The following is a 72,089-nucleotide window of genomic DNA, read 5'->3' on the forward strand; positions in this document are numbered from 1 at the left end:
TCTCCAGCTGGTTGAAGAAGAAGAAGTGCGAGAGAAATGCAAGCTCCAGCTGACCTGGAAGAAAGTGACATCTACACTGTGAATTGCCTGTGGCGGCCGCATGGTGAGGGATGGAGGGTGGGTCTAGGAGCTGAGAGAGGCTCTTAGCCTAAGACCAGAAAGAAGACAGGACCTCAGTCCTACCACCAGAAGGAAATGGATTCTGCCAACAATCAGTGAGCTTGGGAGAGGACCTGAGGACCCAGATGAGAACCACAGCCTGAGCTGACACCTTGATTTACCCTCGTGAGACCCTGCCAGGGATCCAATTATGCCATGCCAAGACTCTGACCAGCAGAAACCGTGAGATAATAAATTTGTGGTATTTCTTAGCTACTAATCTTGTGGTAATTTGTAAGAGAGCAACAGAGGACTAATACAGGCCATATTGTAACTGTGCTTTGTCTTTGGGAAATTAGTTAACTCAAACACGTCCTTTTTTCAGAAACACAAAATGTACTCCTTTAAAGGCAAACACTTGGTGGATATATGCTATCTATTTATATGCCTTATTAAATAGTACTTTGATATTTAAAGATTCTAATACATAGTTGTTGAATGATGTACATAGGAATCATTTAACTTTTTTTCATTATTCAGATAACTTAATTCTAAAGCGTTAGTTACTTACAGGCCTCTGTGACAGACTGTGTTACTAGTTACTAGTATATGCTGTCCTTCCCTGGGAGAGGGTTAGATTAAATCCTTAGCTGCTCCTTTGAAGTGAGGCTTGGCATTGATTTACGATGACCAATAATCAGCAGAGGCAGTGTGCATATTTCCATGCAGAAGCCTGAAGAGTCATTTTGTGTTTTGCTTCTCCTTTTTCTTTTCTGCTCTAGTCACTGGCATGTCTCCAGGTAGGGAATGCTCCACCTGAGCTACGGGCCCCAACAGTGCCCATCAGAGGCCGCAGCCAACCCACAACTGACACACACTATGACCAAGACATTGATCTTTGCTATTCCAAGGCACTGAGACGCTAGGGTACTTTGGTCCTGTGGCATAAGCGAGCCCGTGCTAACTGATATAGCTCCAATGATACTGATGCCTTAGAGAGTTGTTAAGAAGTGCATGATCTCACTTGCATGCAGAATCTACATATAAGTATAGATATAAGTGCGATACATGGAAGCAGAGAGGAAATCAGTGGTTACCAGGGGCAGGGATGTGGGGGAAATGGAGAAAGTCTGGTCCAAGGGTACAAAGTTATTGTTACGTAGGATGAATAAGTCTATAGATCTAACGTACAGCCTGAGGACTATAGTTAATACTGTATCGTGTACTGAGTATACTGCACTGTATACTGAACATGTGCTAAGAGAGTAGACTTCAGGTGTTCTTACCACACATACACATACACACACACACTGTGCAGAGATGGATATGTTAATTTGCTTGTCTATAGCAATTATTTCACTATGGACATGTATATCAAAATATTATGTTGTCCATCTTAAATATATGCAATTTTTATGGAAAAACAATAAAACTGGATGTCCATTTTTCCTTAGTATAATACTAACTACCTCTAGGACTGGTATAATTTCTGATTCCTTCCTGTGCTATCATCTCTAAGTGTATCCTTTTAAAATACAGGCTTCTTTTAACTGCTATCATTTCATATACAGTACTAGGCTTAGGATACTGAATAAACCTCTTAACAAAACAAAAACATGCCTAGGTTTTGAGACAATTTTTTTCCCACTTACAGATTACTTTCAGAACCATGTTCATATTTCAGGGTTTAAATCAAAGGGTGCCTTCCACATGAGTGAGTCATTAATTATAACAACACATGAACTTGTACATATTTTTTAAAAAGCCCTATGTGCAAAATGTTCAAAAAAAAATTTGGTTCTATAATGGTTTAATCTCAGGAAGTTGTCAAAAAGTAACTTTCCTCCTCAAGAAGCCCTGAAGGCATGTGAGTACCACAATCAGTATGATTTCAGGCACTTAGACTCTCACCTTCACGCCGTACCCTCACTGTTGCCTCACTGAACTGCTGATGTCGGCTGGCTACTGAGGGCCCACAGTGCTTTCCTTGCTCTGTTGATGGGATGTCCTCTCATACTTAATTAACCGTTCTTACAGTAGATGCTGTTGGAATTCAAAGAAAATGTAGTCTTTGCCCGTCATAAACTTGTAAAGTTTTATAAGCTTTAATTTTCCAGCTTGAAAACTTGTAGAGTTTGAGGAAAGGCAGAAAAAAAACTTAGCTTAATGAGATAAACAGCCATTAAAATTCATTTTTCATCACTGCTCTCTGTTTCTGTATGTACCGTCTAAAATAGTCCACAATGTTGAGAGAGTCAGAAGAGATAGCAGGCACTCTGCATAGTTTTGAAACATCGTCTTACATTCCTCAAGACCTATTTCCCCTGGGAGTCCTGCCTTTCTTTTCTCCTCCTCGATGATGAGAAAATATCCCTACAACATTTTACTCAACCACCTTACCATAATTCTTTTCTTCTCGGAACCCCCTAAGGACTTCCAGTGTCCTTTCAAGTCAGGTAAAACTTGGCCAGCAGCTGATAAAAAGTTCTTTGTCAAATGACCACAGTGCCCTCCTGTTCAAGCAGAAGAAGTTTCTGGTCCAATTCATGATCCCTGAAGGACCCCTCAGCCTCCATGTGGCACCAAGAGTATGGTCCTTGCCCTGTGGCACCAGGTTAGGAGCCTGCACTTATTTTATGAAATGCGGACCAAGTGACATCTCCCCAGCTCAACATTAAAGACTTCATAATCTTGAATTTCTCATCCAGTGTTCCTCTCATATGGTGTAATCCAGACAGCCAAGTCTCTTTGCTTTCCCCTCAAAATTTCCATTTGTTTCTCAGACCTGAAATACTCTTTCTCTTTCATTTTTTCAAGACTTCTATCCCATCCTCAAGCCCTAGTTCAAATCTCATAAAGCCTTCCAGGCCCACAATGCAACTCCCCGTGACCTCCCCTGCCCTGAATGCTCTGTGCTTGGATTGACAACTTCAGTCATGAAACAGTACTTGTGTTTACAATGGGCCAAGTGCTGGGGCTTTAGTGAGTTGCAAGACAGTCCTTGCAAGGCTTTCCATGCTATTGGAGAAAATGAGAGTGAGATGGAAGGTAAATATCAATACAGTCCACAAGCATGTGCCACAAGCATTGTGATATGGCAGAGTGGTCTGTGTCATTCATTTGGCATTTAGTATTTAAAACTATATACACATAATGGCTTCTGATAAACATGGAGTTATTAGTGAAGATATGGTAATATTAAAAAGCTTTTCTTCAATAATCTAAAAGTTTTGTGAGGTCAGGAACCCTGTTACGCTGCATCGTGGCCCTACTAGTTCCAGGGTTGATACAATGCACATGACACCACATGATAATGAAAAGTGTAGACTCTGGACTTTTCATAACATTGGTGATTAGGTTTCAACCTATGAATTTTGGTGGGAAACACGAACATTTAGACCATAGCAGTAAACTTCACTCATTGGTAAAATAGGATAATGATACCTAAGTACCTACCTACCTCATGTGGCTGTTATGACAACTACATGAAAGCACAGGACCTGGCACATAATAGCTGTCCAAAGATGTGACTTCCCTTTCCCTTCCTTTCTACCCTACATGTAGAACAAAACAATCACCAGTGCCCTTTTTCTGAGGTTAGACTTCAAGCACAGGGCACCAGCACAAGGCCCTCGCTCTGCCTGCAGGTTTCCCCAGGCAATGGGGAGGGAAAAGGCCCTCCTGGGGCTGTCCCAGAGCACTCAGGGGAAGGAGAGAGACCCTATGGCTCCTGATTACAGTTCTTAGCTGTAATCATTCAATTACACCCTTTTATGTTCTATTTTACTGCATCTGAAAGGGGCAGGGATATCTGGATATCTAATAGCTGCATTTACTGGGAGGTGAGCTACTAAAAATAGTCCCACAATCTGTGGGCGGGTTTCCAGGAAATGCTTGACTTGTTAGAGCAGAACTGCAAAGAGTCTGTTAATCAAGCCCTTGATCTGAATCACTTGTCCATGCTGCTTTCAGAGGGCTGAGGGTTTAGGGCTTGTTTTTACCAAGTGGAACAGAATAGAGTAGTAGACTCTTAAAGGAATATAGGCAACTCTAAGACAGTTGAAGATTAATACTGAGACATTTGTGAGGGTTGCACAAGAGTGACTTGACGCTAATTTTAAATATCACACCGCTACCAGCACCATGACCAAATATAATTTATTATGCACTTCCCTCTGAATGAGATTGTCTCTAGAATTCAAGCCCTTAGTGATGATACATGTTTTTCATCTGTGGAGCCTCTCACACCTCAAGCTAGAGAGGCAGAGGACCCATACCTTTTTTTTAAATAAAAAGCAGATATGGTGAAAAGTCTTTTAACTTCACAGATGGGAGCTATGGGCTATATTTCAGAATATTTAACATAGAAGATATCCCAGTTTTCTTGCAATTCTTACAAAGGGCAGAAACAAAGGTGATTAGGATGAATTTTCATTGTCAGAATTTTTGAGTCTGGCATTTTGCTTGAGTTTAAGTGGCATATTAAAAAGGGTGACTATAGTTTAATGCCACTATTTTTTTCTAATTTGGATTGAAGTCACTTATTAAAAGGTCAAACATTATGAATGCTTCTTAGGGAAGATTACTATGGAAATGAAATCCAATGCACACGTAGTAAACAATTTTTTAAAACTATTAGTACTTTGGTAAGAAAGAATAAATGATAAATATTTAAAGTTGAATTACTAAGTTTTTGAACTTTAATATAATAAATGAAAATACAACACTGCCTGAAATTAATATAGGGTATAATTATTCATGTGCTAGCAACACAAAGTTAAGGGTTTTTTTTTTTTTTTTTTTTAACTAATTGGACTATAACTTCAGCATGCACTAAAAACATTTTGTAAGGAATTTTTCCTGCTTCACTTTTGACAAAACAAATGGTGGATTTAATTAAGGGCATACTTATGGAAGTAAATCCATAACAAATGTTTTGTCGTGAGGAAATAAACACCTTTACATGTGGTGGACAGCACTATTTTGAAGTGGGAATTCATTCCACCTTATACTTCAGTTTTGCTTCAAATTGTTTATTTCTATAAAGGGGAAAGGGGGAGTTCCTGACAAAAATCTTTCAGTCAGCTGTTAGTGAGTCACTTGTGGTCAGGTTCACAGACAAAAGCCTTTTTACTGATGGAGTTGGGTCGGGTTTCCACATTTCCCTACCCTTTCTCCTTCTGTGAAGATGAAACAAGGCCGAGGGGCGTGTTGTGAGGCCGCACATCATTGCAAGTTTTGGAAACAGGGAGAGCAATCAAGAAAGGTGCTTCAAGGATGGGCTCTGTTTCCAGATTTGCCATGAACACTGTGACATTCTAGTTCAATTTTTGTACGTTGGAGGCACAACATTTTCTTTCCAACAGTGATGTCACATCTGGGGGCATAGTTGCAAGTGGATAGTGCTGGTCTGCAGAACTGTTCTGCTCTTGCTCTAGTCCACCCTCAGTAGCTGTGTGACATTAGCCATGTCCTCCAACCTTCATTTCTGTCAAGTGATTGGTGAACAGTTCTCTTTTGAAGTCTTTTCTTATTAATTACTGATTCTATCTATACTTCCTGCCATATAATTATATATATAATATATAGACACACATGTATATATGTGTGTGTACATATTTATGTTTAGGTTAGATAAGATAATTATTTATATATCGGTAAAAATTCAGAGCTGTATTATATGTGATAATGAAGTTTCAAAATTCAAAACAAACTTCTTAGCTCATTTTTGGTCTCGTGAGAGTCTAATAAATCACCTCTTGGCACCTTTTCTTGAGGCTCCAATCTTAACTTTAATCACAGTGGAAATGATAATTTGTAGGGTCAAACATCAGAAAATAAAAATGTTTAAAAAAAAAGAGGTGAGGAGAAACAAAAGGCAAACCAGGGTCAAGTAAGTAAGCGATTTCTTTTTTTAAGCAACATCATGATGTTTGGTAAATTAGGAAGTGGGTTGATACACATCGTGTGTGTGTGTGTGTGTGTGTGTGTGTATGTGTAAGAGGAGGTGTATGTTACTAAAGGAGAGTCCAAGAGATGATTAAAGGTCAGATGTCAACCATTTGGCTGTGGCTTTTATGTGCTTTTTACATTCATTGCTCCCCCATAAAACTCAAAATGTAACTAGTTAAATAAGCGTTGCTAAAACAGGATATTGAGGTCGTAATAACAGGAAAGCATGGCAAAGAACCCTTAGAGAAATTCAAAAGTTATTTCACATGTTCATTTCTTAAGATTGAGTTTTTTTCTTTTACCTTTTTCAAAAAGAATTCACTTAGAAATAGTTAGGACTTTTTAATATAAAGCTATTTATCACTTATCACTAAGCTAAGTTTTCATGAAATTGCTAAAAAAGGAGTTTGAAATAGAAAACTGTCCTGAAATCCTTTTGGTATGCAAAAGCATTGCATTGGAAGGGAAATATGCAGCTGTGCATGCTGTGATTTTAATTTCATGTTTTAAGTTATCGTAATAAAATACCAGACACTGATATTCACACATTTTAAAAAGCAACCTAAGACCTTTGCTCACATATGTAATAACTCCTCTGCTGGGGAAAGGCAACATGGCAGGGTCTTGCTTCAGGAGCCCAGAGAACTGTCTTCCTTTTCCGGGTCTACCACTTATATCACTTATTGTGTTGCTGCAAATGAGATTTCATCTCAGTCTTCCTGGTTTCTAATTACCATGTCTATAAAACAGGGATAAACAAACTTCACAAAAAACAGAGAACCTGATCCAAAGTCACTTGATCTTACTTCTAGCACTAAGATCCAGTGAATGTGCTAATTCTAAAATGTACTGAAATTTTAATTCCTAAGGCACTGAAAGGCAATTTAAAAAAAAAAAGGCAAATCAGCTCATGGCACTCTCTGAGTCATCAGATCATCAGAGATTCCTCTCTCCAGCTTTCAACACATTCTGCTCTCTGTTTCTCCCGGTTCTCTCCCGCTATCACTACCTAGCTCACCGTCCTGGAGCTTATCAGCTAGCACCAGTCATCTGTCCACTGTACCCCCTGCCTTCCTCTCCCATACAGCACTCGCTCTTCCTATAAACAGCTGAGATCATCATATCCCTGTGCTCTCAAATCTTATGTTAGAAAGTTCACATTTGGTCTGGCACTCAAAGCCCTCCATAATCCAGCCTCATTTTTCCTTTTCAGCTCTATAGCTCTGCATTTCTTGACCCACAGAAATTCTTGGCTCCAAACAAACTGTATTATTCATTAGTCCCTGAATTAGAGCGATCGTGTCCTTTTGCTGAAATCTTTTACATACCATTCTCTCCTTCTTGTGCAACAAGTTGGAGAAGTCCTCTCCAACTAATGCAGTCTCACCCATGCTTCCATGTCAGGTTCAGATCCTGCCACTGCTATGAAGTCTTCTCTCTCTCTCTCTGATCTGAACTTTGTTAATGAATTATGTCTTTATTATTCATCCAGCTTTTTACATGTATTCTTTTTGTTAATAATTTTACTGCCCATGGACTCACATTTCTTTCCCCGTCTGTGCCATAAGGGCCTTGAAGGATGGCCCCTTAGACTGTCTTTCTCTGTCTCCTGCACACTTACTCAAGCCTGGTTCAGGACTTCTTGAGTAATATAAAAACAATTCAAAAATGTGTCATGCTCTTGATGTTATGCATACCTTTAAAATCAAATTGCCCATGAATTTGAATATTCCTTATTCCTTGACTAAAACTGTCATCACATGAAGTATACTCACTGGGTAAAGTGTGAAATGTGTAGAAATCCAAACATATTTGTATTACTTATGCTTAGGTGTCAATAGCCTTTCAAGTTCTTGCACTTAGAAAGATCAATGAAAAATGATAAGCAAATCATTAAGATATTATCTTAATTTCCTTTAAAGATAGTAAACAGAATTCTAATCTTTAATTATAACATTTATTACAATTATTTTCAGTACCAAAAACTTGAACATGTGATGCTTGCAATCACTTATAGTACTAACCTCTGGAGAAACATAAAATCAAGCTTCGGTGGTTTTAAGAATGACATTATTCAGATACGAGTATTGGTAATGGTTACAACTTTAGCTAATTAAAAACTATTTGTAAAGCCTAGTTTTTATATGATCTTAATGTTTCACATAATAAAGTGAAAGATAGATTTCAAGGAAATCTAAAGTTCTTAAATTATAGGAATTAGTTACATACCTGGATCATGCTTTTCTACAATCCATCTTGTTTTTACATTATGTTTTATGATCTGTGAGGGAAAAAAATAGAAAACTATAATGAGAAACTAGAGAGGTTGAAGATGTAGGCAATTTTCCTGGCTTTTCCTCCAGTAAATTTCTGGTTATGTACCCAGAGCCTTTAAAATTGTCTGATGGGGAACATTGTCTTTTTCTGAGGCTTCCTGCTGCAGGGCCCAGAGAGAGCGCTCCCCAGCCTCTATGGGTACCCCTAACTTGAATTATCACACTCTCTCCAAACCCAACAGTATTTATGCCTCTCAAGTCCCATCTTTAGAGATGGGGGAAGAAGATGCCTATGGAATTCTCCCTCCTGTATTGTTTTAAAGAGCACATTTGCCTGACTTTCTGAATGCTTCTTAATTATCGTTGCTTTTGCCTTAAAATTTCTTAAATAAAGGACTTTTAAAATAAACTTCCACTTCATTTGTCTTTTGATACCATTGAGTTCTGCTTCTTTGGAGCCTAAAGCCATGCTTGGAACTTTCCCAGCAGGTGACCCTTGAGTCCAGGCTGGAGACAGCACCTATGGGAAAGTCTTTCTAACCAGGTATCAAAGGGAATTTGGAAATCGCACATCTCGAATGGGTGCAGTGGCTCATGCCTGTAATCTCAGCGCTTTCAGAAGCCAAGGTGGGAGGATCTCTTCAGGCCAGGAGTTCAAGATAAGCCTGGGCAACATAGTGAGACCCCCATGTTTAAAAAAAAAAACTTTTTAAAATTAACCAGGCACGGTGGTTCATGCCTGTAGCCTGAGCTACTGAGGAGGCTGAAGCAGAAGGGTCACTAGAGCCCATGAGTTTGAGGTTACAGTGAGCTATGGTCAGTGAGCTGAACACCAGCTTGGGCAACAGAGTGAGACCTTGTCTCAAAATAAATAAATAAATAAAATAATAAGAAGAAAATAAAAAATCCCACATCTCAGCCGAGAATGTATATGCACCAGCACAGAGCCCTGGAAATGTTAGGGGCTTTCAAGCAGAGGGACTGACTTCTGTGTCAAGAGATCTTTCCTAAGTCCTGTTGCCTTACATCAAGCTAATTCTTCTCTTCTGATATCACCATCTGGAAAGATCCTCCATCATCCTCTATGTTACCTAAATCTCCCAAGGAGGAGACAGTTACGTTCTTCAGGCCAATTGTGTACATTTTAGTTTAAAAGCTTGATTTTCTAAGAAGTTGTTATGAACACAAAACCAGTTTCTCATATCTAAGAGGCATTTGTTCTAATGCTGAGACTCCAGGCATGCAAGTTTCTGGAACCCATTTAATTTAGACCTAAATCACTTCTAGACTTAGCTGTGAAGAGTCCTGCTGCTGTCTATTTAGCCGGCGATTTCAGTGGGAAAATGTGGCTCTCCTGTTAGCTGTCTTGATCCTGTAATCTGCCCGGGTGAGTCACTCTTAATAAGTGGCTCTCCAATGAGCTAGCCCACATTTTTCAAAGTGTTTTTTCTGGCCCTAAAAATGACCCTATAGAAAAAGGAGAGTGTGTGTGAGTTATCTTTCCCCACTGGGGAATTCACAGAACCTATTAAATATTAGCTTATCAGAGTCTGGAAAATTCCAGCAGTGCAGAAATGTGATTGGCTTTGTGTAACAGTGCTTCCCAAACTCATCTGGACACGAAATGCTGAAAAGCTGGATTCTGGAAGAATTGATATTTCTCAGAATACAGTCTCATAGTAAATGTTGAGTTGAGCATCCTGTGTTAGAAAAAAAGGGAGACTTGAATTTTCTTTTGACATGAAGTATAACTGAAATAAACAGGCATTGCATTTTTATCCTACAATCCTCTGCCATTGTCTAACTACAGGTTTCTCTCCCATATATCTGAAGGCGTGGTCTCAGGTATCCTAAGTACACATTATTCCTTTTAGTCCAGTTTTGAGGAATGTGTGTTAAAAACTGGAGACTCAGAAGGGAGAAGCATGGGAGGGAGGTGAGGGATGAAAAATTACTTATTGAGTACAATGTACACTGTTCGGGTGATGGGTACGCTAAAAGCCCTGACTTCACCACTATACAATTCATCCATGCAACAAAAAACTACTTGTACCCCCTAAATCTATTGAAATACAAAAATGATGTAACTTTAAAAATGTGTCTGGGATTTCACATGCTCTCTGGAACAAAGAAGATAGACATACAACTTCGGTTTCCACCCACATGTATACTCTGTCTCATTCCAGCATTTTTGGTAGATTGATAGTGGGTCAACAGGACGTAGGCGAGATAAGCATCTCAAACATCAATGGAATTTCTAATGAGATGATTGAAGCTACACTCAATTAGATATTTAAGGCCCGAAACAAATGATTAGAAAATAAGCTCTTGTAACATAAAACTGTAAAAGTGAAATTTGAGGGATTTTTTGTGGGGTTTTTTTGTTTATTTTTTTATTGATATATAATAGTTGTACATATTTTGGGAGTACATGTGACATTTTGATACCTATATATTATATGTAGTGATCAAATCAGGGTAAGTGGAATATCTATAACTTCCAAACATTTATCTTTTCTTTGTGTTGGGAACATTACAAATTTTCTCTTCTAGCTATTCTGAAATATGCAATAAATTACTATTGACTATAATTTCCCTACTGTACTATTGAATACCAAAACTTATTCCTTCTATCTAACTATATTTTTGTACCTCTTAACCAAAAGGTAGAATTTTGAATTTAAAAAAAAGTCAATCAAAAGCAAGAACTGCAGATGTAGTGGTATTTTCTTTGTTAATGTATTCTGACATACTCCTAGTAACTTCTAGTTACTTGAGGCATAGGACAGAAGGCAGACAAGATTAATGGCCTGAGTGTCTTAAAAACACCAAATAAGAGGTGGAAACTCTCCTCTGCAGGGAGAGCAGAAGACATAGGAGAAGCAGGAGCTGAGTAATACTGCAGAGCACGTACTAGTAGTCCCAGCACCTGTGATCACCAATGTCAAGCTGTGGCCAGAAAACAGCAATGTAGGTCTGTCTTCTGCAATGTAGAAATGATCCTAGAATCCTCTGGTTTATTTGAGTTCCTAATAAACTTCCCAACTCTCTGGCCAGCAATTTTTTCAACGCTAAGGTTTTGGTTTCCAAGGGTTAACTGTGGGGGAGCCAGAGGAGGACCACCAGTAAATATTTTTTGGCCATAGTTTACAGGTTATTTTAGCCCAAACTTGCATTATCCCTTGAGCTGTTTACTAGCCCACTAGGGACCTGGACAGAAGCCTGGGTTCCCAGAATCAGGCCCTATTTCTTTGCTTTGGAAGGAGAAATAATGGTGGAGATTGGCCTGAGAGCTTCAGTTCTTTCTTTCCTCCTTTACTTGATATTTTGATTCCAGATGAACATGCCGGACACCTGCCCAGCTTCCTCAGGCTATCACTACCCCACCATGTCAAGACAGTGTTAATATCTCTACACTCCACAGGATGCAGCAGCAGGAAGACGTGCAGGGCAAGAAGGATCCAAACACAGAGAAAGGGCGTGTGATGGAGTCTTGGGCAAGAAGGCCTAGAAACTGCTGGGATTTGGGGAGGGTCAAGCCCATGGTAGGTGAAAATGGGGAAATATATTTTAAATAATATAAACATGTTTCATAATGTAAGCAAATAGAAAGGTCATGAATGAGACAGAATTTTCTTTGGGCCATATTTCATATGAATTCAAGAACTGGAAAGCAGGGAGCCTCATGGCAAGGGGCACCCCCACAGAAGCACGTGGAGTATCGCACCCTTCAGCGCTGATCACCAGGGCCTGGGGAAGCAGGGAAATGGTTTGCTCAGAAGCTGCAGAAAGTCAGATTCTTCCACAAACCTGCAAGTGTCAAGTTTGCCAGGTAGCAATGTGGGTTAAAATACAAAGTAAATGTCTAGATTTATACAGAGAAGTAAAATATAATATAATAATGAGAATGGCCAATATTTATTTCATGCTTTACATTTTAAAAAGATCCTCCTTATTCATTGTCTTATTTGATCCTCACCACCCTACCAGTAGGAAGGTTCTATACTTAAGTCATTCAAAATTGTCAGGAGGAATCTTTGCTTTAAATATCTGAAGCCATTCTATCATATTCAGTCGATTCCCACACCCCCAAACAAATCAAGCATTATAGGGTCCAATCTCTATGAGCTAGTTTGTTTTTCATGCCTGGAAATACCACAGGAATCCCTGGATAGACTTTATGTCCCAATTTTGCATTCATAAAATATTATCCTCATTTCACAGTTGAGAGCACTGGAGCCCAGAGACATTAGATTTTTTGCCAAAAATAACACATGCTGAAATACAAACAGAGGTCTTTTTGGTTTTAGAACTATGTTGTGCCCCTTGCACCATGCTTTTCTTATAGAACTCCTGCACATCCAGTTGGATTACAGTGGAAGTCCCTGGCATAAGCCCTTACCCTCAGAAAGCAACCACAAAATACACACTGAATTAGTTAAAATGAAGTAAAGCTTCTAGCAATTTCTCAGGCCCCAACTCAAGTCACCTGTAAGAAGTAGGACACGAGACAACCCTTCATAGCCTGAGTCTATGGGCCTGAAATTGGGTTGAAAAGGCACTTAGAATACAGCCTTCTGAGTAGAGGAACCACCTCCGTTAATGATGAGGCCAATGTTCCCCGGCCTTACTGCATCATGGATACAGATGTGGTCAGGCTAAATTGAAATAGTAACCCAAATATGACCTCCCCCACACATCAATGACGCCCCTGCAAAGACTCCTCTGGACATTTCTGCAAGTATGAGGAGCTGTCTTAGGTGTGCCCAACTGATGGCTACGGGCTCTTGGGCATTTTTCTTCATGCTCTTGTGTCCCTCACCAATGTGCCACTGTGCCACCATTCCTGATGAAACAGGCCCTGACACTCCCAACACTGCCAGTGGCAGCATACAGAGCACGCTGTCCTCCCCACAGAGGTGAGGAGATTATTCTGCCACACCCCACAATGAGTCCCTGCATATCCCTTTAGCCCTCCCTCTTGTGATCTCGCAGAGACCTTCCAGCTTCTTCAGCCTCATCTCTCCCACCCCCACCTCAGTCCAGCAACAGAGAGGTTAGGAGAACATGTTGCTACATAAAGGTTCTAATGCTAATATCTCCACCCTCCCCTTAAGCAAAATAAATCCAAGTGGAAATCACATGGTGGCCCACCAACTCCTCAAGCTTATTAAACAAACCCAAAGAAGTCTCAGTTTCCTGGAGGCCAGCCTGGACCCTCCTGGATCCACATTGCAGACGCCATGGCCAAGGCTGACGTTCCCACACTCCTTGGGTCATAGATTGCTGATTGGGGTATCCATTCTCTTGATGCTCCACTTGATGTTCTTCTGAACCGCATCTCACTGAAAATGTCTGGAGCACGGTGTCATCCATTGTGCTCTGCCCCAGGTAGGCAATGTCCTCCAGAGATGACAGTGGCCTTTCTCAGAGGGCTCCGAGAAGATCCAGACTCCACTCTCACACAGGACTTAGAAAATACTGGAGTGCAGTCAGACAGATGTTGAAGGATGATTAAATATTTAAAGCACTGAAAATACTTGGAGGAAAGCAAAAGGCTCTGGGGTCACTGGCAGCATCCCATAAGAGAAAGGGCATGAGTTTTATAATCAGAGAGACCTACACTTAAACCTCAGCTTTGTGTTAACACTCTGTGACCAGGAAGATTTACTTTGAATTTCTGAGTCCCAGTTTCTCTACATCTGAGATAGATTGTCCATATTGCCTAATATCTAATAAGGGATATTAGAAAAGACAGGAATGAAAAAAATGTGTATAACAGAAGTCCATTTATATCAGTCACAATTAAAGGAATGTTTACCTTAGAAGTTTGGAAAATTGGAGGACTAAAATTCTTGCATTACAGAAATAATAGAAACAATGCCCTGCCCCCCACCCAAACATAAGCCTGTCACTGTGTAGGAACCCCTGAACTGAGAGATCTCACAAAGTCTGGAAATATAGAAATGTTAAGATTGTTCACATCAACTGTTCTACAACATATAGTTCCTTCTCTCTATCATCTAGCAGCTTCATAATGTGAATTCATGTAGGAACATATAATGATACTGCAATTTAAGCTAATGTATGATGATTTAAGATTAGCATGCAAAGTTTTAAATTAACAAACATTCATTTCTTTATTCTGAGTTGAAGTCTACCTTATTTTCATCCCTATAAAACAGAAGAAGAAAGAAAGACTATACATATGTGTGTATTTGTGTGAGGGAAAATACATATTTGTATATGTATATACATGTGTGTTAATATATATATATAAATGCATGTATGTGTGTATGTGTGTCTTGGTAGTTACAGTTGATATTAAAACAGGAAGAAAATCCCATTATAGTTGATCAATATTTTCCTTGAACATTTCCTTAAAATAAATGGCTCTGTTGTCTTATTTTTGATTTTCAAGGTCCACTTTGTATATAAAGGATCATGCAAAAGAAAAGAAACTTCGTTAAAAATGAAACGGTGTTGCTACATGAATAAAATTTTGCTTTAATTATTTCCAGGAAGTGGTAATAAACAGAAACATCATTATATTATATGTAAATAAATAAAATTGATTATCGTGTATGGAAAGAATAATATTGGAAACTAGCAAATTGTCTCAGGTTGTGGTAAGATAGTAAGATGCATTTTAGTGGTCACCTTAAGATGTTGCCTGCTGTCAACGTGAATAGCTCACACATCCAGCACGGGCCTCCGGTACTTCTCCCCCTACCCATGGGGACTGGGCCACAGCAGCCTGCCAGGAGAAACACATACCCTGGCTGCGCTCTGCTCCCTCCCTGCTCTTACCACTTTACAATTTGAGGATCGTAAAAGAGATGTTTAAGTCAGGATGAATGTGCCAGCTATAAGTAAATATGATTTAAGATATAAATGATCTTGATTCAACTGTAAACCCCTAGATTTTATACTTTTTTTCCTCTTCATAAAGGGGAGTTTCATGAGGATAACCAGTTTCAGATGTAAGTTTTGAGGAAGAAGGGAGGTGTTTTTATTCTCTAAAGGTCTTCAAAACTTTTATGGCTATGATATAAATTTTAAATTGAAAATTGAAAGAGTTCACAATCCATAAAATGCCCATGGCATTTCCAGAAAGACTTTTTAAATTGCTACAGTATAGTCGAATATGTATTTATGCATTTCTCAGTGGACTATTCTCCCTTGTTAACTAGACTGAAAAAAAGGCAATAAAATATTCAGCTGCCTAGTGAAGCCTTTCTGATAAAGAATTCAGCTGTAACAGCCACTCAACCCGCAAATGTCTTATTCAGGGACAACCCTAGAAACTCTAATCCCACTAATCATCGAGAAAAATTTCTGTACTGAAGAACTGCAAATGAATAGACACTGAAACATCTCAGATTTGTCTAAATAATCAAAGAACAGGTTTTCACTGTCTTTTTTTAGTGGAGAGCTTATATTAACCAACTCACTTTATTCTGCATTTTCTTAAATCACAAGATTTCTCTTTTGAAAATTTTATTTAGTTGAGCAATATACTCCTGAGAATGTCGTATGAAGATGCCATGCAAAGCAGTATTCCCTAACGATATGAAAGAGCCCGTGCAGTTCTGAAAGGGAGCTCTTAGAAAAGGCCCAGAGATCTTACTGAAGAGCTGTGGAGAAAGGCTCACAGTACATTCCCAAAACTTGCCAGATAAACTATGGTCAATCAGGACCAATTCTCAATTATGGGTGATCTCAAATGACACCAAGGGCATAGACAATGAAAATCACCAAATAACCTCAAAATCTTGCTTAAACAATTGGTTTTGAATTTCTGTGTTTCCAAGATTTTTGTTAGAGCTGCTAAACACTAGAAAAATAAAATAAAATAAAAAGTAAAATAAAATAAAATAATGAAATCAAACAAAATGACTAGGTTGAGTTTCTCTTCATCGCTGGATTACGGAAATAAAAAAGGAGAGCAATGTATGTGGGAAGGGAAATAGAGGAACTAAATAATCTATATCTGAGAAATCAAGCTCTGAATAATTTTAAAAAATGAGAGCAAACCTGCACATAGGACTGAAAGCTATTTTTTTCTTATAAAAATCTTAATATTCAATCTTATAAGAACATTATATCCTTTAGTCCATTATTTTAAAATTTACAGGATATGTTAGTTATATTAACTGTTACAAATTAAATGTGACTCAACTTTGGAGCTCACAGTACTTTGCAAAAAAAAAAAAAAAAAAAAAAACTTGAATATTTAGTTCCAATTTATTGAAAAAGCTATTTTGTCCCAGCATTGCCATCACCCCTGTGGTTTGGCATCTCTTGGTAAATATGGGTGAAGACTTCCCTGATCAGTTACTCACAGTCATCTCTCTTGGTTTCTGAAGTCATCAGTGTCTTTATCCCTTACTTGACACTTTTGCACACATTGTAACTTTGTAAGATTTCTTAAGTCATTCCCTTAAAAAATTATTTCATTTTTCTTGTGTACATGTCATGCCTTCCAAAATGTATTTCGAGCTCTTCAAGATCAGAGACAGAATCTTGGTGTTCCCTAAAGCACATAGATCTGAGTGTCCTCTGAAGTCCGGGGCTCTGTGTGCACGAAGAGCAGAGCAACTCGTCTAAATACACCCAGGCCATTCCCCAAGGGGTCCCAGTGACACTGTAACAGCCCACCAAGGCACTCTCAGTGTGGGCTGGATCAATGTAAAACAAAGCACAGCAAGAGAATTCATTAGGTTCTAGACGTGGGCCTTGAATGCGCTGTTTTGTTTTCTCCTTCTGATGGGTTACTTCTGATATCATTTACCACGAATGATACCTAGGAAAGTCAAATGAGAAGTGGGGCACAGACCTCCCTGCATCAGCACGCGGGCCACTTCCACATGCCCTGCTGTCTGGTGGCGGGTGGGCTGGACAGGTAAGGGGACTGAGGGCATTTTTTTATGCCTTTCTTGTCTTCTCTCACCACACAAATTAATTTCCATACCAACGGGGCCATTGCATGCTTCTCACTAAGGGCAGAGTTCAGGAATAGAACTGGAAATGCGCAAGGGGACTCATTTAATCAGTCCTCAATTAGGTGTGGAGAGCCACCACGTGCTAGGAACTGTTCTAAGCATTAGGACTGCAATGAGGAACATGATGTGACAGGTTCTGCTCACATGGATCTTCCACTCTAGCAGGAAGCAGGTGATGTGGCAGAAAACAAACAATAAACAAGCATGGGGAAAAAAATGAACAAATGATAATGTTTAACAGTGATAAATGTTACAGATAAAATAAAACAGAATGATGTACTAGTGATAAGGGGTGTTGGAGTGGGTACTGATTTAGGCAGGGGGCCTGGTAAGACTTGCTGAGAAATGGACATTTTGATTGACACCAGGCTGATGTGAAGGAGCCAGGCCCTGAGGTTCACGGGGCAGAGAACTCACTGCTGAAGAAAGAGCAACGGCCTGACTGAGCCTTGTGCACTAAAGAGAGAGAGAGAGAGGGAGAGAGAGAGAGAAGGCCCATGTGGCTGCAGCATGGTGAGCAATGGGCAGAGTGGTACCAGGTGAGGGCAAAGAAGTAAGACAAGCCAGGGCACGTGGGGCCTCGTAACCTCAGGAATAACTTGGGATTTTATTGGAAGTGCAGTAGAAATCCAGTGGAGGGTGTAGCACAGATGAGACAAATTCAGATTTAACTTTTCAAAAGCTCACTCTGGCTGCTAGGTGGGAACGGTTTGGGTTGAAACCAGGACAGGCATGGAAGCTGGGATATGCCACCACAGTCGTCAAGCTGGCTTGAACTAAACCAAACACTGAGATACAGAAGAGCCGGTGATTTCAGGGTAAGTTTTGCAAACAGTGATGAAGAACTAGAAGACAGAGTAAATGGCAAAAAGAATCAAGGACAGGTTTTGGAGTTTGCACTGAGAAACTGGTAGACAGCTATGCCAGCTATTGAAATGGGGAAGAAACAGATTTAGGATAGGTAGAGGGAGAAAGCAACAGTTCTGTTGTGCTATGCCAACTTTGAGATGATCGTTACACTTCAGAGTGAAAATTTCAAGTCAAGATAGTTCAGAGACTAGAGGATTAAGTAATGTCAGTGATCAGCAATTTAATCTTTGGAACAACAGTTATGGAGGGGACAGAAATAAACAATGATGTTCTCTTCCTTGAGGAACCAAAAGAGCATTGGCATGTCCATAGTTAAAGGTATTATAGGTGAGGTTTTGGGCAATTGCTCTAGTAGTCCCCAAGAAAAGGATTTTAGGAACATTAAGAGGAAGTGACTAAGTCTAACACATGTCATCTTTGATGTACCATTGCTACTTTATCCTGCTTTTCTGTAAAACACCTCTACCTTCCCATTTGGTTCCTTTGCGTCAGAGTCTGTAACTCTTGCAGGCCCATCATTCTTTAAAGACTACTAGGGGTAAATTACAATTATTTGTCCATGGCTAATTCCTTAAGGTTATCAACATTTGATGGAGTCAAAGATTGTCTGTAACAGGGTTGTTGGGTTGAGCTTCTTCCATGGACTTCCAGGTTTCATATTTGAGGGGCTTTCAAGTGCTCCTAGAGGTCACAAACTAAAGCACAGCCTTAAGTAAATTGTAGCAGCTTTTAACACATTAGTACTATTCCGTTTGAACTGTGTCAAAGACCATTTGATCTTTGGTGTTTAAATTCTCAAAGCACCCTAGTTTCTGATGTAACATTTTTGTACATAATTTCTTTAGTAAATGGATGGTTTACAAGTATTAAGAAAAATGAGGTTGGTGAAACCAATTACAAAAAAAATTTTCTCTTAATACAAAACAATTTCCAATTCCTCATGCTTTTCTTAACATAAAGTTTTAAGGCTGTGCCTTAACGTATGTAATGATAGCCATGACAGACTATGAAGTCAAAGTCTGTGAACTAACTAGTAAAAAGTTACACCACGAGTGGGGCAGACTTTAGAAGAGTCACAACAGGATAATGAGCAAACACACACATACACACAATTGAAACATGTGCCAAATTGCGGGTAGTATTTACTTATAAATAATACGTCCAAAACAACATGTCCGATAGATAAATAAGTACAGATTCAAATCAAAAATAAAGCAGTTAGGGAAACCTGGTCTTTATCAATAGAAAACCAAGTCTTGGAAAGGCTCAGTGCCACTTCCAAGACCCCTGCCAGCCCCAGGATCTTGTGTTATGCCTCCTCGACGGGGTCACTCCTCATGGATTGTCAGGCCTAGAAAGAACCTTAGAGATCATCCGAGTGGTCCACCCATTCGCATGCACTTAATCCACTCACACTCCTCCTTTATTCTCTTGGGAAGGGTGTTGCTGCAGCTCACTGGGTGAGCTTGGCTGTAGGGCTGTGTGGCCTCAGGGCACTGCCCCAAGTGAGTCCGAGAGAATCCAATCCAGAGGGAGCCGTCCTCTGCCCTGGCCCCATCCTGTGGAAGAACGTGGGAGCTGGGGGATAGCAGGAGATTCTGAAAGGCAAATACGGCTGTTTTCTTAGCCTCCACCAAAACAGGCCTCCACTCTTCATTTATTTCTCAGAATCTGGACGTCAGCTCATGGAACAGAGGCATCTGCTCCCATTTAAAAACAAGTTAGAGAGTATTAGATTCAGCTTTAAAAAAAAAAAAAAAACTTTAAATTTGGAGAAATGCCTTTGTTTAATCACATCAAGTCTATGTCACCAGCTGAAAAATGCCAGGAAATTCCAAGCTAAAGGCAGATACTCCATATATAACTCATGCCACAGGGCTTATTTTTATTCTCTCGTATGCCTGCAAACAGAAGATGAAGCATCAGAAAAACTCTGAGTTTTTTTTGTTTTGATCTTGTCAGCTCATGTCATAACCTTTGCATTTCTCTCTCTCTTTTTTAATTTCATAAGAACATGAGATTATACTGATCCTGTTCTCCTATTTCTTGTTAGTGCTGAACAAGCACTTCTGGCACTCACAATTCAAATTCCTGCCATGTTGCTCTGTGCCTTAGTATGTTTGGCTATGAAGTAAAGTGTCTTGACCTATCATCTATCTTTAAGGCCTGAGAAAGAAATTATTCTAGCATTCCTGCTCTTAGCTCATATACATAAATCTATGATCAATGACACGTCTGCAGCTCTGAAGTTAGCACACAAGTATGAAGAACAAAAAGAGCAGAGGGGTGGGGTGGGATGGAGTGGGGGTGGGTGCCGGGGGTTGGGGGGAGAGAAAAACAACAAAGACCCAAGAGCAGAAGAGTATTAAATCTGCTCTGTGCCCAACCATGGGTTCTGGATTTTATAAATGGGATGAAGAATGTCTGTAACTCCAAAAATATGTAACTCTTTCCCTTTTAAATGTGGAAAGTGTTCATTTTTCAATCTGAGTGTCCTGAATTTCTGTATTGTTTTTAGAGATGTGTGGTACATAATCAAAATACAGAGCCTGCCCCAGACATAGCGCAGTTCACCTTTTCAAGGATTTGAAAGCTTGATCACTCCAACTATCTGGAAATAAAAGAAAAAATGAAGCATTTACATCAGGCATAGCCTTTCCTGATTATGATTGTCAGTCATTACGGCAGAAGAACAAAGCATGCTAGAGAACAGTGGCAGGAATATGGCTTTGGTGAAATAGAAAATGCTCCGAAATAGATTAAATGTTAAGATCAGTTCCCTGTCAACCAGTGAGTATTTATTGAGGACCAATCAGCTACATGTTTCACTTACTATAAATGTAAACTGTAAGACCTACTTTTGATGAGCTTCCAATCTAGTTTCAATACGCCATACAGGAAACAGAATATAGGATATAGGATAGTGTATACGGAGCCCCCAGGACTTGGAAATCCATGAGTAGTAACTGGCGATAGGACACCCCCTCACAACCACACCTGCAGTGGATAAATCTGTGACTTCTGTTGTGCATACTTGGTTTTAAATCTCACGTTAATTCATTCTTCCAACAGTATGTCCTGAGCGCCCACTCTGCGTCAGTTTTTGTGATGCTCGTGGGTGATGCAGCAGTGGGAGTGAAAGAGACGCAACCCGCCCCCATGGAGCCTAAGGATAGCGCGTGACATGTATACTCAGTAATCACACGCATGTACAACCCCAAATTGTTGTAAACGATGAAGTGAAGAAGAGAGTTCTAACAAAGACCCAGTGTAGACAGGGGAGTCAGGCAAGACGTCTCTAAGGCAGAAGCGAGGTAGAATGTCCTCAGGCTTGCTGGACAGTCACAAGGCACGGGAGTGATCAGAGGCAAAGAACATGGCTTACAGGCCAAAAAGAAAAGAAAAATAAGAAAGCAGCACATGGGATTGAAATGATCTTGACCATGTATCAATCTTCCTGAGGCTCAATCTTCTCATTAATAGAACTGAATCTATTAATATGTACCATGGATTTATATTAGAAAATAAGTAACAACTAACGCCTTTACAGAGACAGCCGAATATTCTGGGGAAAATTACTGAGGCTCTAACAAAGGTCAGCCAAATGCCTGCTGAGGAGTACCACAGTCATAATAGGAAAAAAATAGATAAATATTTACAGTGCCGTAGCAAGAAACAAATTCTAAAGAATAAAGGAAAGATGTGATGCTGCAGTGGGAGTAATTAATGGAGGGGCCTCAGGGGTCAATACTTTCTTTAGGTTCAACCAAGTATTAGATTTATGAGGCACTACGTTCAAAAGTTCATATAACTAAATACACAAACTGGCTTGTTTGTTTTGGATCATTCAGTGTCTGGGAGTGAATTATTTATTCAAGGATTAATAAATTAGAATTTTTCTGTTTGGCAGTTGAGAAATCTTACTTAAGGAAATAAAAGAGATATTCACCAAGTTTGGACTGGCTTATGCATTTTTTAAAAGCTGGTTTACATCTCAAATCTCCAAGAGTAAAAGAAAGTTCAAGTTATTTATTAATGTGTGTCTTTTACTCTGCTGATTTATAGTGCATGTAAAAACAAATTCCGAGGTAAAGTATGAAAACAGAAAGAATTTACCTGCTTATTATCTAACCCAATTATAACACTGACTGTGGCAGGAGAGAGAATCTGCTATAAGAATCAAAACCAGTGGAATTTTCCTCTATCATGGAATAACTTTTAACGACACCCCATTCCCTTTCAAAATGCCACTTCTGTATCTTTTTTTCCCCTGGTTTAAACATACTTTTTCTTTCACGTTTTCTACTAAAATATGTTTTTGGTGACTTCAAACTTCTGAAAACAATTACAGTTTTGGCCTATTTTTATCTAGAGAGAGCAGAAAAATGTCATCCTATCAATCACTGCACACATACAAAAAAAAACCAAAAAAAACAAAAGGTGGTATGTAGTAGAAGATCCATTAGAATTCAGTTTGCATAGAAAAAAAAAAAAAAGACTACTAATTTGATCCCCCCTTACCAAAAAAAATCATGGCTCTTAAGTTCATTTTCATTCTATTTTCTCTCTGGATTATTGAAACACCTCTTTTGGAAATATGTATGCCTTATAAATTTATTTTGTTCTACTTTCTGTGATGAGCTTTATAGAAAGTAAAAGAACCTGGCATGATTTTTCTGTTTACTTATATATTTCAATGTGTGCACATGCCTACAATTTTTAAAACTATATCCTAGAAAATTTCCTGGAATCTGTCACTAACTATTCTTTTCAGCACTCTCGGGCTTTCTTTTAATGAACATCAACAAATATGTTTGTCCTCCATTGTAACGCCTAATATTGAGGAAGGGAAAAAAAACCCACAGAACTTAAATCCTAAAATTGCCCCATCATTTTTTAATCTGAGTATCATCATTAGACTTGTTTTCACCCTTGCATTATCTATAGCTTCGCAGAAAACCACATCCTTTCTCTTAAATTGGAGAGTTTATATAAAGCATTTTTCCAGACCCTGGTACATAACGGGCATGTGAAATAAGTTTCCTTCCCCTCATCCTTTTCACAGATCTTGCTGCATCTTTAACTCATTATTGCTAGGCAACTGATTTAAATTGTAGTTTAATAAAATCATACATTATTTACTGATTAAAAATTTATTAAATATATTTTTCTGAATTTAACCAGTGGATTTGAACTAGTCCTCCATTTTAGTTCTCTCTCATTAAAAGTGTGTAAGTCTAGTTATCTCAATTTGCCGTTTGCTCATCTCTTATCTTTTTAATTGCCCCAACATCCCCTTGCTTCTCTAGCTGCTACCAATGTTGGGTAAGGTTTCAAAGCCTGTAACATATTCTCATCAATCCATAATTGCCTGCTCACCAGTATAGACTGCCTACTTTGTGCCAATCTCTGCTAGATTCTGTTAGGTGTAAAAGCATACATCATATAAGGACTTGACTTTCAAAATCTAAAGTCATCTTGGACACAAAGTAAGAATAAACAATGTAGTCCCCAAGCTGCATTAATAATGTCAATTATTTAGAGGCATTCAGAGAAAAAAATGAGATAATTGCACTGCAAAGTAGACAGGGACCATTTACTTCATTTTAGAAATAAGAACATTGAGTCTTAGTGTAAGAAACTTGCCTGGTGCCTTCTGGAATTAGATGTAGGACAACAATGAAAACACAGGCTTTGTGATCCTGAGTTCAGAGTACCTCCCACTACAGCAAATGCAATAAAAACTTTCCCAGCTCTTGGAATTACACACTAATGATTTTCCATGGACATGTTCCATAGAACTAAAGCTTATGGAAAATAAATAAGTGTATTTATATCTGCCTGTAAAATTTTCTAATTATTGGTTGCAGGGGAAAAAAACCCAAACAGCTAAAAGTAAATCTTATATAATTTTTTTGGCTTGCATAATAATTATTTTACCTATTTATATAGTTAAAAATAGTTTTTAAAGGAAAAAGTGATGTTAATTTTAAATGTCTAACTTATGGTCATTTATACATTACAAATCCTGAAGATAAACAGAAATTGTCTTCATTGCCTACCAAAAGCAGAGTTCAAGTTCAGATTTCTTTTTGACCAGTGAGTTTTAAGATGCAATTTCACCTTAAATGCTGTTTGGATTCTTTATCTAACCTTCAACTTCCCCAGTATGGGTATTAATTAGATAGCATTTTTTCAAAATACACAAATGACTTCATTTAATTCACTTGAAAACCTGTAAGGGGAATATCATTACCCACTTTTTACACACTAAGAATTGATTCTTTGGTAGTAATCAAGGATAGAGAGATCATTTACTCTGTCGTTCCATCATGGGGATACTTTTACAGAGAGGAAAATGTAAACGTAACTGCTCTTATTGCTCCTCTCAGTTACTCTTAAAATCATACTAAGTTAGCTCTTTTCTCCCTGCTAACAGGGATGTGGTTCTATAAATGAATCACAGCAGGACATATTCAAATGGATCAGTATTGTGTTTATTGATACCCAGCCACCCTATTACTACACTTACCCGAGATTCCTACTAGGTGTGGCAGCACCATGAAAGTGTCTGCTCTATGGGTGACATTTGGCTAGGCATAACGTACATAAGGTGAGCCCAAATTGGCTTCATTCATTTATCTATATCCTTAACTGGATGAATGGTATGAATTCTTTACTGGCAGAGGAAGTGACGTGAACCCTTCCTCTATGTCACATGCCACACCACTGAACCCTTCATATACTCCTCATCCTGAGACCTCCACTCCCTTAGGTTACAGCATGGAACCCAAGGAATTCACCCAGGTCAGCTCAATAGATTTAATCATTAGCCCTCTAGGCCGGGCGCGGTGGCTCACGCCTGTAATCCTAGCACTCTGGGAGGCCGAGGCGGGTGGATTGCTCAAGGTCAGGAGTTCGAGACCAGCCTGAGCGAGACCCCGTCTCTACTAAAAAAAAAAATGGAAAGACATTATATGGACAACTAAAAATCTATATAGAAAAAAATTAGCCGGGCATAGTGGCGCATGCCTGTAGTCCCAGCTACTCGGGAGGCTGAGGCAGTAGGATCGCTTAAGCCGAGGAGTCTGAGGTTGCTGTGAGCTAAGCTGACGCCACGGCACTCACTCTAGCCTGGGCAACAAAGTGAGACTCTGTCTCAACAAAAAAAAAAAAAAAAAAAAAAAAAAAAAAATAAATCATTAGCCCTCTATAAATTGAATAAGTTCAATTGCCCTCAGCAAACATTTGTTTGTTCATTCATTCATTTGGCTAGCATATGTTTATTGACTGACTAACATAGCTTAACAAACAGGTATCTTGTTATTACTGGTGATACATATAAGGACTTAATATGTTCTCTTTCCCAATACTATCTGGATTTTAACAAGGGAACTGCCTTAATTCAAAGTAATGAACGTCAACAAATGTGCTACAGGGCATGCATTTGGTCAGATGCCCTCACTAGTTGCCATCAAGTCCCACCCGGATGGAAGCATTTGCTCCATCTACAAGTAATTTCAGCCCTGATCATCTAGGTCAGTACCCACTGTTGTCTTTTCAAGCATGAATCCCTGTATTTTGAACCATCTTCTTAGACCATCATCAGAATGTGGGTGGTATTTAGATCTGCTGAATTTCAGAGTATAAGGTGTCTGATACTTGATTATGTTAAGATCTTTTGATAACAAGACATTCTCAGAGTATGCTTTCTCTCTAATACTTTATTTATGCAGTACTTTATGTCAACAGTTCTAAGAGTGAAGGAAGAGAGATGGACAGCAGGTAAAAAAACTAAGACAGTTCCTTCCTTCAAAGGAGTCTATGGTGCTGAGAGAGAGACAGATATTGACAGACATACACAGGCACTCAAAGTGGTAAATAAAGGAGAAAATGGGAATGACACTGGGTGCAAATCGAAAGTAGAAGGGCCGACCTCAATGGTCCAAATGGAAACACTGGTGTCATATTTGGAGTCACTTATTTTCAATCTTGTTTCCCTGGATCATGGCAGTTGAAAAACCTTAATATGCTTATTTTCTTGCATTTCTATCATTTCACTAGTCAGCCATCAGCCTTCCAGCCTCCACAGCCTTCAGTGCTGTCTTCCACTCAGGGGAGTTATGTGGGGTCCTGCAGGGTTTCTGAAAGCCAGGTTGATGGACCACAGGCCTGAGAATCACCTTGGTCATCTGTTGAAAATACGGCTTTCTGCTACTATACTTGAAATTACTTGAATTGCTGGGCCCTAAGCCAGGATTTTAGCATGCTGTCTAGATGTTTCCAACAAACATCAAAGTTTACAAACTGCATAAGAAGAGCATTAGACTTTAAATCACAAAACCCTCATTTACCTGTTATCTAAAATTGAGTTAAATTAGATATTCACACATATCCCATGATTCTAGGTTAAACATTTCTGTTGCCCTGTGTAGTTCTTTTGGATAATTTGTACTATTTTTTCTTGATTGTTTTTTCTCCAATGCCTAATTCTATAAAGTTTTTATTATCCTTGATTTAAGATTTCTCTTAACTTATGAATATTAAAAAACAGAAAGTTTTGCTTTGTGCACCAGAGTAACCATATATGAAACTGATTTAAGGAATGACGGGAACACTGGACACTGACGGAAACATTACTCTTGAGACATTAATTTGGTTTAAGGTCCAAAATCACAAATTTTCAAATATGGGACAGAGGAAAAGTTTATTTTTATGCTCTATTTATTATTAACTCAACTCTCTAGGACTTGTACTTTGTTTTCCCTTTATCTAAAATGTGGATGCTAAGCACATAATTAATAAGCAAGAGATGTTCTTAAAACAGGTATTTTAAAATATCTAATCAGAAGTAGCTCTAATCATGTTAATCTACAAACCTGCACATTCCACCAGACAGGATGCTCAATTTAAACAATTAAAGGTTTTCTGAATGAGTGTTTATTAATTGAGTCATAGCATTAAAGTGGAATCCCTTCTCACTTCCTCTTGTCAAACCTATTGAGGATGCAATGCAGAGCTATTTGGCAGGCGGCCATGCTGTAAGGCAGCAGGATGTATTTGGCAGATTTATATTATGAGTTGCCAGACTTTTGCCATTTGGCTTGCTAGCATGTTTCTCTCCTTTTTCTTTCTTTCTTTTTTTTTTTTTGCCCTTTATATAAAAATAACTTTTTCTCTGCATAATTATGATCCATAGCTATAATTAGCACCATGTTAATTATCAGTAAATTGCAACATGACTTTACAAAATATTTTGCAAAACACATGGAATTCTCTCAGGAGGTTTTTCTCAAGATCCCATAGCATCATTTCTAATGGGAAGGTGATTGGTTGGTATTGGTCTACAAATATTAATTGGTAATGTCTCTGTTCTGTGCATAAAACCATCTACCTCCAAAGACTGTAAATTATACTTTACATCTGTGGTCCCCAATCTCCAGGCCACAGACAGGTACCCGTCTGTGATCTGTTAGTAACCAGGCTGCACATCAAGAGGTGAGCGGCGGGTGAGTGAGCAAAGCTTCATCTGTATTTACAGCCACTCCCCATTACTCACGTCCCTGCATAAGCTCCACCCCTGTCAGATCAATGGTGGCATTAGACTCTCATAGGAGCATAAACCCTACTGTAAACTGCACATGCGAGAGATCTAGGTTGCTTGCAGCACAAATAAAGTTTATTTATACCACAGGCTGGATAACTTATGAGGAACAGAAATGTATTTTCTTACAGTTCTAGAGGCTGGAAGTCCAAGATCAAGGCACCAGAATTTGGCGTCTTGTGAGGGCCTTCTTGCTGCAACCTCTGGAGGGAAGGAAAACTGTGTCCTCACATGATGGAAGGCAGAAAGCTGGAGGAAATGCCATGTGAACCTCTGTTATAAGGGCTTTAATCCCATTCACAAGGGAGGAGCACTCAAGATCTAATCACCTGTTAAAGGCCCTATGTCTTAATGCCATATTGGCCATTAAATTTTAACACCTGAATTCTGTAGAGGACACATTCAAACCACAGCACCAGCATTGGAGATGTTCATACACTGCTTCAAAGTGCCAGCAAAATTTGGGAAGCAGATGCATTAAAAGATATGGTAAATGAATTAATCTTCCCTCTCAACAGATTTTTCCTTAAAGAAGCATTATTTCCCAGTAGTGTTGACAGTATCCATTTATATGCTTCTCTTTGTGTCTCAATTTGTGGTTCTAAAGGTGCTCCAACATTGGCATGGTATACACAAAAGTTATGTGCAGCAAAAAATGAACATTTCACAATATTAAACAATTCCTATACTCTTAAATTTGTATTAATATATATGTTGGTCAAGTAATATGCCAAAGGTATGATAGCAATTCTTTACAACATCAACTAGATGAGTACTGAATGCTAGAATAATTTTTTAACAAAAAATATTTGTTTGAATTAATTTTTTAAAATAAATTTTAAAAGTATTTAAATAGTTTTATTAAAATTTTTGGTATACATAAATTAAAATTTGCATTTTCTCTATAATTTTTAATAGATAAATTTAATATGTTAGAAGAAAAATGCATTTTCTTGAAAACATATAAGAATTAATTTTAATATCTTACATTTACTTTACATTTTGATGATAATGTATTCAAATGTATATACTTTGTTTTTAATCCTTTAGCTCACTACTATCAATGCACAAAAATAATGTAAAAATTTTGATGATAACAAAATCATTAGAGCTGAAATGATCTGAAATAATTTATGTATTTATATTATTACTCATTGGATATACCCAGCTCAGCAATATTGAACATCTGTGCAATAATGATTAAACTCAATCATCTTTGCTAACTTCTCAACTTTTAATATATAAAACTCATAGCTTTGCACAAATTTTTTTTGGTATGAAAGTATAATTGACAAAATAGGAGGGTTGGACAATTTTAATTAGGTTTGTTAATTCAGTTTACACCTTGTTAATAGTTAGATATATGGCATATGTCTAATACAAAATTTTATTCTTGTCTTCTCTCAAATGTTAGAGTATGTTCAAAAATGTCAGTGTTTACCACAGATAGATACTGAGCCAAATTAAAGCAGCCCTTTGTAAGTCGAATGCTGATTTATACCATTATAGCACATACCATAGTAGCTAAAAAATATTAAATTATGGAGAAAAATTATAATGCATAGTAATGTTTAGTACAATTTACTCAGTATCTATTTTATGGGAAAGATTTATAAATAATAGTCTAGAATTTATCCCAAATTGGCACAAATATTATTGAAGATCATGAAATCAGCAGAATTGAGGCTTAAGAACTATTTTCACAGAATTAGTATCTAAAAGCCTATTCTTAATTAACCTCAGCTTGACTTCTAGAAATCTGCATACACCAAGTGTCAGTTCACTGGGAAATAAGACATCTGTTAGTGTTTTTGAACTCGGTAGGAGACACTTATTCCTCCATACTATTATCCATCTTAAATATGCACAGCGGTCTTTTCTTCAAAGGTCTTCTTCATGGCAGTTATAACACTCGAGGTACTAAGTTAATAAGAATGAAGATTTTAAGGACAGATTGGAAAGAGTAAAAAAAGAAAATATCATCAAGCTTTAAGTTTATGACCACAGAATGACATTCCTATGAAGATATCCCATCATTTCCTAAAAAAAAAAAAAAAGATTGGATGTGCAATGACTTAACAATCCAATAGTGGATATGAATTGATACAGACACAACAATCTGAATTTGATCACTGTAAATGAAAATAATTTTTTCAGAAATCAAGGATAAATTCTGATAAAACTGGAGCTTTTTAAAAATTCTGTTTTAATATTAAATAGTGAAAATACGTATAGGCTACCTAAGAACAAGGGGTGTGGTTATTGAACACAAGAAAGAATAAACACACACACATGCACACACACACATACACACACACGAAGGAGATGTACAGTGGCTATATAAAAATAATCTATTATGATTATTACTGAGTCCAATAAATTAATGTTTTCCCCAGATATTTTAAAATCCTAGATCAAAGTAAATTGCAATATTTCTCCAATTTCTTCTGGTCTTTTCTGTTCAAAACATCCTATGAAAATATCTGACACAGGTAAGAAGTTGATTGTTTTCTTTTCTTTATTTGCTAACTCTGTGTGTTCCCTAATTCCCAGGGTGAGTCTGTGACAGCTGGTTGCCAGAAAGCACACTATCACTTTTGCTAATAATCAGATTTTACTGATTTACTGTTGGAAAGAATAGGCAATGATGTGGTGTCAAAGAGATTTCACTTTAAACACTTCAGAAAAAAAATATAACTTCAAATGACGTTTTGGGAGAGCTAGAAAAATAATGCCATGTGTCCTTCTTGGAAATTTTAACGTATTACATCACCAAATGAGGATTCTTGTACTTTTTAGTTACCAGATAAATAAAAGTACTAGAAGCTCTTTATCATTATTACTATTTTGTCATTATTATTTTAGAAGTACTCTTCGAATAACAGCATTCAATTTCTATAAGCTAAGTGTTTCCAATACTTACACATACTTCAATAAATTTTTTTGTGCCATTATTTATTATTAAATTTACTTTGAGATTGGAATTACTATACTGTACCACAATTCATTAACACGACTATTTAACTTTAGCTTCATGACATATGCAAATGTAAAGAAAGCTCTTTGGAAAAGATAAGTAAAAAGAAAAGCCTCTTTACTTCACAGTATCAACATTTTTTTCTTCAAATACTCTAAATGATATTCAAAATAAAACTGAGAGTTTTTTCCTTGCATATTTAATATTTGTTTGGGTTTTGCCATCTCAGTTTTCATTCTGTAATAAACACTATCACAAATCAGTATGAAGGTGGAATGACAACGGTATATTTTATAGAACAAGATGACATACAGAAATTCATATGATAATCCCGAGAAAACATGCTTCTCTGGAAGAATCAGAATGATGCTATGCTAGGATAATTTGTATATTTGCATTCATATTCAAAACCATGCTCTAGCCACATTCTGCTTATGATGCATTGTATACCATGTCTGCAATCAGTAAACACTATTCTTTAAACTTTCACTTTGCAGACTTCATATACTTCTGCTTTCATTTCTTTTCATTTCAGACTCTCCTGCTTGTCTTTTTTTCTTTAACTGAACCTACTTAATGTGGACACTGCATGGCCTGCAAACCACCTAGACAGGGATGGGGAACCTGTGGCCTTGGGGCCACATGTGGAAGGGACATAATTATATTAGTTCAACATCATAGTCTTACCCATACTCATTAAGTGATATACTTTCCATGAAGAAATCATTGTTATTGGCTTTTATCATATGTTAGCCTCAAATAGTGAGCAATACATCAGAATACAGGGCCTTAGATTTTCCCATTTTGCACTGATACTTAAATTTTTTTTTCCAATAATTCTACAGAAGAAACCTGGCCCAGTTTACCTTCAGTGGAAATGTGAGGCGGAAGGACTTCTCCCATTGACTCCAGCAGCATCCAAAAATCAGAGAAAATGTTCATGGTTTAAGTCCACAGGGAATTATCATTGACAAATTGCAAAGTTCTTCTGGCCTCCTTTTCTTTTTGAACAATCCTTGAGATCACTTGCCACGCAGACCAGGGTCCACTCCCACCAGCTCAGAATTCCCCGGAAAACACTGCTACACGTGGTTGGAGCAACCCTTGCCCCTGAGACTCAGTGGTCCCTTCAGGGATATTGCCTTGCCCCTGGGAAGTACCTGTTCCTTTCTATGTACTCTTTAAATCCTTTATCTAAAAGACTATTTTCCTATGAAACAAGAGTGTGTAGTGACTTTAATAACTAAAAATGTTATCTAAAGAACAACAGGAGTCATTTGTTGCCTTGCTATTCAAAGTGCAGTCCTCAGACCAGCAACACCATCACCACCCAGCAGCTGTTAGCAATGCAGAATCTCTGATCCCACCCTAGATCTGATGAATCAAAATCTGCATTTTAACATGATTCTGAGATGATTTATGTGCATGTTAAAATTTGAAAATCACAGATCTAGAGGAGTTCTTCTCAAACTATCTGTGGTTATAAATGATGTATTTACAACCTATACTTTCATCAAATACAATAGAAATAAATTATCAGAATAATTTACTGAAAGAAATGAAAGAAACAAAAGCATACATACAAACTACAATGCCTGTTTTTCTATTATTAGAATCAGAGACAAAATAACTTACTATCAAATTTAGAAGGTGTTTTTACTTTTCACAGATGTGCAATATCAAGATTGTCACCTATTTCATTGATAATTATTTCATTATGAAATATAACAATCTAGAAGCTTTATTATTTCAAACTTATTTTTGCTCTTCAATTTTGTCTGTCACTAAGAAAAAAGCTGCATCCTTTCCTTGCATGCATATAAAAATTAAGGTCATTAAATATATATATGTGTGTGTGTGTGTATATATATATATATATATATATGAAAGAGACAAGAAAGTACAGTTGATCAATTCCTGTCTTTAAACACTTGGAAAAAAATTATCTTGCAAATGCCCAAAAATATATTTCATAATTTAAACATTCTTGGCAGACATTTTCCTCCGTCTCATCTTCTCACCTCAACATGCAATAGCAGTAGTTTACCATCAGCTTTCATATTATATCATAATAAAGAGAATAATCTCTAATTTAATGAATTAGTCTTTACGTAATTCAAAGTTTTTACTACATTGCTAGGGGCACTGCTTAGTTCAACTGTGTTCAAGACTTCCTTGATGAAGGAAACAGTGCACTATTTGCATTCTAGTCCCGCTCTGGAGTCTGGACAATTCCTCCAGAACATTTTCCTGTCACTCCATCAGAACGTGCTCCTGTGAAAAATTTAAAGCCCAAGCCAGATTTGTTGATCATGTAACCCTTGCTGGTTTTCTTAGTTTTATACATTTCAGGGCTAGCATTCATTTTCATCAATAAAGGTCAAAAAATAATCATTTCTTCACAGCACCATCATGTTCACATTGCACATATACGAAAAGAATTACTATGTTGATATTATAAAAATATGTACACACTGTCAAATGCAATAAAAATACTCTACTAGTTTTAATTATTTTATGCATAGATCTTCCATAGAATTAACAATTCCTGCAAACATCAAACTATGGTATCATTGGAAATTGATGCTTAATCTTACTTCTTTGCCTCAGATTTTACCAGTATTTCTAAGAAAGCATCACTGACTCAGCTTTCACTAGTGCTTCAGCAACTGTACATGATTTCTTATTCTTAGCAACCTGAAGTGCTACTTTACCAAAAGACTGAAAATCACTAATGTTTACATATGAAATCTTAAACATCTGCTTCTGTCAGCTTTTGAATTTAATAGTTTTCTTTTAGAATTTTTTTGGTTTTGAACTTATAGTTTATGATTTTTATGTAAATGATCCTTAATGTTTAATGATTTCTTTACTTTGTTAGCCAGTACATCGTAGGTAATCACACCTGTGATTTTAACATTCCATATCAATTTTGGCTACACAGTTGAACTCAGTGCAGGAAAGATCATAATCTAAGTAAAAGTAGTACAACCTCTTTTAGTCTTTATCACTACCATCATCATCATCATCATCATTTCATTTACTTGTACATTCATATTTAGAAAGATGTTTCTTTTTTTGACCAAAAATAACCCAATGAAGATTGTTCTACCACATATTAATGAGAACTGAAAATCTTATAATTCACATTCATTACTTAACTAATAACATTACATTTATAAACTTAATTTGATTAAAAACTGTGATTGAAAAATGGCAAGTTACAGGAATAAAAAAATGCTTGTTTTCTCATATTTCTGTACATGTGAGGGTTATAGCTGTCTAACCTGAAGCTATCGCATGTTGTAATGTGTTCTTTCGGCATGTGATTATTATGTAGTTCATGCCACATCTGACTCACCATTCAAGTTCAACAGTAGTCTAACTGGTGTATACCCTGTTCAGTGAGATGAGTCATGAGCTTGAGTATCCTGACAATGTTAAATTGCCATAGAAATTTCTAAATGCCTACTCTCAGTTATCTCATTGCAGAACATCACACACTGCAACCAGCACTGCTGCAGCCTGGCTTTCTGTTTTGTTTGGTGTGTTTCATCAGGTATTTACTGAGCACCATGTCACGCTAGGAGATGGAGGTGATAAAGCTCATACCTGTCCTGGAGATGCTAAAAGGTCTACTTAAGGAGACAGATAAGGAAATGGATGGTATTTTTGTGTTGTAATTGCACAGGATTCTAGTGAGAGTACTCAGAGGTGCCACCAACTCCAAATAGAAGATCAGGGAAACTTTCCCAGAAAAGACGATACTTGAACTGCATGTATTAAAAAGATAAGTGGCAATGTCATAGGGGAAATTTTTCCACGGAGAGTGAGTTTCTTGAGAAACATGGTGTAGATGTCTGTTGGAGGAAGGATGGGGACGTAAGGGAACCACAAACACTTTGGTGCTTCTGAGGGTCCAAGGCAAGACATAACAGAGGATGAGACTAGAGTGGAAGAAAGTCCACCTTAAGGAGGCCAAGAATGGACCCAGAATATCCCCTAACAGGGAAAGCAAATTGCTTCCTTTTGTGTGCTTCATTTAGGAGCATATAGGAGTCAGGCACAAAACCACCCGTTTTGCTGATACCCAGTCTACTGTGAAATACTCAGCTGTTGTGCATCCCCTTCTTCTCATGATCCTTACAATTCTCTGTTCTTCCTATCACTTCAAATTCTCTTTTGTAGTTATGTACCATTATCCCTAGATTCTTCAAGGACTGATCATTTAACTAGGTGCTATTCCAGAATGTTGCTTCACTCTCACAAACTAGATCCTTGTCTCTGACATATTGCCAGACTCTCAGAATAAGAAGATGAAAAGAACACATTACACTTACTTTAGACAATTTTATTATGTGTAAGCAAATAGGATTTTAAAAAAATATGGTGGGAAGATATAAGGTAAATGTTACTAGAAAAAGAAATGTTGGCTCTTTTTATATTAACCATTTATATTAATAGATGCTTTTCTTCATTTTATCCTTCATTGTCATAAATAATCAAAATCACTGTGCCATTGTGTCGAATTCCAATTCTAACTTCCTTTCTTGAGCCTACTAACATTGCAGATGTGCCTGCTTTCCTGTGTTCTGCTCTCTTTTTAAAATTCACTTTGTCCACGAATCCATCCACTCACTGTGAAAATAATTTGATCACTCTGAAGTGCTATTGATTTGTTTTTACTTTACGTCCTTTTTCATTTCATCAAGGTAGGAAGCTGGATGTTACCCTTTCTAATTAAGAAATGCATTTATCTGTGAAGTTATACTACTTAAAGGCGCACGTATACCTTTTACCACAATATGTTCCTGGAAGCTGTGTCACAAAACAGATCATTTTTAAATGGAATCTGCTTTTTCAGAGAAATAAAGTAAGTTCAGGAAATACTGGGTTTGGGTTCTTTATATTTGTTTCAATATGTTTTCACTAACCCCAGCTACACAAAATAAGAGAAATCAAAAATAAATTTATATTCCATTTTGTGGCTTAACTTTGGGCAAATAAAATTTTAGGAACAACTTTTAGAATCACTTAACCACATAAGACAATGCTCTTCATTGAATAAAATTGGTGTGAATGCCCATCAGAGAAAAGAAATTCAGTGCATTAAAACACTGATATCTGCCTAATGATCATCAGAAAATAATAAGTGCTATTATTCTCTTCATTATTCATTGAGACTTAGTTGACAGTTGTCACTGGCCTTAACACTTCATTAGAAAAATAAAAGCTATGTAAGCACATAACCAAAAACCACACTATCTTTTCAAATAGAAACCTCCAAATTGCACCCCAAAGAATTGTGAAGCTTGGACTAAGTAGTACTAATTTGTGAGTATTTACTTGGGGTTGGGAATGCCAACTAGCAAATAAAAGGCATTGTGACTTGTGGTGTGAATGTTAATTGGTAAGGAGTGAGAGCAGTGGTCACCTTTAAAGTTGTAGGACGTCACTGTAAGCAGCAATCCAGCAAAGGGCTGAAAATCACAGGCTCCAAATTCTGTCTGTGGCCTTCACTGCTTCTTCTATGGAACGGCTTCAGACTTTGCAGTGCAAGGGTAGAGCAAATCATATAAGCCAACAGTTAGCTGTGTTGTTTCCAAATTTCAACAGCTAACCTTTGCTCAGATTATTACTGAATTATGAAAACAATTTAAATTTCTTGAAAAGGATATCAGTGGTTTGTATCAACATATATGATGAACAATTTGATTTTGTAGCCTATGAATTTTTGCATTTCTCTTTTATTCCAGTTATTTAGTAATTTGGATTTCTTCTTTGAACTTCTTAAGGTAGAGATCACGGCATGTTGTGCTGCCTGTGCCCTCAGCATCCCCACCAGTGCCTACACAAATAAGGTGTTCAAAACGGGTGTGGAATTGCTTTCTCTAAGTCTCATTCCATTCCACAGATACAACTCTTTCTATTCCATAATTTCCTACTCCCTCCTTTATTTTATTTTTCAATGTTATTTCCTCCTCCACCCAGAAGGCTGCATTGATGGAAGTTAGAAATAACAAAAACCTGCATGCTATGTGTTTGCAAATATCCTCATGGATGGAGTTCACATCTTTGATCTATTTCTTTTCTTTGTTCACATCTGTTGTCCATTTTTAAAAGAAAGTCTCTTTCAGGGCTTGAACTGCAAGTTTGATTCACCACCATGCTTTTGTCTAAAGGTCCCCAGCATGAGGCCTTGGGTGCCAGAGGTTTTAGTGGAAGGAGAAGGTAAAGGGAGAATAAACTTCAGGTGACCTTGTAAAGAATGGATTTAATATTTTGACCATATTTTCATTTGGTGTAGGAGGATATTTCTGGGATAGAAATATCATAGACATTTAGAATTGTGTTTGGAAGGAGTACATTGGGGTTCATTCCTACTCAAGAATAGGTCATGGTTAAACTAGAGAGTAATGCTTGTGTAAAAAAAAAAAAAAAAAAAGAACTCCAGGTTGAGATATCACTCATAATCAGATTATAAAATGATTGCTAAAATTAGTCACACTGAAGTGTGACATCAATGTCATACCTAAGTGTGGGTGTGGCATGTATTTGTGTTTGTATCTACGTAAAACGTGAGTTATGAAAGAAGAAGAATTAGTCAGTTAGACACTCCAGTAAATAATCTATCAGTGGTTTTGTGGTTTTATAATGAAAATAGCCACCTAACCAGCTAAAACTTTTACTCCCCAAATAATTGTTAAAACACTGTGTAAACATATCTTTAAAAGAGAGTCTGATTATGTGGTTTCAAAAGCTTGGACTTGTTCCTTCCAATCCCAAGGTTGCTGGTCACTCAGAAGATTTTTTTGTTGGTTGGACATCTACCAGGTTCCTGGTGTTTTAATAGAATATATACTCATATACTTCTCCCTTATAACATATCCTTATTAATTTATTTACAAAATAAGAGGAAATGGCCCCAGCAGCCTTCATCAATCTCTGAGTTTTTCTTTCTCATTCATCAAGGAACATTAACTCATTTGAATAATATATCAGTCTCTTCCTGCAGTAACAAGAGGTTTTCTAGCACTTTTGGTGTTTGTGAGAAATGGGATAGGGGAGGGAAGAAGAAGAGATTTGTAAGTAAATTGAAGGGGCAATTTCACAAAAGATTGCTTCTCTCTGGAAGTTTCTTGTTTAGGGTTTACAGCTAAAGAAATCAAGAGGGAGAAGGGCCATTGGTTGCTGTGGTCTCCCTTTCTGCCTATCGTCTCTGAAAGCTACCCGAGTGAGACAGACAACATTGTATGTCTCTCACACAAAGTGAGATGGGAAGAGACCAAGTTGTAGCTCAGCATAAAGGGATAGAGAAATAAGGGCTTCTTAATTTCTTCACCACTACTTCCTCTGACTCTTTGTCTTCTTCGACAAGAGCAAATTGTCATCTACCTATAGCCCTCCTTTTTGGCTCTCATAGTTACTATTTCAAAGGAGAAAATTCTTTGTGAAGGGGTAGATTTTTATGTATTTTCATTTCAAAAGAGGATTGTGAAAAATTTAGGTAAACATAAATATTTCAGATTCAGATTTATGCATATGTTTGAGTAAAACACAGTGCTAGTGTGTACTTACAGGTTAATTGTGATATGAATATGTTGCCTTTGCATAAATAAAAATTCCTCTTACCTTGGCCAGCCATCTAACAAATGTGTTCTCTTGTTCAAGGAACCTTTAGGCACATGTATTGAGGAAAACTCATCTCCACCATCAGAAAGTCAACTCAAAACACACATCCTATTTTTAAAATATACATAATAAGTCATATTCTCTTGGGAAATCAATAACAAAAAATTAAATCATCAGTCTAGACATCACTTCCCTTTTTTAACTAGTTTTCTATCACCCTAATAATTGCATAAAACCATGTAGTTGCATTCATGAAGTTGTGAACCATAATATACCCATTTTAGTGGAATATCATGCAGGACAAGTGTTTAGGCTTAAGTGTAGCATAGTATGTTTCTTCCAGCTGGTACGTATGAATACTTCAAAGTACTTGGGTCTTGACTGATGAAAATTCCATGTCTTTTTGGTTCGATTCCTACAAAACGAGAGGATTTGCTAGTGGCATTTAAGAAACACATGTGTAAGAGACTTGAAGAATTTATATATGCATGCACATGAGGGCAATTTTATTGACCTCATGTGAAGTGGGATCTCTAGTTTAGTTTTTTTCTGTGGAATAAGCCATATTATGAATCTTTCATTTGCTGCTTATAACATGGTAGAAAACTGAAATCTGCTATGTTTGCTTTTAAAACCAGATGGAAAATTCTTCAGGCTAGATAATATAATGTCTTCTAGGGACACAAAAAAGTACTGCAAGATCTTTCCTTCCATTAATATTTTTTTGAACTCTTTTTAGAAAAGAAATTATTTTTGAGGGATTAGGATTTTGTATATTATTTTCCTTTCATCTTTTTTGCAAAGAAAAAAAAAAACTGGCCTATGACTGGAAACAGGACTGTGTGGTGCTATATGCTGGCTGCTGAAGGCCCACAGTGAGGTCCAAGCAGAGTTCAAGACTGAAAAAAAGGTCTAAACACAAGGCAAACATAGTTTCTTTCACTGCTGCAGTGCTCCACATATTAATCTGAGTGCTGGAGTTCTTTTCTGCATTTTTAGTTTCTGTTTTTATAAAAAATACAAACCCTCAATTTAATCATAGAAATAATTTCTGAAGCCACTAATGTGTTTTTCTGAGTCAGCACAAATTAGTCTTATCGCATTGTTTCCTTCATTGTGTGTGTTTCCACACTCACTGCCTTAAATCTTCACACTTTTAATTTTTTCATATCATTTGATATACAAAGTAGAAGTTTTATAACCAAAAAAAATACTACTTGTTTCTAGAAGGTGAGATTTTTAAATAGATTCTCAACTATCCAAGATGATAAGGGTTGCCCTTAGAGTCAGGCTGTTGGAGTCAACAATGTCCTTTGGAATTTTTAACTTTGTAAGTTGATTTTATGATTTGCAGTAGTTTGGTAGACATACTTGTTCATGTTTTCACAGGAAAAATGATTAGTATCCATTGGATCTTTTATTGCAAAATCATTTGGGTGCTTGTAACAGTGATGGCAATAAAAGCCAACATTCACTGAGAGCTTATTACATTCCAGATGCTCTTCTGTGCTTTTACATAAATTTGTCTACACTTTCAGTTAACTACTCTGATCATATCCTTGGTATGGATGAGGAAACTAAGGCACAAATGACTTAGTTTAGTAACTTTCTTAATGTCACTGAACTGGTAAATGGTAGAGCCATAATTCTAACCCAGAAACTCTGGCTCTAGAGCCATAGCACTCAACTAAGACTATGAACGTGGAAAAAATCCACTGATCTTGTTGTGACTTCATCACTCAGGTGTTTTTGGCCTCAGCAAATGAGGGAGGGGCCTACCCAAGCCATTCTGGTTCAGTGGTTGGTGGGTAATGCTTTTTGGAAAGATGCTATACATACTGAACCAATGACCTGGGTGTTGTTTCTCCCATAGGCCAAATGTAGGGACCTAAGAGCCAAGAAATAGAAGTATAGGTAGCACTTTTCACACCTGAAAAAGTGGATCGTGGAAAATTTTGGACTGACAATCCCAAAACAATAGGGTCTGATAGATTAGAACTGTGTTGTCCAATATAATAACTAATAGTCACATGAGGCTATTTAAATTCATTTTAATTAATATTAAGTAAAATTTAAAAATCAGTTATTCAAATATACCAGCCACTTTTCAATTGCTCAATAGCCATGTGTCTAGTAGCTACTGTATAAGATAGCAAAGATATACTTTTATCACTGTGCAAACTTCTACTGGACAGCACTAGCTCAGGATCTGAAGGTGAAGGGAACATAGAGTCTGGCAGTGATGGCGACACAATCGTCCAGAGGTGACTGTGCCAGGGGCAGCTTCCAAACCAGACCACTGCTGCAGCTAGGCCTGATGCTCCCTACAGCATGACCTCGACAGGTCACTGCTTATTTTCTGAGTCTGATTCTGGGAGTGACCCAATTTCCTTCTAAACAAATTTCTTTCCTGTTTAAGTTAGCCACAGTTGTTTTCTTTTAGTTTCAATAAGAACGTTTCCTAATAGAATGATCTTTACTTAACATTATATAAAACTGAGCAACCTATACTTTAGGAAATTACTGATGTTGGACTATTACATAGTAACATAATTGTCCTTGCATCTCACAGGATAATTATCTAGAAAAAAGTAGGTTTGGGGATAAAGCTACACAGGCCTGAGATCGGTGTGAAGGGTAAATATTTTTTCTCCCTTGGCATAGCAATTTGGGGGCCCAAGGGCACTGTGGCTGGTGGAGGTGAGCTGACCCTGCTGCAAGGAAAAAAGCCAGGGGTTACAGAGGGGTGCTATGTGAGGGCCCCATGGCCTGCAGGCCCCAAGGAAAACCTATCTACCATGTCTAATAGCAAACGTTCCCAAGCCTTTGATAAATCTTGATGAAAATTACAGCTTCTGCTATAGAGGATTTTGTGAAGATTTTGTTCTATGCTTAAACAGTGGATGGCAACAAGAAGAATGGTAGCTCCAAAGTATGGCCATGAGTAACAGCCAGCTGTGCCTGGCAGAGCAGCCATCCTACAAGGACCACCAGAGTTTGAGTCAGTAACACGGCAGACTGGCAGGAGGGCCAGGGTGAAGAACTGGTTTGGATCTACAGGAGAGCACATGCAAAACAGCACTCTGGGTGGGATGGAAACTACCTACCTGAGAAGTGTTCTGAAAAGAGACACTTTCTCACCAGGGCCCCTGGAGACTCAAAGTCAGCATAATCTGGGTTTTAATAGAAACACAATCTCACAAATATTCACAGGCTGAAAAGGCAAATGGCATTTGAATTATATAAGGAAGAACTTTTTTTGCCATCTGATGTATTCAGCAATGAAATGAAATGACATGAGATGCCTGTCACTGGAAGGGCCTGGCTGGAGAGGGGATGAGCAACTGCCAGACAGACCGTGGAAGATTCCTGTGTGGGTGACATTTCAAAAGCCTCCCCTCACCTAAAGGCTTTGTCAACCTCTGATTCTAAATATAATAGACTTTACAAACTACTGTGATTTCAAATTGCAAAGGTAGCAAATTTTTCTTTAAAACACAGGGAAAACCAAGAATATCCATTAAAATACTTGAAATTTTGTGGCTGCGCTCTCCGGTTTAACTCTCTTCATGCCTGGCTCTTTCCATTTTCTTTCTGTTTCCTTTGCATATAAAATAAACTGTGGTTGTGAGTAAGGTGGAAGCTATTAAAATGCTTTGGAGGGAAGGTAAAAATGATTCTTAATACTATTAGAACTTTATTCAGAATATAGTGAACAATTCTTGGGGAACACTAATCTGATATGCCACAAAAGTTAAAACATTTCTCTCTAGAAAAACAATCATGTGAATTGCTCTGATTTCTACGGTATCCTGCAGATTTATGTTTCCAAGAACATTTCAGTGCGAGGCTGAGCCACTTGGGGAAATAGAATTATGGCTGGATTTTCCAGGACATTCACATGTGCAACCAACTCTGTGGCTATGCTTGGAATCTGTTCCTGGCCCGGGATCAGATACATATATAAACTCATACCATATTTCTATCCTATCTGTTTCCAAGAGTAATTCTTTACAAATGCTGGAAGCTTGCTTTATGTTTTACTCATTTATTAATGACCCCCATAATCTGTAATTTTTCATACCTTTGGAGACTTTAGGTCTAGCTTAATCTCTGCCTGTTCTGCTTTACCCAGTTGGTTTTTCATTTAAGTTGTCTCCTCTCCTATCACATGCTATAATGAAATATCAAAATAAATACTAGTAAATGTTTCCAATTTTTGCACAAATTCTCTCAGCAAACATTTACTTTAAAATCCTATTGTTTAGGTAGATAGATCATAGATAGACATAGAGATAGAAAGAATTTACCAAACAATATGTTACCACCATAAGATATTGCTTGCATTGTTGAATGTTCCTATTTTTATTTGTATCTGTTCCTGTTTCTTGTGAGTTTTGTACTTTGCTTCCATAACTAGACTATAAGCTCTTCGAGGGAAACAAGAGGCTGCTCTTGTCCAAGTAAAATGTGTTCAGTTCCTATAACCATTCATGCATTCATTTAATCATTTATTCATCTAGCAAGAATCTATTGAGACTATAATATATGTACAGGGTGCTGCACAATTGGTTATTGTCCTTTGTAAAATACAGTCCCCATAAATGAACATAGCATCCCAAACACACTTGACCACCATGGAATAGAACAGGCCTGTTAGTTTACCTGGCTCCAAACACAGAGGAAAGCTTTCATTGAGTTGGGCTTGATATTATGCCATCATTCTATTCTAAGGGATATTATGAGAAATATTTCTATAAAACCTATCCCCAGATTTACTGTAAGTACATTTACATCCTTAGCCTTTCTAAAGATGCCTAGGCAAAACCTCTCTCTGGTTGCACATCAGGAATAGTGGTGCTTCTTGCAGGTATCTGGTTTGTTTTTATAGCATAGGCACACTGTGAACATTATAAGGGATTCTATTCCTAGTTAGCTGCTAGTATTTAAGAACCCATTCAACTACACCTACTGACTCACTCAGGCGGATATATAATAGAAAACTTCATGTCAGGCATGTTTTGTACACAGTTCTTCTTATTTTATCTTATTATAATGTATACTTCTTTGTGAATTATTAATTTTTATATCTGTTTAAAAGTAAAATTTGGAGGAAGAAGAGATTATCAACTTTATATTTAGTAAGCTATCACTGCTGACTAAAATTTCCCATGTGTATAGTTTTTTAGCCATTATTGTCCTCTACTTAAGTCTGATCCTTAGCACTAAGCCACTGTAAGCCTAAAATGAATTAAATCCCTTTGATTTTCCCTCTTGCCTGATTCTCATAACTCTTTTCTTTCCAGCTCCATTGCCACTGTCCTTGTTTATATCCCATGGGCTAAGGCAATGAGTCTTCTAAATATTTCTGTAGTAAATTCAAGTTGGGGTTTCTGTCCCATTTTTAGTGATTCCCACAGTGACAATCTTTATGCTACCCCCACTGTCTTCTTTGAGGAAGACTGTTCCTCCTCCCTGATCCTACTGGATTGTGTTCTGAGCAGCAGCTGCCAATTTCTTGCCTGAACTCACCTCCATGGCTGCGTGATTTTGACTAGAGGTGCTGTAACATTTAGAAAGATATTTGACTGCAAGTAATCAAAAACTATCTAAGGATAGCTTAAGCCAAAAATGGGTTTGTTTTTCTCACATAACAAAAATGTTCAAGGTAAACAGTTGCTCATTGGTTATAGGGGCTCAAAAAATTAGCGCCTATGTCTTTTCAATTCCCTTGGAACTTCCCTCATATATACTAACTCATAGTCACTAGTTGGCTACTACATCTCAAAACATTATATCTGTTCTAAGGAAAGAACAAAAGCAGAGGGAGGAAAGAGGTCCCCCAAACAAGTCTAACCCCCCTATCAAGAGAGAAAATGGCTTTTTAGAAACTTCTGCAACACATTTTCCTTGGAATCTCATTGTAATTAAGTGGGTTTCAAGGATACCTCCAATTGTAAAAAAAAAAAAAAAAAAAAGTTAGAAAAATGTAGAACCAGATTGTAATGCTTAGCTTAAGCTAATCGTGATCAATTGCATGAAGTTGGGCCCACAATGTCTCTAAATGAATTCAAGTTTCCTTTATCAATTTAGAAGTTAATGTGGATATTGAAAAGGAAGGTGAGTCTCAAGCCTATTAAAACATCCCATCCCTTGACCTCAGTGATTTGTCTATGGACTGGAATATGACCCAAGGCTTTCGAATAGAGCCTTTACCCAAAATTGTTTAAACTCTCTGGCTAGACAGCTGACTAGGGTCACAGATTTAACCTAATAAATAATCTTGCATCAGGGAAGAAAGCAGAGAAAGACAGAGAAGGGCATCACAGAGAAAATCGTGGCATGGAAATGCATGACACTATTAGAAGTATTGAAAAGTTTTATATGGCCAAAGCATAGATTTGTGTGTACTTCTGAGCCAGGTTAAGAAAAGATTTTGTAATTTAAAAGTAGGACTTTAGACCTATGTGTCATGAAACTGACATTGTGTTCTAACCTAGTTTTACAACTATAAAATATTTGATAATTTAAGTCTACAATTAGAATCTACATCATAGAAAGAAGTAGGGACAAGAGACAGAAATAGGAAATCCAAATGGCACTGATTCTTACAGAGTCACTAAGGCCAGGTTTACTCCTGACCTTGGCTACAGGATTGAATCAATTCTCTATTATGCTCAAAATTAGATCAATTTAGATTTCTGACTAACCTATTTCTTAGCATGTTCCCTACTTGCAGTCTCTTCCAACTTCAGTCAATGCAGCACCGAAACCTCAGAGGTGTTTTCTCACAACAGATCTCATGATGCCACCAATTTAAAACCCACGCTATTTTCTCCATCACCTAAAAGGTAAAGCTCAAACAATGTATTATATGAAAATCTTTTCTTAACCTGGCTCAGACATACACACAAATCTCTGCTTTGGTCATATAAAACTTTTCAATACTTCTAATAGTGTCGTGTATTTCCATGCCATGTCTTTCTCTGTGATGCCTTTCTCCGTCTTGTTCAACTGGATAACCCCAGTTAGTTCCTCAGCCCCCCAACTCTGCATAGACTTACCTCTCCAGCTTTCACTGACCCGTACAGGCACACACACAGCTATATGTGTGCACATCTGAACAAGATCCCATTCATTGTGCTCTTAGTTCCAACAGTACCTCTTACATAACTGTATCACAGCACAGCTCACGTCATAGCGTAGTTATGCCTAGGTAGGTTTGAGTCCCTCAAAGGCAGAGACTGATAAAATTCAATGACGTTTAATTGAAATAAATGAAATATTTTCACAAATGAAGGAAGAAAGGAACTCCTAAAATCCTCTGAATGTTTCTTCCACTCAGCTTATATTCAATTAAATTCTTTAATGCTTTTTTTTTGAACTACTATTCTCACCAGCCCCCCATGCTGTTATAACGTTATTGATGTTTTGTAATTTAAAAGTAGGACTTTATAGCCATGTGCCATGAAACTGACATTGTGTTTTAACCTAGCTTTACAGCTATAAAATACTTGATAATTTGAGTTTACAATTGGAAGCTATCCTTTCATATTTATGTATAGCTTTAATAGTTATCACCTATATCTGTACAAAATATATTGCTAATATGTTGAACAGTATAAAATTTAGAGTTGTTTAGGAAGGACACCCACTAGCACCCTCACATAAAGTTGACATTGATCTATTGACCTTTGAGCCTAGTTCTTTGTCTCATTGTGAGTCCATATAACTGGAGTTTTATCCAGGCCACATGGTATAACATTGCTGCCAAGCATTCAGTAATTTTGGAATGAGGCTGAAAATACATAGGCAAATATGCCTATTTTACAGTTAAAGAAATTTAGTTTCCATGTTTCAGAGAAGCTGCATGACTTGTGAAACTGTGTAGAACTGAAAAGTGGGAGAGTCAGGCAGGTTTTCCGATTCTAAATCCAGTGATGGTTTCATTACACAACAGCACCCTTAACTGAGATCTATCAAATGTCCTCCTAAAATGAAACACTGTACCTGTAGTATTTTTCTCTACCACCGTACAAAGTTCATCTAAATAGGAAATTATGTTTCTTTGGTGTGATTTGTTTTCAATGAAACCATGCAATTTCTGAACAATCACTGCTCCTTTTTCTACATTTTTACCATCTGTTAATAATCTATTTTAATCCTAAATGTCTCTTCTGGTTATCCAAGATATCTCTAGACAAGTGTTTCTTCAGCTTCTTGTAATCCCAGATTATAAGACTTCTGTAGATTTTTTTACTTTTGTTGTTTCTTTTGTTCAGGAGCTATACAATCCAAGGAGGCTCAATATGACTATAGAAATATCAGTAAACAAGTTGAGCACCAAACGTAATTTTTTTTATTTTTTTTAACCTGGTGAACATTCCCTGCTAGACCATTGCCATGGGCAATTTCTGCATTGCTATATAAGAAAAGCTTACAGGCAAAAATCCATTTGGAAGAAGAGGACTACATATTTACCTTGAATTTGCAAGCATAGCAAACCCACAGCTTGTTTTGACTTAGAGTTTATGTGTATTTGGTATGTTTGGAAGACTTATGGAGACTGGGCTAGAGGGCTAAAGCACTACCCCTAGCTGCCCTAGGTGGTGTCACTGGATCCTAGCCAGTTACTTCATATGCCCTAATTTCCACCTCATCCAGGTAACATGCTTGCTCTATAGTCACAGTAGTGAGTAAGACCAAGGACTGAACAGAAGTGTGCTAATCGTCCAGATCACTCAAGTCTAGCTGCCAATTGGCAGTTTCCCCTGAAACAGTAGTACTGTACAGTGACAGAAGTCACTGGGACCAACCTGAGACACTTCCATCCCCCAAGGGGAGCATGGCAGAGGACTCAAAGACTTTGCCAAACACAAATCTGAAGACTTAATTTCTCTAGGAACAAGCAGCCTGCTAAACAAACCAATAAAATAACAAACCCAGAAATACAGGTTATAAAATACCTCTTTGTAAAATTCACAGTGTGATAGAGGTGGAAAGATTACATCTATGCTTAAATCTCCTCATTTTGATTGTAGATGAACAACAACAACAAAAAAGAAACTTCATAAGGTAGACTGAGAAAGTTAATCAGTTTTCGACTGAGAAGTTCTTTGAAGAACAATAAATGGTAAATTCAGCCTTAATATATATTATACCTCTTGTCTGACTTTGCATGTCACATAACTGATTATACATTTTATAATAATTAATCATACATTTATAGACACATACATTTTGATTTAGTGGGGAAAACTATATACATGTAGAAATCCTGTTTCTTAGCTGTCAGACCAATGGGGCTAAAAAAGATTACTGTTCAATGTAAACCAGTCTCTTTCCAAGCTAACAAATGTAAAGGCATTTCCTTCATTTGATAGTGTCAGAGCCAACTCTCAGAGACAAGGTCCTAGGCAAGTGTGTATCCACTCATAATGAGACCAGGTTAATATTATTTCTTGAATTTTGGAATTCCTTCCTTTCAGAAAGAAATACAGATACAAAAGATGCCTCTAAGATGAGAACAGTGAAGAATTGGGAAGAGAAAGACTCGATTTCATTGTTTTGTCTGGTTTTGATGAAGGTAGAATGAAGTGGGGATACCACGGCTTCATTTTTTAACTTAAGGGTCTTAAGTATTTTTTTTTTATTTTATCTTGTTATGGGGGATACAGAATTGCAGGTTACATATGTTGCTCCTGTACCGCCTTTCCCCCCCAAGTCAGAGCTCCAGGCGTGTCTGTTCCCCAGGTCGTGCGCATTGCACCCATCATGTAGGTATATATCCCTCCCTTCCCCACCCCCCCTTCCCAAGTCAGCACCTTCAAGTGTTACCATTCCCCAAACGGTGCGCAATGCACTCATTGTGTAGGCATACCCCCATCCCCTCCCCCACCCCCCACCTCAGTCTGATATCCAATTGGTGTCGTTCCCAGATTTGTATTTAGGTGATGATCAGGGAAACCAATTTTCTGGTGAGTACATGTGATGCTTGTTTTTCCATTCTTGGGATACTTCACTTAATAGAATGGGTTCCAACTCTCTCCAGGAGAACCATAGAGATGTTGTATCTTCATCATTCCTTATAGCTGAGTAATATTCCATGGCATACATATACCACAGCTTACTAATCCAATCATGTATTGATGGGCATTTGGGTTGTTTCCACATCTTTGCTATTGTGAATGTTTATAGCAGCACAATTCACAATAGCAAAGATTAAGTATTTTTAATACCTCTTTGTAAACCAATTTTCTTCTGCTTCATAAGCAAACACTAATGTAGCGGTGCCCATAAATGGTAATCCCATAACCTATGGATGTTCCTAAACATGACTTTTAAAACTCAATTAAAGAATCAGATATTTCTATACTTTTCCAGGACTTAGAAATGATGATGTTGTTTGATTCAATTAATTGGTTACCAAAAGAAATAATACACCAGTCAATGTTTGTTTCCAGTAAAATGTATAACTTAATTATTTCAACTTTCTCTTATTTTTTTTTGAAGTTCTTAAATTGTTAATGTAGTGAAAGTTTACTGAAATCAAGTATTCATAGAGATATGTTAGGTTAAAACATTGTTTCCTGGATAAATTGCCCAACAAGAATGTTGTTTGCCTGTATTGAAGCAAAACTGTACCCTCAATGTTAAGTCATGGCTGTTCTCAGAGGCAGGAGTTTTCCTTAATGTGGAAACTAAAGAATTAGACTTCCAACTCTCACAACATCCTTTTTTGTCTGCCCTCTAGGTTTTTCCACAGAGTTAAAAAGTTGGAAAAACATTTTGCAAAGAAAAATGTGAAATGCTTGTTCATGGGAAATCTTTTCTCCACCCAGGAAAAGATAAATGGTACTTAAGAATTACTCTTTAAGAGTGAGATGTTTATTGAAATAAGGGAGGCTAATTGTCAAAAATGATGAGAAACAAATGTGAAAAACCCTATGTTTGGAGCTCTGGCCACATGGAGCATTTAAACAAGCATATGCTGTGTTTCAAAAGAAGAGGCATAGTTTTGGAAGCTGCCTTTTTTTGGAAAAAAATGTTCAGTGTAAGAATAGAAGAAAAAGAACATGGCTGCTAATAGCAGTTCCAGAACATGGAATAAGAAACAGGGAACATGGCTGCCAACGTTATCTTCCCTGAAAGGTTGGAGCTCTGCTTTGATATCACTTTAGCTTTTTAATAATATTCACTGACATCACAAACAAGTTCTACTAGGAAACATGTGCAAAAGGGGCTGACATGTGATGTGATTATTAGAGATAGGCTAGAACTTTCTACAGATAAGAGATGTATGGCTCTGCTTGACCAAGTTCTCAATCATTTTAAAGTTTTGCCATGAATTCCTAGTCCATTCTACAAAAGGATTTCTCAAACTTGGCACTATTGACATTTTGGGCAGATAATTCTTTGCTGAGAGAGGACTGTTTTGTATATAGTAGAATATTTAGTAGCGTCCCTGGCATCTACACAAGAGATGCCAGTAGCTGCTCCTGCCCAGTTGTAACAACCAAAAGTGTCTTCAGACATGACCAAATGTCTCCAGGAAGGAGCAAAGGGAGGAGAGGGAATTTATGGTCAGCTGTAGGAAGGGGGACAGATTTATATTCACTGGTCTAGAGAATAAAACATTGATTTAGGGTTTTCAGATAAACTGTGTATGGTATATTTTTACAAACGTATTGAGCAAAGGTGCAAACTTCATGATGCCAGGACAAAGTAACTCTGGTCCTAAGATGGACCTCACTAGAAAAGGCCAGTAAATAGGTGATGCTTCTATTACTCTCAGGCAACAAGCACTATTTGTGGAACTTCTACAGACTGTCTGAAGTCCAGGGTAGTGGGGAAGTGTACGGGCTTTGGAATCAAACCAACCTGAATTTTGGTTCTGGCTCCATCACTTACCACTTGTGTGGCCATGGAGTTGTTATCTGACCTCTCCGAGCCTCAGTTTTCCTCCTCACAAAATGGGGTGAATACTGATTTCAGGAGATTGTTATAAAGATTAAATAAAATAGCATATCTTAATATTCACACTTGGTAATCCTGTAATAAATCATCTTTTGTTATGATGTGGTACAATCATATTCAGGTTCAATGAAATAGGTATGTCATCCCTTTTGTTTAATCACCAAACCACTTATGACTGACAGATCTCATTAACTGGAACACATCTAAATAATCATACAGTAGGACCTACAAATAGTTAGAGCTCTTTCCAGCTTTTATTTTGACTTGCCTTTAGTTATCCTCATGTTGGATGCACATTAATCACTTGTTTCTGTGTCATCAGCCCAGTTTTTGTTTTCAGTGGGAGTGCCCGGTGCAACAGACAACATCAACTTAACTGCAGTTTGACAAACCACAGAGTTGTTTCAATAAGCACACAACATGCTAAGCTATGTGCATTTAGGAATGGGCAAATGTTGACCAAGAATATCGTATTTGGAGGCCCACCCAGTCCCCATAACACAGTGAAAGCATTCCTCTGAAATCAGGAAAAGATTCAAGTTGCTCAAAGCTTCATTTTAAGCAGAAATACACCAGCCATATACCGTCCACAGGAGAGAGGATGTGAAAGACTTTCACAGCAGTCAAGAGCAGACAATGATCCAAGTGACAAGAAGAAACAAGCCCATCTGGGATGTCTTCTGCTAATTTCTGCTGAAATTTTTCCAAAGACCATGCTGCTTAGAATGGTGAAAGGGGACCAATGACTATGAGAAACAAAATATTCTTCCTTACAAAAGCCTCCCAAAGGGATTGGGATGCTTATAACACTTGGAGAATGGCCAAGTGGGTGTGTGTTTCAGCACAGCATGGAGAAGTGATCAAGCTCGGCTTACAACCTATGGTTCATACATAGGGAAATCATGCCAAATATCTCCCCAAGAGTGATGCTCCCTGGAGAACTCTTTGAAGGATTCTACAAGGCAAAGATGATTGCTCTTCTGCAATAATCTCCATTTGGGAGATTCATCTGCTTCAATCAGTTGTACAATCTCAGGAAGGCCTCGCTTGGGAGCCTGAGAAAAACGTCTGGGGTCTTTGGCTTGGTCTAACCAAGCCAGCCAAAGGCACGACCACTGGGCCCCCTGCTCCAGCCTCATCGCCCACTCAGAGTGGTACCTCCTCATTTGTGTTGGCAGTACCTCCTGGGAGGAAGAAACAGAAATACAGCTTTGGCTTAGGCCAAAGGAAGAATTGACTCAGAAAGGGAAGATGCTTCAATCAAAGGAGATGGACCGTTCAAACTCCAACTTCACAGTGTGAGTTTGGAGTAAGCATTTCTCAGAGGAAGAAGACTGCTGTTCTGGGCATATGAAATAATAGATGTCCACTCCTACTGTCAGTCATTTCCCACAGATAATTTTGACATACAGCAGTATCAGTGCTTTAAATCAGGTGCATTGCCTGTTTTAGTAAATAAAGTTTTACTGGATTCAGCCAGAGTCATTCACTTACACATAATCTATTGTTGTTTGTGTGCTACAACGGCAGAGTTAAATAGTTGCTATAGAGACTATGTGGTCTACAAAGATATCTACTATCTGGTTCTTCACAGAAAAAAATTGCTGACCCCTGCTTTAAATTATTCTCTCAGGGAATATCTAGATTAAAAATCTGGCTTAAGTAAATTCAAAATGGTTACAGATTTGACAAACCTTTCCAGTCCCTAAATGTTTTTTTTTTTCTGAAAAGAAAGTTGGTTGTATATTTATTGCTGTATTTACCTTGAGATATTTAGTTGTTTATATCTCCACTTTTTAAAAACTAAAACATATGAGATAATATATTTACATTTTAAAACCTCTCTTGCACATGTAGATTTGATAATTTATGAACAAAAAATTAGGCTTTCCTTCTACCCTAAGTGATCAAGAATTACATGTCCTTTGGCTATGATTCTCTACTTCAACTGTTCCTTTGTATTTTTTAAAAAATTAACCAACTAATTTCAAATTATAAGCAGATAGCAAGGAATTTTTATACAGTTAAATATTTTACAATGTCTACATAGTCTGGACAAGATTTGGCCAAAGTAAATACCTATATACTTACTGATTTAATTATTACAGATTGGCCTAATCATATTTTCCCCAACCTTGACTTATGTTCCTGGGACTTTCTATAACTCAAGTTCTCAAAAATGCCTAGTACTACTGTCTCTGTAAGGTATTTCCTTCTATTCTCCCATTTTCTCTCTGTAATTGCTAACATTGCCTGGTAGACTAACTGGATTGTTAATTCATGAAAGGTTTTTGTGGGTTTCTTAATGATCTAGATAGTTCATGCTCTATTTCCTTTGACTTTTCCTCATATTCTATGACTTAATATGAAACGGGGGGAAATAAAATTAAAATAAGAGTCCTGGAAGAACATTCCACCTTTTTATGCCTCTAACCATTTTCTTGATTCTACAGTTCAGATTATTAATGATTTTAAAACAATGGTAGAATTTAACTTTAAAAAAAGTTTATTTTATTTCAAAAACACCCAAGCAACCAACCAAACAAACAAAAACATGTATTGAGGGCCTGCTATAATTTAGCAAAGCACTGTTTTGGCCAGAAGTGGTTTATAGGAACATCTAAGAATAATGTCATCTCTCAAGAGACTACCAATCTAGGGAGGGGTGATAAACAGATAGACCACAGATCATAATGCAAATCAGACCTTGAAAATGAGGGTTTTAATGGAGGAAAAGCAAAGGGTTATGGAAGCATAGTATAGAGAGCAATGAATTCCAAACAAGGAAGGAGTCCACAGTGCCCAGAAAATGTTACACGTATTAGAATTCAGCCTCGAAAGTTCTGATGTGTTCAAAGGGTAGCAGTGAGGCCTCTGGTGTGCTGTGTGTCGTGGAGAGAGAATATCATGGACAAAAGCAGATTTATTTGCCTCTCCTTGTCACTTACCACACTGCATTGAAATGACCTGTTCATGGGTCTGCCTTTGCCACCCAACCTTAAGTTCCTAAGAAGGGAGTCACCTCTTCACTGCATTACCAAAGTCTCATACATAGGTGTCCCTTAAATTAATCAATTATTCTAGTATCTGATAAAATCCATTTCTTATTTAACTTGTTTTCAACCACATTTCAAGTTTTCCAAAATTTGAGCTTTTAAAAAGCTGTAAATAATTTTAATCCCACTCTAAGTTGTACCAGTTTACTAGGACAATATATTTAACTTCTCAGATTCTCAAGTTCCTATTCTACAAACTGTGACTGGGGAAGTGGGAGGTGGTAGGAAAACAGCAATAATACCTGTATCACAGGGATTAGGGCAAAATGAGGCAACACATATCAAATACCCAACTCCGTGATGGACCCATAGCATATATGTGTCTTCCATATACTCAATACTTGCATAAAATTTTTTAAAACTGTGTCCCAAGGACCTAATTTCCCAAAAGTGAGCTCTCCCAAAAGTGTTCCATGGTTGAAAGCATTTGGGGAACGCATCATGGTTGGCTCTTGGAGAATCACACTGCACGTAAGCATGCTAATGTCTCAAAGGAGTCCCACTTTATTGAACCCCAAGTTTTTCAAATTTATTTGAACCCAGACTTTTTCCCCATACACTAACATCCATCAACACACACTTTACAAGCTCAGATCTAAAGAGGACATTGTAGACTTACCACATTCACTCTGCCACTAGTCTGAGAAATGTCCTTATCCTTAGTCCTATTTTATTGCAAATATATTGTAGAAGTAGCAGAACCATAGTTTTTTGTTTTGCTTTGTTTACTGCCTCTGAAAAAGTTGTACTGTATCATACATTCCATTCTCATAAATGTGAATTAAATACTCCTCTTTCCATGAATATTGAGCACCTTTATTTTTTTAATCAGAGTAAAATAATTCAAGGCTGTATTATTTTAAGGTTTGCTTTATAGGTTTTGTACCTTTTTTTCATCTCTGCCATTTGGGTTTATTTATTTATTTTTAATACAAAGATGAAAGAAATTTCAGGAGAGTTCCTTAAGTGACTCACACCACCCATGGCTGTCTGGGCCTTTAATGCTCTCGCCTGAGCTCCACACGTTCCTACTTCCTGCTACCAGCACTGAGAAGGACACAATATTGTTATCGTTTGTCATTCAACACTAGCTAATATGTCTATGTTGAATTCAGCCCTCTGTCATCGCAGTTTCACTTTTTACTTATTTTACTTTGACTCTATCCATTAGTCTCAGCCTGAGGATATTTTCATCTTGTAAAAATATCGTATGTGATAATGATGCCCCTTCTCTCACGCTGTGGAACTAGTAAAATAGGAATCTCTCTCTCATAAGCTCAGAACTCTAGTAAACAAGGCCAGAAAGAATTTTTTAAAAAGTAATAAAATAAAACACTGCTAGCATAACATAAGACATACAAATACGCTTTTAAAAAATTAAATAGATTATGTCTATACCTTCCGCTTTCTCTGTGTTATTGTCCCACATCAGATTCTAAGTTCCTCAGTGGCTGAAATAACCTCCAATTTAACTTTTTCCCTAGGGATTTAGTATAGCATCTTGTATATATTGTACTCTCAAATAATATTTATTGAACCAAATGTAACTCTTTAAAGAGTCAAGTTTTCCAGGAGGGGTCATTTTTGGGAAGAGAACTCTAATTACATACCAACTTCCTGGGTCTTCACATAAGTAGGATCTGAGTAAGTTGGTGGAAAAATAATGTGGCCCAAATGTCCTGAAACTCACAACATTCTTGATACTTTAAATTAGAACCTTCGAGAAAAAATAAAATATATTTTATATTTGTGTTAGAAATTTTCTTCATTTGCTAAATACTATTTTGATTATTTAGAATTAAAAACTTGGTGTCATTTGGCTCTTTTCAACCTTCAGGAGAAGGGGACAAGGGGTGAAGAAGAAGAAAGTAGGGAAGATGAAGAGAAAGAGAAAGGAAGGAAAGAAGGAAGGAGGGAAGGAAGGAAGGAATGAATTAAGGTCTGCTTATTTCAAACAACTTTTAGTTTTTCCAAGAGTGAGTCTAAATTAAATTTAATTGCCCCATATCAGTTTTCCTCAAACTTCAGTATTGTACAATCACTTTCAAAACAAAAAATTTCACAATTAACTTATCTTTATCATTAGTCCATTTTATCAATAAAATTCAATAGTGAATTCCAAAATATAATAATGTAAAAAAAGCATATCACTAAATTTCAAAAAATTGTTTTCTTATATTTACTGCTGCATTCACTGCTATTGCACTTTTGCAAGTTGCCTCATCCTACAAAGGCAAGACCCACGCCTGCCCCTTGCTCAGAGCCTACATATTGGGAGTTTTGTGCCAACTGCTTCAGCTCAGGCTCTTTTCAGTTCAACACGTCTGTACTTCTGTGACAAGGAAAGGCCTCAAATCCCACCACTTCTCTCTCACCAGTTATGAAAAAATCATCTACATGATGTCATTTGGCCTTCACATGGTAAAAGCATATGGCTTGTTTACATAGTGAGTCCACTCCTGTTATTTTCTTCATTACTCCAAAACAATAAGTACCCAATTTCATTTTTATGGTGTCAGATCAAAGTCTCAATTTCTTAAATAAGAAATTAAAGTCTTAGTCAATAAAAAAGTTTTCTTATTCCTATTTTCTATCAATACAATTTGATACAAAAGCATCAAATTGTGTTAACTGACCATATGGACCTATTCCGAAGAAAGAATTTCAGAAAAAAAAAAAGTTTTGCAACATGTCACTGTTGCAAAAGAAAAGTTCTTGTTATTATAACCAGCAAAAGGAATTCATCTCAATGTCTGCCTTGGGACAAATGTTGTTTTGACATTAGGTTGGGCCAAGGACATTCGGAGTTAGACATTAACTTCTTAGGTAATCTCTGCATTTATGCAATAGCAACACAAATGGAGACCTTCAGTCTATAGAGCAATCTCCAGGTAACATGACATAAGAAAGATGCACATTTTTTAATTCAGTAAAGTGAAAAAACAAAATAAGTAAATAAGTTCTCATAGAACTTGCAAACCCCGGAGAATACATCAGAATATTCCATTTTGAAAAACATTGCCAATATAGGTCTACAGTCTTACACATCAAATTTAATTTTTAAATAATGATTCTTAAATATGTTTGAACACTTCCATTATCAATGAAACACCTGACTAGATTTACTTTAGTTTCTAAGGTAGGAAAATGTTTTGGTTTATTTTTGAAAATTTTATAAAACAATTTTTGAATCAAAGGTGTTCCCCCCAAAAAACCTTGGTTTAATCTGCAATTTTGTTTTATCAATATGCTCCAATCCCCAGGGGGCTTTTTTCTACTGAATTTTAGTTACCAAGACTCGTAATTAGCATCTGAGAAGCAAAATCATCCATCCAAGACCATTAACAAGGAAGCTCATGAAAAGGCTTGTAATATTTTCTGCAATTACATGATATTTCTCCAAACCTAATTTTTTATCATTTGGTAATTATTAGGATTTCTTTTTCTTTATTCTTTTTTTTAGTACTAAAAATTTTTCTTTAAATTTATGTTTTCTGCTTTATATTGCTGACCATGTCTTGTTGATTTTTTTTTTGTTTGTTTGTTTGGTTTTTTTGTTTTGAGTTGGATTTTTCACTTGGAGATGTAATCCTTCTTTCAGGGAAACTATCATTTTATCCAGCCATGTCATCATTTGAAATGTCTGTGTCCACAAAAAGATAGAAAATAGAGCAAAATATCAATGTGAAATTAAAAAAAAAAAAACATTATGTATTTGGAATTTGTTTTTTCTTTGCAGAAAAAGCAAGTTTTCTTCCCAGAACATCAACCAGATAAGCATCAAATTGTATTAGCTAACCATATGGACCTATTCTGAAGAACCAATTTCAGAGTCACTGGGTTTTCTGACTTTGGACAAGATAATGTCATTTCTTTTGGCATAATTTGCTAAAATTCAAATTTAATGCAGTCTGAACTCATCGTCATCACCATAAATACTTAGAGTTATCTTGTATTATGAGAGAGAACATAATTTCTGTTTTACTCCAATATGACCAACCTTCCCTTCTGGGATATTAATTGATATGAAAGGGTATATTTAGAAATAACTGGAACGCATCCTTGAGGCATGGAAAATTTGCTTCTCTTAAAGAGGCTTTTGATAAATACTTTGACTTTACCTAAATAAAATCAAAGTGCTTTTTCAATTTGATGGTGCTTGGTTAGTTCGTTTTCTTTTTGTTCTGAGAATTAACACAGCTCAGCAATTTGTAATGCTCCTAATTGCAATCAAGACCAAAAAGCTAATATCAATAAAGCAGCTGCAAGGAAATCATTAAGGCACCGGGCCGGATATTAATAATAATAATAATGATATTTTATATGTCTACAATACCTTTTATCTGAGTATCGCAGGGGAACTTACTGATAAATACTTTGACTTTACCTAAATAAAATAAAAATGCCTTTTTCAATTATATGCACCTCTGTAAAATTGCTTCAAAAAGCAGCATTAATCCTACCCTGACAGAATCCTTCAATTTTAGCATTTCAACCATTTAGGCATTTAATTTATTTAAAGAATATCTGTGTACTTTCTAATGTTCTAGGAACAGCTTGCTTTTTGGAAATTGATAACAGGTGTTATCAAAGTTAAACATCTATCATAGTAAGAGTTACCAGAATAAATATAGATATACGCATCTCTTTTCCAGAGCCGAAATGGAAATTGACCTAGAAATGAAAATTTTTAGAAAATTTGTCTCATCTCAATAAAACTTAGACTTTTTTGGTTGTTTTTCAATTTAAATATTTAAATACCAAAACTCTTTGTATTTTGAAAAATACACACACGTGCCTTGGTTCAGTGGTGGTCTGACACACTGTAAGGCATCCCAGATGTGAAGGTATACTTCGAGTGATCTTTCCTCCTCTCTGCCATGTGGCCCCTCCAGGGTGGTGCTGAGCGGTGCATCTGGTAGAAAAGGGCAGCCCTCCCTAAGGGACAAATTTTGCTGTATGGTGAAAAGCATCAGGCAGTCAATGGTCTCCTCACAGAACCTATACTCAGGCTCCCAAGCTCATCTGTGAGCAATACAAAACCTTCGACATGGTCATTTAGTCAATGTTACATCAGTAACAACAAACACCCTTACCCAGAAATATTACTGAAAAGACTGCAATTGTGAAGGTTTGAGGACATTCCCCGCACGATGTCAGACCATTCATGATTATGACCCACAGAAAACAGTCCTACTGAAAACTAAATTAAAATGAAAACATGCAAAACAAAGAAAAAAGACTGCAAACAGAAAAAATTTTATGGCTCGGTCTCTTAACCTGGAGTCCATGGATGGCTTTCGTTCTAGAGGGGCTTCAGGTGTCCTGTGAATCCTTTGATCTGTACGTAAAATTGGGGGTGAAGATGTACAGGGAAATTTTCCTAGAGTCCATGCCTCTCATCAGAGGCTCTGAAAAGGTTTGGACTGAAGAGAAAGTGGTTTAGAAAGCACTGCCTCGCAGTGATCATGTCGTGGTCGGTAACGATGATGACATAGCCTGAATATTCCCTCTTTCCCCGCCCACAATACCCTCACAAACTCACTAAAGCAAAACAAATGCAAACTACAAATTACAATATTTGGTAATTTGGTATCTGGTGCTGACAACTCCCTGATGATTTTAAATGTGAAGGAAAGTGTATAGCCTCTAAGTCCTACAGCACTAGTCCACCATCCCCTGGACACGCCAGCCTGGCTGATGTGTTCTAGTTTCTTTTTTCTTCCTCTTCCATTTCTCACATCTGTTAATCCCCTTCCAGTAATCTGTAGATAAAATGGAAGCTAAAACGTTTTTATCATGCATGTCTGTGTTGGACAAGGTGAAGATGCAGCGTGTCTGTGAATCCCAGTCACTAGAATTTGTAGAGAAGCTTGATGTTTAAAAGTATTTACTGCGAGTTAGGGTATAATTTATTTCCTTTTATAGATCAGGAAACAAAGTTCTTAAGAGGTTAAATGACTGGTCCAATTTTGTCCAGCTAGTGCAGGACACAGCCGCAATCCCAAATCAGTGTTCTATGGGGTGAACGATAGCATTTTAAGACTCTGAAAACGTACGCTTTCTCTTTTTAAATTTGTCCATATGTTTGAGAAGCTTCAGTACAAAAAAAGAAGTTATTGATTCAGAGCCACAGGACCTAAGAGGGTAAACAGTAAAAAACTGTGGCGTCTACACAGCAAGGCCAGGATGTTGACATCCGCCCACGCAGCAGTCTCAGGATGGGTCAGCCACCTCCTGCTGCGGCTGCAGTGATGGCACAATTGAAGCCCAACTGAAGGAAAGTCAATTGCAATGTCAAAGGGCCTCCGTGGTCTGAAAACACAACCCTGACTCTGAACTCGGCGATGCTGCCTTCCGGTTAGGTTTCAGCTTGCTTCAAAAATAGGTTTGTTTAGAAACTATTTGCCACACTTTCCTCCTAGGGTCTACTCTACATTTTTGCCAAAAAATGAAATATCGCATCAGACTTAAAAAAAAAAGAACCTCTAGTGTTAGTCTGTAAACAACACATGGAGCACTTATCCTGGCTCTCTGAAAATCTTACTGAGAATGGATGGGAAAACTGTGTGCTTGCTTATTTTTACTATTTCAGGGGTCTGCTGACTTTCTTTATAAAATCTATGTGAAGATATGTACGGGCCAGATTTCATTTGACTGAATCTAACAGGACCTTAATTTTTTTAATGAACATTTTCACTCATTTAGGAATAAGTCTCATAGCAAGCCAGGTTTAAGATGCATGTCACTAATATCAATTATTTGAATACCATCTTCATTTTTGGCATATCAGCACACCACTGTATTGCTACTTACATATTTTAAATGACTATTTTTATCAATAAATTAAATTTTTACTAAACCTTCCCCTACGCAGTTATAGTCTTGGACTCATTTATATGTCTATGTGTATGTATATGTATATAAACACACAAATACACATATTTGTAATATTTTCCTGAATACATATTCTAGTAAAGATGGAAGTAGCACAATAGAAAACATGTCCATGTAAAATCATCCTGTATTCCATCAGTGCTAAATGTATTACGCCCTCTGGAGAACTCTGGTTTATATATGAAGGTCTTTTTGTTCTGTATGTTTTGAAAAGATACTACCTTGAAACTTTTACTTCTTTGGTCTTCTACTCTTATTTGGATCTGTCTCACAACGAAAACTGTGTTTCTGTTAACACATATCCTTACTCACTGACTAGTCACCTTGGTCTTCATTTCTTACCTCTCAGGTTCCCATGATAAGAAACTGCAATACAGCTTTTGGCAGAACCTGCCATACCTCAAGGATGTCTAACATTGCATTCAAGTATATTAAAGTACAGGTCATAAACACCTACAGAAACTGTCTTTATTGCAGTCATTGACTCTTCACTTATGGAGACTGAAAATGATACGTGCTGACACTTACTGAACCTGACAAGTGCTGCTACTATGAACCATCTGCTGGCTCGTGAGCAATTCGTGTTGTATGGAGCTAAAGTCCTTTTCAATGAAGCTTATTCATTTAAAATGGTTTTTTCTCCATGAATAATTCTATAAAAGGCTCAGTCCAGATCCTAGAAGTCCTTAGAGGCCATGGAGAGAATTTGTTTTTTACCCAATGCAATGGAAAGCCAGTAAGGAATTTTAAACAGGGAAGTGCCACAATTTGATTAATAATTTTGAAAGATCAAAGCATCATTGATAACCAAGACAAGCCTCCGTCTTCACAGGGAACTTCAATTATAATAGTAATAAACAATGTTGAAAAGCACAAATACTAAGGTATGAAAAAGAAGACACAGCACATTATACAAATATATGATTATATTTCAGATATGCTAACAAAAATAAGTCTGGAAAATTTTAGAGGGTCCATTTTAGGTCTGGAACCATCTTGATCCTCTCCCGTCTGGATCCCTGGTCTGGATGGAGTATGGTGTATGGAGACACAGCGAGAGGCAGGGCTTTCGGTCACACCTCCTCGTAGCTTAGTAGGCAGGAACACTGACTTTGGAGTTAGACCTGGGTTTGAATCCTGTCTTAATCCTTTGCTAGCTTTATGACCTTCTGCAATTATTTTACCTCGCTCAGCTTCAGTTTCCTCACTTACAAGTCAGACAACATAGGCAAAGTGCTTTGAACAGTTCTTGGCATGAAATAAATGTTAAATTTATACTGTCGACTGCCATCATCAAGTTAGGGGTCCTGCCCAGGAATGCAATAGGAAGGAAGCAGGGGATGGGGTGTATAGAAACTGAAAAGAAAAACCTTCCAACAACATCTTTTGCAGTTACAAAACCCAGGAATGCAGAGCCCTGGCTTGTCATTTGCGGACTCTCTCCTGACCAGATCCAAACCTGCCTTGTGTCAATAGAGCAGAGCTCCCAGCAGTTGCCGCTTAGGGAGGCAGATACAATGTGGCCATTAACATCTGTTTGGGTTGTTTGCCTGAAGCTAACAGAGGATATCATCCTGACTTGACTTCCTTAACCTTTCTTTTGATCAAATTCCCAGGTAGCTACAGCAATTCCAAACTGCAGTCAACTGAGTTTGAAGATATTAGAAATACACCTCTACAAGCTGTTGCAGTATTGAGAGCAATGGTTTCCTGCCAGGCACAGTGGGCTGCGTAAAACAGCCTTATATTATAGCCTCTGATTTAACAGTCTGGAATCCTGTGCTGGAGGTGTGCAGCTCGTGGGGTAGAACATCACCTGTCCATTGTAATTTGCTTGGAATCTAGCACAATACTTAGGCAGAAGTCGCCCTTTGAGAAAATACTTAAAATTTGATTCCACATCTTTGTGATATGGTGAAGAATTTTTTTTAGGCTTTAAATAGCCGTATTCCTTTCAATTCAATCACCTTTTCCTGATACACCAATTGGCTCAGGGTCAGCCCAGAAGCCTGAGGCAGCAGCTGCCACCCTTGCTTCTTAGGGGTGATCCATCAGAGGAGATGCACGCAGCTGTTCATAGAAATAAACACCAAGAAACGACATCAGAGGTTTATCTTCCTTAGGAAACTACATGAAGATGGAAGGTCCTGTTCTCTAAGTGGAAAAAAATATATAGAGAGAAACACAATGTTGTTAAGAACCTAGTAGGATTAGAAAAACAGATACTTTAAGTAATCAAAATATGTTCTTTGTTGAAAATTGCTGAGACCATGTCTTATTTTTCTCATAATAATACTTTGTAAAATATAAGGCTTTATATTTTCAAATTCTTTATCTGGAGCCAGACTACTTAGATTCTTGGCTCTGACGTTTAGTAGTAGTTAAGCTTAGGCAATTAAATTCACTATGTCTGAGTTTCTTCTGTCAACAGGGGGAAAAACTATAGAAACCTCATAGAACTGATGGGAGGGTTAAATAAGTTTCTATATATGTAGAAGACTAGAACAGTGTCTGGCCCACCATAGGTAGAGTGATAGTAATAAATGCTGCAGTTGTAACAGATCAGTAGAAATAGCTTCTCTTCCTATTACCATTACTGTGTTTATCATAGTCATCACTGTCATTTTTGTCATATCATCGTCATCGTTATTCTCATCATCATGTGTCACCTTATTGAATTTCCACCAAAAAACTGTAAAGAGCCATGGCCAATGTGTCCCACCATACAGAAAAAAGAAACTAAGTTCCTTATGCTAAAAAGACTTAAAACTTTCCAACTGGTAAACAGAGCCACGACTAGAATTCTGAGCTCTTCACTAACAGTGCCACCAGAGCTCACCATGGGAGAAGGGACTCCAGCATCATTCACTGCTGCTTTTCCCATACCCTTGTACCACCTTCCAGAGTCACTGGTTGCAAACTCCATGTCCTTCCAAAGTCCATCATCTACTCCACTTCTCTGGAAGTCATCAGGTGTTACAGGAAGAAGTTGCAGTCTACAACTCCCTCACCCCCTAGATGTTACTCACTAGTCTTTTTACTCACCCCTTTGGTATTACAAAGCAGTTTATGCACAGATCATCTCCATACTCATTGTCTAAATTCTGTCTAATCCTTTCCTACTCTAGGTGGATGGCATGGCTCTCCTTCTTGCCATAACTAGCTCCTCCCTGTTTTCTGTGTGGGCTCTTTTCTTTCTCTCTCTCTCTCTCTCTCTCTCTCTCATTCTTTCTCTCACTCTCCCACTCTCTCCCTCCCTCCCTCTCTTTCTCCTCCTGCTCCCTCTCCTCTTACTCTTTCTTTCTAATGCATCTTCAGATTATCTTCTTTTCTTTCTACTTCAAACAAGGAAAGAGCTTTCCTTTCTTGTCAAATCTAAACTTTTCATTACGACTTTTCATCAATTCACACAAGTTTTCCTGACATCGGGGGCCCATGGTTCCCCCACTAATCCTTACATCCTACTATCTAGTGCTTGTGTTTGCCAAACTTATATTATAGAATGCCCTGCCTAGAAGTTACCAGAAAGCCACTTACTATTATATTCAGTGCCCCTTTCTCAGTCCCTCATGCCCTTCACCTCTCACATGGTGGCACTTTGAGCCCCACCTCTTGCTGCAGACTTTTCCCTTGGATTTCACCACATCTGTCCTCCCAGCTATTCTTCATACTCCTCTGTCTCCTCTAATACTTGCTTTTATTTTGTCACTCACATTTTTCTTCAACTGAAAAAAAAAAATCATCTAAAAAGACCTGTCTTTAAGCCCTACACACTGTGCTTCCCTTGTGTTCCATCTGTGGATGGATCTGAGATTTGAACACTGTCTTCTCCCTACAACCTGACCTCCTCTTTCTTGTCCTGGTCATGTGTGGCTTTCAAGAGGCATCGTGGGATAAAGGAGAGAGTGGAGTACAAAAGGCCTGGGGTTAAACATTGGATTTGTTATTTACCATATCACCGTTTAGAAGCTCCTTAACTTCTCTCAATTTTGGCTTACCATCCATAAAGGACTGCATGAGGAAACTGCAAGTAAATACACGGCCATCCCATGAGGGGATCTGAGGAAGTGGCCTCCCCTGCCCACTCCCTGTTCCCTCCCACCACACACACCACCCCTTTCCAAGCCAGAAAGGTGCTCGATTTCCATCATTGAGCTCATACGGCTAGATTGGATTCCTCCCTTAACCCTGTCTCCATGTCCCGTCTTCTTGAAGCCCAACTGCCTAGTACCTCCTGCATCCTTCCCTTCTTGTGTGTGTCCTTGACCATCTCCAGAGCATAAGCACTCAGTTTTCACTACCGGATTGTCACAACAGTCTTCTACCAAGTTTCAGTGCCTCCAATTTCTCTCATCTTTCAATCCACCCTGGACAACGACACCAGACTAATAGTCTAACATACTGCTTCAAGTGATTACTTTCTCAAGGTAACTCAGCTAGCAAGTGGCATACAGAGATTCAAGCCCAAACAGTCTGTTCTGAGTTTGTGCTCAGAACTATCCACCTGAACTGTCTCAGTATCCATGTGTGGGCCTGGGATTCAACATCCTTCACCATCTGATCTCACGTGCTTTGGAAAATTCCAAGCTTCCTTTCCACCAGATCTATACACCAGGTGTTAATTTACCTGCCCTTCCTAAAATAAGCTCTCTTTATCTTTTAGGACACTCTCGGCTGCGAGTAACAAAAAACAAAACAAAATAACAACAACAAAAAAACTAAAGTGGCTTAAACGCTTGAGGATTATTGTGCCTTAAACATAAGAAGATTTATTGTTTCATATAATAAACCTAGAGATAGGATAGTTCCGGAGGTATTTAACACCAGTTTGGCATCAAATATAGGACCCAGATTTCTTCACTATTCCTACTCTGCTATATTCAACATGACCACATGTGAGCTCCTTTCATGGTTGTAAGATGGTGCCACAGTTCCAGGAAGCACATACAGACATGAAAACATTTAGTGGGAACAAAAAGACCATTGCTCCACTGTGCATTATGCTTTTAAGTGAAGAATCTTTTCCTACACTTCTACCCCTACCTTTGCCTTCCCCACCAGACTGCCCCTGACATCTCGTTGGCCAGAGCTATGTCACCGTCATGAGGCAATTCATAAACAAAGCAACATGAAACCAGACAAATTCAGCAGCTTTCAAAATTTTTGAGATATGATCACAGCAAAACATACACTGTATATCCCAACTCAGTACACACATAAATGCAATTTATATGCATACATAAAGCACAAATGAAAGTTTGAAAAGATAAAATTCAACCTTTCTGTGCAATGCATACCGATATTTTCCATTCTGTCTTATTCTCTATACTACTGTATTTTATTAATCAAAAAAAAATCTGATTCCAGCCACTGAATTGATTTTAAAACCCACTAATAGAACGCTACCTGCACTTTAAAAATTACTGGCTTATACCCATCATAATTTACCCAAGTCATGCTGGACAAAGGCAAACTCAGGAATAGCATCAGGGTCGGTAGGGTGGAAGGGGAATTGGCTGTTTTGAAGACAACCAATAATTCCCCATTTCTGTGTGTCTTACATTGTATGTTTATCCTTTACCTATGTCTATGACACCTCTTCCTCAACACTCATTTGCTAAAACTGAAATGTTTCAAACTTGGAATGCTTCAACTTATTGCTGAAAAATTTGGAGTTTTTGTTTATAATTTCAAAATTAAAAACTGACATTCTTCAGGAGTTTGTAAGTCACAGAAAATAAATCAAACATTTTAAAAAATTCGAGATCTAATTTCTTTTGATGATATTAGTAGGGTAAAGGGTCATGGGAGTACAATTAATTTACTTTAAAATGCTCCTTTTAAATGATGTCCAAAGAATAAATCATCAAAGTATAATCACGGAAGACTGAGTCTCACCCCCTTATTTAGAACGTCTAAGGATCTGGGAGCAGCTGGCCCCATCTCTGCTCTCTCTTTTCCTGATTCATCTTGTGGGTGACCCCAGGGAGAGGTCACCCTATGGCCCTAAATCACATGAGCCTGCCATTTTCTCTCTGCAACCACCCCACCCTCGAGAACCTTGCTGAGCCGAGGCAAAGGTTTAAGGAGCCTGAGCTTTGTACCCCCCAGGCCCACTTTTCACCCTGCTGATCCTGGCTCTTCCCAGACCTACGGTCATTTGTGTTTTTATAGCAATATTCTGATGTATCCAATATGCCTTAGCATCTGTTCGGTACAAAACACTGTGCAAGGCTGCAGGGAACCCCATGCGAAGAGCTGTAGTGCCTATTCTTAATCAGCTTCGAGTCTAACAGGAGATAAGCCTGCAAACAGGGGCAGAAGATATCATTTAATAGTGGAGGTTTCCAAGAAGGGATGCTCACTAGCATTTGTAGAGTACCCACTGAGTGCCGGGTACTGTGCTAGGCTGTTTATGCAAACTACCTCACTGAAAATCCATAATCCTTGTGCAGTATTATGATGTCCATTTTGCAGACGTGGAAACTAAGGCTCAGAGTGCTCCAGTGATTCTTCCACTGGGACATGATTCATAAGCAGCAGAGCCCAAGTGCAGAATGAGATCCTTTAGACTCCAAAGTTTTTGTGTTTTGTTTTTGTCTGATTTTCTCTATATCTATAGGCACAAGAGAATTTTACCCAGCTGATAGGAAGACATATTTAAATGAGGTTGTTGAAATAGAAGGGATGTAACTCCTTCGGCGCTGGAGGGCAGAGCAGGTTGCGGAGGCAGAGGGCAGCCCTTCCATGTGTCATGCAGGCAGGAAGGGACAGATTGGGTTCAGGGATGCTCAGAGGTATAGTTTGGTTGTCACATGAGGTGTGCTTTGGGGATTGAAAGAAAGGAAATCTGGAAAAGTGGGTTGAGTTTTGAAGGTGCTAAATTCCAATTTTCCCAGCTTTTATAATTCAGTAGAGGTTTCCAGGAGGAGGAAGCCCCTCTGCAGCTGATCTAGTAGATTGAGTCGGGAGGGCAGGGAGTGAGTGAACAGAGGTGACCCTTTCAGAATAGAAACCAGATGTTATATTTCTTTGTGATCCTCACTGTGAAACTCCAACCAGTAGTTCTGCAGCTTGTATCTAATAAATGAATGAAAGACAAACAAAGGAGTGTTTCTGCTCTTTCTTGGCAAATTCCTTAAGGAATGGGTCAGGGTAAGTGGCTGGATGGCAGATGGAGGGGACAGGGACTGCTGGGCAAAGCTCGGGGCAAGCTTGGCTCTTCCTATGTCTGAGCCTCCACATGAATGATCTAAACAACATAACCTTTAATCAAGGCAAATATGACCCCTTATCCTATAACATAGAAAGAGCATGCTAGAGAGCAGAAAATATTCAGGAGAGAACAGACAAAAAGTATGAGAGGCAAATGTTTCGAAGGATTTGCAATGGGATCCCCATAATAAATAATCCCATGGCTCATACAGCCACATGTCCAAGCCACATTTTTTTACACACCAATCTGGCACTTGACTTTAGAAAGCAGCCCAAATGTCTAACTAAATTACTTATTATCTTGTGGGTTAGGTAAGGACAAGGTGGGTGACACTGGTGTGACAATTAAGCAGCACTGTAAGCCACAGACTGTGGTGCAGCTTTGTGCCCAAGCTCAGCTTCAAAGGCTTTGCAAGTTGTTAATACATAGATTAATTCCAAACAGGAAGAGACTAAAATATGTGGCAGGGCAATTTTGTAAGATTAGTTTGCTCGGCTTTACAGCCAGATAAAAATTAGCTCCCTTGCAGACAGTAGTCACAGACTGAGCAAAGTGAAGCCAGAGCTCTGGGGGAGATGAGAAGCGACAGAAAGAGGGGAGGCAAATGTAGGGAGGAAGCTATGCCTTAACGTTACACCTGTTTCTGGTACAGTGAAGGCTTTGAATTTATAATAAAGGGTAGCTTACGAGATGGTAGTCATAGTAGCAGCAGCAGGAGTAACAGACTAAAAAGGAAGTTGTCGGTGATGATTGGTGCTAACACTTGGTGATATTTTCCATTGGCTTTTCTATGCCAATTATGATGCAGTATGAGGGTGGACTGGCCACATGTAAAGTAACAAAGGTTAGGTGAAAAATACCAGAAAGTTCTTTGTTAGTGTTATTCAATAATTAGTGGAAACAGATGTTGGATACGTCAGCTTTGGATGAGTGTGCATAAAGTCTGTGACTCTGACATCATGAGCTGGACAACTTTCCAAGTGCACCATGATGAATACCTGGGGTTTATTCCTGTAGTGGTATCTTTTTAAGAAACAGTTAAATCGGGAAGAGCATAATGACAGCCAGTATATGGACCCCTCTGCTGAGTCACCATGTGACCAAGAGTCACAGGTTTAGCTGCAGAGAAACAAAATATCAATTTCAACCTGCACTAAGGAAAAACATCTACTTTGTGAAGGCCAAATAAAGTCTTCTGTGGATTATAGGCCTAATGTATATTAATATTAGTATATAGGGCATATTAACTGCCAATTTATTCATAAAACATGATGAGATATTTTCCTTTAAGTCAAAAATATTCATTAATTTATCAATATTAAGAAGTTTTTTGAAACCAAAAAATCCATTGTGAGATGTTAAGTGCACCACTAAGGTCAATAAGCAGTTCTTTTCTTTCCACTTTTTCATTTGTTTTTATTTTATTTATTTTATTTTTTACAGGAAGGGTCTCACTCTGTTGCCCAGTCTGGAGTGCAGTGGCATCATCATAGCTCACTATACCCTTGAACTCCTAGGCTCAAGCAATCCTCCTGCTTTGGCCTCCTGAGTAGCTGGGATTATAGGTGTGCACCACCAGGCCTGTTTTTTGTTTGTTTGTCTGTTTTTGAGTTTTTGTGGAGATGAGGATCTTGCTATGTTACTCATGCTAGTCTTAAACTTCTGCCTCAAGAGATCCTCCCACCTCAGCTTCCCGAAGTGCTGGGATTACAGGCGTGAGACACTGCGCCCTGTCCCACCTTCTCATTTTTTAATATAAACTTAAAAATGATTTCAATCTTTAAGCTGGGGGATCTACACTAAACTCAGGGGCACAATACAACAGACAGTAATGTCTTTCTCCCTCCCTACTCCTTCCTCTCTCTACCTGATCTCATAACTGCATACATACATAAATGGACTCCCAGACATAACAAAATTAAATACAACAAGAAAGCTGATTTCTTGGAAAATCCATATTTCATAATAAGATTAAGAATTTAATGTTTCCAAAGTACATATGTATAAACACGTGGGATTTTTTGTTGTTGTTGCTTTGTTTTGTTTCACTTCTATAAAGGGAACCTTAATGATATTAATTAAATATCTGATGAAACTCACTACTCTTCAACTGTGAATCTAATCATGCTTAAACTGAAGCACTGGGTGAAACTCTGTTTCTCTTTCATCATCAACCTGATTTGCCAAATCTTCACTGTATATCCTCTGATACATTTGGGTGAAGACACCCTGAAGCTGTAGTGGGATGATTTTTTTGATACAGGTAAAAATAAAATGAGTTGAAAGTTTTCCTTGCAAGCTGAGCTCCCTTTCCACCCTGCTATAATGCTTTGCTTCTGAACTGCATTTCCAGGTAATGACTTTTAACAAGACAGTAAGGGGGAAATGGAGGACACAACTTGCAGGCTTCATGGCATCTCCAGTTTGGAAGGGATGCTGTTAGGAATGAGCTGGTTGACCTGCTATACTTCATAGGTGAGAAAACTCTAGCCCCAAATGTTTAAGACACTTGGCCCAAGGGTCTCAGTAGTCACAAATCCATGGTTAAGAATCCAACTCTTTTACTTTACAAATTAAAGGTCTGTCCCTTATGTCACCATGATGCAGAAAAACAAAATAACATTTGACATTGTGAAATAATGGAGCTCTCTCCTGTAAAAAGGTAAAGATGTACAGCAGAGAAGATGAGCTTTAATGCGTCAGGCTCAGCTCAGGCACCCACCGTGCTTCCAGGGGGTCTCCGGGTGGTCCAGTGTCCACACTCTGCCCCTCCTTCTGCTGTCGGGGGCCTTTCCTTTCCTCTCCCTTGGTGTTTGTTTGTAGACTCACACCTGTATTACGATCGTATGTTTGTAAGCCTGTTTTCTCTACTAGACGTTAAAGTCATTGGGAATACAGTAGTGCAAAATGAAATTTGTTAACCAATAGTGAATAAAGAAAATGTAATTTTATTTTTCTATTTCAAAACAAGGACAATAATGACAGCCTTATAAGACTGCTGTGAAGTCTAAATATGATGCTTTAACATATGTTAAGTGCTTCACATATGGCACTTAACCATGTCAAGTTACATATTAGTAGCTCAGTAACATCTATCAATTGAATGCTTATTTACTCTTCTCCTGAAACTGGCAAAAAGTGTATAATCCTTCCACATGCTAATGATTGCACTTTTAGTATCCACTGATTAAGAAAAGATAAATGGATGAATGAGTTTTGAGATGTCTGACTTTGCAGCTCTGCAAACTCCCAAGGGTCCCTAGCCCACAGGTGGGAAGCTATTAAACTGTAGATTGTCCCCAAACCTAAAATGAGGCTTTTGACTCATTATGAGAGTCATTATGGTGGAGCAAAACACCCACAACATGAGCAAAACACCAAGGTCTGCGAGCAAGGGAGGAAGAGACAGTAGAGGAAAGATAGTAGGTCTTCATTGCATCCTCCTTTTAAAAATCCCCTTAAATTCATAGATTATTGCCAGCATGCAGCCATTTCACTGCCTTCAGTCTCCTGCCCCACAAAGATACCTGCTGTTCCTAGGCAGCAAAGAAACAAAAAAGACATGCACACACACACCGCCCCCCAGTAGCTCCAGGAGACTACATAAAGGTAAAATAGATGATCCCTGATTCTGTATCTTATGAGCCTGAAGACTCCCAGCTAGATTTCTTGCACTTTTTCTTAACCTATTAGGACTATCCTAGTTTCACATAATGGCAATCCAACCTCAATGGCTTAAACAAACAAAATGGAGAGAGATATAAAGAATTTATTGACTCACTAAAAAGTTCAAGAAGGGGGTAGGTTCAGGCATGGCTGGATCCAAAAAAAAAAAAAAGAAAAGAAAAAGAATAAATAAATAAATAAATAAAAAGAAATCATCAAAAATCAGTCTTCTTCCTGACTGTGATTTCCTCCAAAGTAGGTAACACTTTTAACCAGGCTCTCCCCTCATACTGTTAATGAAGGTTAGGTGAAGCGCTAGATAATAACCGTAGCAGAAAGTGTAAATTCTTTTCCCAGTGGTTCCCGCAAAAATGCCATAATTGGCAACCAGGTTTATATGCTCTATGTCTGAACCAATCCCTGTGGCTAGGAGGATAAATACATTGCTTGGGCAGGCATGGGTTACATGTGGGATGACCAGCCATTCTGGTTTTCCCAGGACTGTCCTGGTTTTAGCATCACAAGTCCTGTGTCCCAGAAAACCTCTCAGTCCCAGGAAAACTGGGATGGTTGGTCACTCCAGTTTACGTGTGTACCACTGGGGATGGGGTCATTTCCAGACTGCAGTAGCCAAGTAGCATAACAGCAGGGACTCGACACTAGACAGGAAGAAAATGTCCTCTACATCAACCTGTAAACTATAGAGTTGTGTGGACCGATATGGTGGCCACATATGCCTACTGAGCACGGCAATGCGGTAGTCTACCGTTCAGTTTGGATGCAGGTCTGAATGAAGATGTGTGTTATATGTAAAATACATATCAGACTTTACAAACTTAGTAGAAAAAAAGAATCTATGATAT

This window comes from Eulemur rufifrons, chromosome 15 (genome assembly GCF_041146395.1).
Source record: "Eulemur rufifrons isolate Redbay chromosome 15, OSU_ERuf_1, whole genome shotgun sequence".
Lineage (NCBI taxonomy): Eukaryota > Metazoa > Chordata > Mammalia > Primates > Lemuridae > Eulemur > Eulemur rufifrons.